Source organism: Dreissena polymorpha, chromosome 1, assembly GCF_020536995.1.
Source record: "Dreissena polymorpha isolate Duluth1 chromosome 1, UMN_Dpol_1.0, whole genome shotgun sequence".
Classification (NCBI taxonomy): Eukaryota; Metazoa; Mollusca; class Bivalvia; order Myida; family Dreissenidae; genus Dreissena; species Dreissena polymorpha.
The window spans coordinates 45430103-45497602 of NC_068355.1; the positions used below are offsets into that span (position 1 = coordinate 45430103).

The 67500-nt window shown below is 35.9% G+C and overlaps 2 protein-coding genes across 6 annotated transcripts; both read right to left on the reverse strand.

Moving 5' to 3' along the window:
* Window positions 1-27170: 27170 nt before the first annotated feature.
* Window positions 27171-34970, reverse strand: LOC127865111 (uncharacterized). 5 transcript variants are annotated; one of them, XM_052405018.1, is made up of 6 exons: window positions 34830-34970; window positions 33568-33672; window positions 31189-32867; window positions 30399-30532; window positions 29357-29595; window positions 27171-27362 (listed from the first exon to the last, which is right to left on the reverse strand). In XM_052405018.1, the coding sequence occupies exons 3-6, from the start codon at window positions 31219-31221 to the stop codon at window positions 27244-27246; spliced, it is 525 nt and encodes a 174-aa protein (XP_052260978.1). In that variant the 5' UTR covers window positions 31222-32867; window positions 33568-33672; window positions 34830-34970; the 3' UTR covers window positions 27171-27243. The 5 variants fall into 5 exon arrangements, 3 of the variants coding, with proteins under 3 accessions (XP_052260978.1, XP_052260979.1, XP_052260977.1); XM_052405019.1 differs by having other exon boundaries at window positions 31189-31539; window positions 32661-33672; XR_008042483.1 differs by having other exon boundaries at window positions 30383-30532; window positions 31189-33672.
* Window positions 34971-35148: 178 nt separating this feature from the next.
* LOC127871498 (uncharacterized) lies at window positions 35149-56250 on the reverse strand. The gene is made up of 5 exons (XM_052414509.1): window positions 56119-56250; window positions 47634-47715; window positions 44813-44905; window positions 37401-37460; window positions 35149-35217 (listed from the first exon to the last, which is right to left on the reverse strand). The coding sequence occupies exons 1-5, from the start codon at window positions 56133-56135 to the stop codon at window positions 35149-35151; spliced, it is 321 nt and encodes a 106-aa protein (XP_052270469.1). The 5' UTR covers window positions 56136-56250.
* Window positions 56251-67500: the final 11250 nt, after the last annotated feature.

The following is a 67500-nucleotide window of genomic DNA, read 5'->3' on the forward strand; positions in this document are numbered from 1 at the left end:
ATTATCGTAAAAAAAGGTAACGGCGCTCGTGGGTAGGTCACTTTGATCCTCCTTAGCCTACCCCGGGCAAATATTTAGGTCAAAGTTTTTATTTTGTCGGTCGTCCTTAACAAATCAAGTCTACCCTGATTAGACAGCTCCTCAAGAGTTTGGCGCACATAGCCCCTTGTCGTTTAAATAACTGCTTTGTAACAACCAAGAAGCGATATATCATTGTAATTTTCCTAAAATATTATCATACAGTTAAACCTCAGAAATCCGAAGTTTGGAAAATGAAGTTTTATAATAATAATAATAATAATAATAATAATAATAATAATAAAAGCTTTATTTACAGAAGGTTACACATAAAGACAATGACACATTATACATATTATGCAAATGAATCAATACTTTTTTACAATGTGGCCGTCTTAAAATAACATACACAAATAGGTCTATAATAAGTATAACATTCAAACAATATTTTCTTACACCCATACATAACACACATAGATAGACACACATGAACTATTATTGATTATAATAATAATAATAATAATAATAATAATAATAATAATAATAATAATAATAATAATAATAATAATAATAACAAAAGCTTTATTAACAGAAGATTACACATAAAGACAATGACGCATTATACATATTATGAAGATGAATCAATACTTTTTTACAATGTGACCTTCTTAAACTAACATACACAAATAGGTCTATAACAAGTAAAACATTTAAACAATATTTTCTTACACCAATACATAACACACATTTGCCTTTTAGACAGACACACATAAAATATCATTGATTAGAAAAAAAGACAACAACAACATATGACATATTATTGATTAGAACATAAATGTGCTTTATATTGCCATAACAGATGATATTTCCATGACAGATGATTACTAAATACGGCGTTTAAGCATTGCAGCGCGCTCCATTAAGTGAAAAAACATCACACAATAGGAGTAAATCATTGTTCATGTGAAAAGATTGGTATATTCTCATAGATGGCTAGCACAATAAGCCAAACAATTAAAACAGAATTTATATGCGGCGGTGACTCAGTCAGTCAGTAGTCGAGTGCTGGATTTATGATCGAGGGGTTCTGAGTTCAAATCCTGGCTTCACTACAGTTCATGTTGGAAGTTCTGGTTAGTAACCATGGAAATCAAATCTAAGTACTGGTTTCGGAATACCCAGGATACTTGCCGTGTATCGGTGCTATACATCGAACATGTTGTAACTAACCATGGGATCTCTTCGCAAAGAGCTAGGGTATCGCACCCGTAATCCCGTGTATTTGGAGCCGTCTCTTAAATTAAAATCAGCACCTGTCAGGCCTGTATACAGGACTCCACTGGAAATTAGTTGCCATGTGCTACTTTCGTGGGTTATCCTTCAATAAAAAACGAACATGCCGAAAAGAAATACATACACTTGTTTTATCGTTTATTTTCAGGAGAATATATATTACTAGGAGAAATATGAAAGCTAAAAGTTACACGATATAAACTCGAAAGGAAGATTACCAAAGAACAACAAGAAGATGAGTAAAATGCATATAAATCTAGAATAAAACAACATACGCTAACTATACGATAGAAGCAGTTACTCGTACATTTATTACAGTGTTGTTTTCTTATTTATCTGATCTCTATCAAAAGGATAGCAACAACATTAAAAAACGTGAATGGAATTCTTCAGTTAATCGATCATTGACTGTATGTAAATTGCAATGTAAAACTGATGTCCCATTTCGGTTTATTGGGACACGGCAGAAGTTTTCTACTATATTGCATTTAAATAAAAAAGTAAACGCAAACTAATAAAAAAATGTCGTCCTTGATTAGCTTGTGCGCATTGCACATGCTAATCAGTATGCACAGGCTAATCTTATTTGACATGCATTAAGCCCCGTTTTGCCTGAAAGCAGCCAAATGCACAGATTTCAAAGATAAACACCAGACTGGCCAATCTCCTCTTACAAGCTGTTAAACACTATTAGTAATATAAACCCTCTGCAGAGTACCAGTGGTGAACTATAAATAGGCAAACGTGCAGGTTATCTTTCCTCGCAGAATTTCATAGCATTTCTCAACTCTCTTACACTGCTGTTCATCACATTCACATGTATGTTGAGGCACGAACGACAACTCCGCATTTGTCGTCTGCTACAACAGGCAGTGGTTGTCTTTCCATACCGTACATAAGGCTTCTAAGCACATACTGATTTGCAAAATATGGTCTGTAACATTAGTGTGAGCTAACGCTCACACTAAAAATAGCACCCGTGATGTTCCACCTTGAACTTGGCGTATAAAAAGCTTAATTGGTTTAATAATGCGGCTGTTTTTAAAGAACGCAATAAAAGTTAACTTAACAATACAGACAGACACACGCACACGACTGAAATAAAAACTGATAAATGACAAAGCAATTACTGTGAAAAAGAATGAAACGTAAACAAACAGAGATATAATGGAAACATGCACTAAATAGTAAAAACACAAGAAACACAGTAAGTGACGTAGTTTAGAATCACAACAGTATACCTTTTCTTTTTAATATTAAATATAATATCATTTTTAATATTTAAAATAATTTTTTTTATTCTTTGGTGTTCTATTAATTACATGTACATCGCTTAAGGCTAAATGCATAATTTTCAAATAATTTACAGAACCTTCAATGTCTCACTAATGATAGTAAAGCATATTTTCCCAAACCGTTAAGTTTGTATGCCCCCAAAGGATGGCATATAGTAATTGAATCGTCCGTCCGTCAGTCTTTCCGTCAATCCGTCCGTCCCCATTTTGGAATATAGCTGGATCGGGGACATTTGTCACTTTCTGTGACCAGCACCTGTTTTAATACCATTACCAATAATTAATTAATTTATAATCACTACACTAAATAGTACACCTGTAAACTGTTCAGAAATGCATTTTTTTTGCATATTTGGCAATATTTGGCGAAACAATGCCATCCCTATGGAAGCATATTTGTGCCGCCACTTAACAACTTAAAATAACATGCAAATGATGGAGGTTTTCGCGAAAAAGACATTCTTTTCGCGAAAACAGATACATTTTCACGGAAATAAATATATTATGTTAACACGAATGTATGCATGTTAGTGCTCTAAACTGCCACACATACAGATAAATTTTCATGAAAATAATGGAAGATTTCGCGAAAACAAATAACTTTTCTCGAAATCAGATAACTTCATGAAATTATGAATATAAATTCGCGAAAGATGCCAGTTATATAAAAATAGATGCTCTTCAATCGGTGAACATTGTCTTTATCTTACAGACCAAGAACTGGAGTGTACGTGCATACTATAGCAAGTAGTAAGTTTCCTTTTATTGTTATATTTTTAATGTAAATGCATCTTTGTTGACGAAAATACATGTATCTGTTTTTACATATTTATTTTCCGACACATAAATGGAAATTACCGGGTGAGAAATGGATGTGCGATTTTTCTGTATTCATTAATGCAACAGTCTATACCGTGTCAGTGTCACATTTAGAGTTCAAAGGTCGAAAAAGGCACAGTACCAATGTACCCCTTTGAACAGCCACTTGTTAGACCTTTGGATTTTTTATTTGAATAATAGATCTCTAATTTTCTTTATGGTATTCCAGATCATGCCCTAACACAATATTCAGGACGCCGATCTTCAAGGTATGTCATCATCACAGCTTATTGTTTTGTATCGTCAGAGAAGTTATTCTTTACGTGAAATTCTTGAAGTTATGGCCATACGACATGGAAAAATAACAAGCCAACGATCAATTTTCCGAGTCTTGAGACGTTACCACCTGACTAGAGGCTAAAGTCAGCACAGTCTCGAAAAAATTATTCAATGAATATTGCTTGAGTTATCAGCTTCCGGTGAAAATGCTGGTTACCGGCAAATGCACCAAAGACTCCTGATTAATCATGGACTTGCAGCTACATTTGAGATTGTTCGTCTAATTTTAGGACTCATTGATCCACAATGTGTTGCATTAAGGCAGGCGGGAAGGTTAAGGCGGAGAATTATATAAACAATGGTCCCAATTTTGCAATCCATTTAGATGGCTGGGACACATTGAAGCCATACGGTTTGTCAATCCATGGAGCTGTGGATAGATTTTCCCGTAGAGTGTTGTGGCTGAAATGTTGTGATTCTAACAAAAAGCCGATGTACACATCTAGCTTGTATTTAGACTACATTAGGGAAAGTAATGGCATTCCAGTTCGGGTTTACGGTGACCGCGGTACAGAGCATTCTATTATCCGTGATGTGCAAATGGCATTTCGATGGACAGACGCAGATCAGTACCAGGGGATCCTAACTCGTACAGAAATATAAGGTCTCTGGCTACCTATAGCGGCTACCTAGCTGCCACCTAGCGGCTACTCAAAATACGTTAATACAAAATACATTGTCACTGCCAATCGCTCTTTCGAGTCCGTTTCCTGAGAAGGGCGAGTATTAAGTGTCTATGGATGAGATAATGAGAACGCTCCCCGAGTAGGATCGAACCCACCAACTCCCGATCGCTACGCGGACACCCCATCCACTACACCACCGTGTCAGTTAAAAGTTTGGGCAAATTTTGTCAACTTAAACTTAAAAAAATTATTTTATCCAGCGATTTTGAGTAAAAGTTCATCCTAAGCATCTTTAATTAGTATGTGTATTAAATTGTAATATATTGATACAAATATGTTACAATAACACAAAATAGGCAAGAAAAATTATACATTGAAGAACTGAATTTTTCATTTCATTTTAATATTCTGTCTTTAAAAATTCACAGATCGATAGTTAACCAATGTTTATTTTATCCTACAAGCAAAATAATTATTAGAAAAATAAGAGTATACGTTCCACCTAGCGGCGATACTGAATTCAAGGGAAACAAGAGCTGCTATATTTTTTTTCGGGGAGGATACTGGGGTTGGGCATGGGGGATGGTTTGGGTGGAGTGCATTGTGGTATATCAGGTAAGTGTTGTTTTGTCAAAGTATGGATCAAATGTGATCATGAATAAAAAAGTTATGGCAATTTAAGCAGAATGGTCAATTATCTAAGTATAAAAGGGGTCATAATTCTGTCAAAATGCTTGATACAGTTGTCTGCTCTTGTTTATAAATTGGGATCATGTTGGTAAAGATAATGTAAAATATGAAAGCAATATGTCAAAGGACATAGAAAATATTTGAGGTGGTACGCAAACTTTAACATAGATTTATCAATAGCATGTATATTCTAAGTATAAAAGGGGTAATACTTCTGTCAAAATGCTTGATACAGTTGTCTACTCTTGTTTATAGATTGGGGTCATGTTGGTGAAGAAGTATGCAAAATATAAAAGCAATATGTCAAAGGACATAGGAAATATTTGGGGTGGTACGCAAACTTTAACATTTGCACGCTAACGCCAACGCGAACGCCGACGCCGGGGTGAGTGGGATAGCTCCAATATATTTATTTCATATATAATAGTCGAACTAAAAACTAGCGGCGATACTGAATTCAAGGGAGAAAACTGCAGAAAAAAACTGCAGACGCTAAAAGAGAGCACAATTACATAGAAGCAACGTTGTTTCAACATCCTTCTCAAACGTTCGACCGACGTTTCGCTTGCAACGTTGCAGAAACGTTCGAAAGTGGTTAATAATGTCGCGACCAGAATGCAGCGTTTCTGAAACGTCCTTGCAACGTTATGATGAAACGTCCTGGTGTGGTATTCCAGAAGCATCTTAAGTTAAATTTTATTTTTATCCTTAAATTGGGAATTTTTGGGAAGTGTTTCATTTCATACTGCAATAGCAAGGCATCGAAAATTACATAAAAATAACATCATTATGTCAAAGTTATTTGAGGCATACCAAAAAAACATGCATGTCTTTATAGAGTAAAGAAATACAAAACATTGTAATTTTTAACTTAAGTGAAAATATTTAAGAAATGACTTAATATGTTTCTGGAATACCACCCCTGGTAATGTTTTGTATGCAACGTTATAGCAACCTTCCGTAATGGTTGCCGACGTTGCGACCTAAATATAACGTTTCAGCAAAGTTCGTAAAACGTTTGATGCCCACTGGTTGTAGTTACAATTAATTTTTAGAGAATCATAAAGAAAGCATTTTGGGCTGTGACTACTTTTGGCAGAGTTATGGTCCTTTGTCTGTTTTTCCAATATATAAGGCAGAGTTCTTTGAAGCTGTTGTTTAAATTCCGTTTTAATGACTGGGTGGATCTTGCTAAAACGTTCATAGTTGAATGTCCTCAATGTGTAGATGATTATAAAGAAACGTACATCGGCTACACTTTTGGCAGAATTAAAGCCTTTTGTCTGGTATTCCAATATATATTTAGTTCCAAACTTATTTGTTTTTAATTCCCCTTTAACTACCTGATAAATCTCAATCAAAGTTATGAAATCTTAACAATCTTGATGTGTAGATAGTTATGAAGAAAGGAATTTTAGTTGTACAAATTTCTGGCATAATTATGGCTCTTGGTCTTTTTTGTCACCATAGAATATATTTTGACGTCATGTCTTTTTTCCAGAATATAAAAAATAATGATGATATAAAAAATAAAATTAAAATAATTGGGTGTGGATTTTTAAAGGAAACCTGTAAAATGATGAAAACAACCAAGTCTTGTTATTTATAAAATCTTACAGTCAGTTTGTAATAATGAAATATTATAATAAAAAGGAGAAAAATTTGCAACAAAATAAGACCAATTAATGGATTGAATTAAAAATAAGTGTAAATAGATTTATAATGCAGTGTCACTACTACTTCTTAACTGCAGTTGCCACCAGTGTCTGACTCTTTGTTAATTTAATATAATTATTTTACACAAGTTTGATTTTCGGCTACTTTTTGGCTACAGTTTCCGCTACAGGCTGACAATTTGTTCATTTAAATTAGGTTATTGTACCAAATTTTTGTTTTCGGCTAATTTTTTTTCTACAGTTTCCGCTAGCGGCTGACAATATGTCAAATTAATAAAAATATTTCACGTGTTCTGGCTACCTTTTGGCTACAGTAGCCGCTAGCGGCTATGGTAGCCAGTACCGGCTATAGGTTTTGGCTACTCAGCCGCAACCTAGCCGCTATTGGCTGACTTTCGCTACCTCCAGGATACCCGTTTCGGCTACCTTTTTAGGTTGCGGCTAGGTAGCCGCTGCCTAGCGGCTAGTCAGCCGCTACCTTTTCATTTCTGTACTGGAATTAAGCTTCGTCTATGTTTCATCTAACAGAAATGTCAGAATTGAGAGGTTTTGGCGAAGTCTTAGAGAAATGTGTGGAAATGTCTAGATGAACCATTTTAAAGATATGAGTGATTTCGGATTATTGGACACATCTGATAGTGTGCACTTAGAATGCATTAGATACTGTTTTCTTCCTGTCATTAGCAAAGACCTGAATGAAGTTTGCAATATTTGGAATACTCATCGTGTTCGTCGAAATAACCGAATTTCATGTTCTGCAGGAAAACCTGAGGTGTTGTTCTTTCAGCCAGAAGTATATGGTGCAAGAGATTGTAAAATACCACTGGTTGACAATAGGGAATTAAATTATGTGGAACGGGAGTATTCTCAACGCCCTCCAGAACTTGGTGTATCACAGAGTTCCTGACAATTGCAAGAGCAGCTGTCGGAGATTTGAATCTTCAATACCCACCTAGAAACAGAGAAGAAGGAACAGAGCTTTTTGCTGCAATAACCATGTACATTGAACGCCTCGTTTAACACGGAAATGAAACAAAAATGAACTTAATGATACTTCCTTACAAGCTGGCTAACTTGTGCATTGGTTGACAAAATGTCAATTAATAGATATAGTTGTGTCTGAAAGCAGAGCAAGTACTAGTTTTAAACAAGCTGTTGGCTTTGTATGCGCTGTCATTGCCATGTATGATTATGTGTCAATAAAACAATACATATTTTGTCAGTTTCGCTTTAAAATATCATTTAAATATGTGGCCAAAATGCTAGCTTTATTTGTTATGAACACCCTGAAATAAAAAAACCCACACAAACAGGGTTACGTTGTATATGGAATCAATACCGTCACAGGGGAAGTAGTGTTACACGAAGGGTAGAGTGTCTGGAAATATAATTTCTGGATCACTGCACTGCACGTTTCCAAATTTCATATGAACGGTGGAATGCTTCTGTTCTTCCCATGTGTGGCAATCGCCCTTATACTGTCAAATAGTTATACATTTTTTTGGGCATACGGTATGAACAAGGCAACACAAGGTGTGCCTTGAGACGGTTCTGTAAAGACTAAAGATAAACGAGAGAAACTGTCTCATTACTACTGTCAAATTTGATATCATTGTGTCGTGTCAGAGGGCTGTCAGGTGTCATTTTCTCGTGTTACCTTGAATGCAGGGGTTGTCATAAGGCACTTCTCGTCTTGCCTTGTTCCGCCAATGTGGGGTGAGAATAGCAGTTTTATGCCATACAATAAGAGTGTTTCATATCCGAACTAATTTTCATTGTGCAGTAGTCTACATGTGACCTTGACCTTTGAGTAATATACCTCAAACACACCAGTATATATGGATAAATACATCAAAAGTTATGTACAACTAACTATTTGTTAAGGTACAACTACACCGAGTATGGGAAAGTGCAAAGGTAAGTCAGGGGTGGCTGTATTAGTTGAATTTGTTTGATGGTAATCAAGATGATATTTAAACAAGAACCGTTCGACATCCACACACACGACTTTTCTCAAGGTAGTGCTAGATTATTATTATAAAGTGAAAATTTAAGTGAAAAAATATACGTTGAACATGGGGCATAATTCTGCCAATTTTTTTTTTGAGTATCTGTCTTGCAAGTTTGTGTTCTCCTTTTGATAGTTACCAACAGCCCATTGTATACAACTTGGATATCTTATCCGCCGGTTATCTTTGTCCACTGCTTAAATTTGTCCAAATTGGTTAAGATCTTGGTTAACTTTAATAACAACAAAAAAACAATATCCAAAGCATGTGATGGTCTCGTTAATCGTTTTATACAATTGGAATCCAAATTAAATTATCCAAAACCAGAGATATTGAAAAAGATAACCAATGATAACTTTTATCAAATTTTACACAACTGGCTGCAAGTGTTCAAAGTTAGAGGTGAAAACCTTTGATAGTTGTTGAAAAATGGACACCAGTCACACACTTAAACAAGACTGATGTCCTCAACTACAATGGTCTGACAACAATAACTCAACATGCGTCGAAAAGTAGAGCTACAACACATTAACATGATTAAGTCAAGCAAGGGCAAATAAAATTAATATTGATTTATTTAAAATAAGACAGACTTTTTGTCATACCACAACATAGCAATCAATGTGAAATCAATGTTATCAAAAAGTTAAGAAAATAAGAAAAAAAACAAATACAAGAACTCCGCGGACGAAATTGTGCTACGGACGCAGGCAGGACATGAAGTATTGTACCATAAATAGAGAGTTAACCTGTAAGTCTTAGTATGACCTTGACCTTGGTGGTAGAGACCTGGCTGTTAAGCATGACACATTGGACAATGATGATGAACATTTGTGCCGAGTTAAATGAAATTCACTTGAAAGATGACGAAGTTATGCTCCAGACACGAATGAGACATGAAACTGTATCATATGTGGAGATTTGACCTATAAGTGTGACCTTGACATTATAGGTAGGTACCTGGGTGTTTAACGCGACACATCGTCTAATGATGGGGAGGATTAGTACCAAGTTAAATGAAATGCGCTTAATAAATGACAAAGGTATGCTCCGGACACGAAACATTGTACCATATAATAACATATGGACATTTTACCTATAAGAGTGACCTTGACCTTGGAGGTAGGGACCTGGGTGTTAAGAGCGACACATAGTCTAATGATGGGGAACATTAGAACCAAGTTAAAGGAAATGCGCTTGATAAATGACGAAGTTATGCTCCAGACACGAAACATTGTACCATATTTTCATATATGGACATTTGACATATAAGAGTGACCTTGATCTTGGAGGTAGGGACCTGGGTGTTAAAAGCAACATAATATTATAATCTAATGATGGGAAACATTTGTGCCAAGTTAAATGAAATTTGCTTGATAAATGACGAAATTAGGCTCAGGACACAAAACCTTGTATCATTTTGTCATATATAGACATTTGACACATCGTTTAATTATAGGGGACATTTGTGCCATACTAAATGACATTCGCTTGATAAATGGCGAAGTTATGCTCCGGACACGAAACACTATCATATTGTCATATATGGACATTTGACCTATAAGTGTGACCTTGACCTTGGTGTTAAGCGCGAAACATAGGCAAATGATGGGGAACATTTGTGCCAAGATCAATGAAATTTGCTTGATAAATGAAGATGTTATGTTTCGTACACAAAACATTGTATCATAAAGTCATATATCGACATTTTACCTATTAGTGTGACCTTGACCTTGAAGAATGGGACATGGTTGTTATGTGCGACTCATCAAATAATGGGGAACATCTGAGCCAATTTAATTAAAATTTGCTTGATAAATGACAAAGTTATGCTTCGGAAACCAAAAACTGTATCATATTGTCATAAATAGATATTTGACCTATAAGAGTGACCTTGACCTTGGAGGTAGGGACCCTGGTTTGTAAAGCGCGACATATCGTCTTATGATGGGGATCACTTTTGCTTAGTTAAAAGAAATATGCTTGATTAATGACGAAGTTGTGCTCTGGACGCGAAACACTATCATATTGTCATATATGGACATTTGACCTATAAGTGTGACATTGATCTTGGGGGTAGCAATCTTAATTTATGGCGAGACACATCGTCTAATAGTAGGGAGCCTTTGTAGCAAGATGAGTGAAATTTGATTAGTGATAAATGGCAAAGTTATGATCCGGACAAAAACGGGACGGACACACAGACGGACGGACGATCGCGATTCCCATATCCCCCTCCGACCTATAAGGGGGGATAACAACTTAAACTGAAGGATATAAAATGCGACAAAAACTTGAAAAATTGTGTAATACAGAACTATTTCAAACTCTTCACAGACAGGCCTTTTAAATTGAGTAAGCTTTATTAAATAAAAATCTCCAAGATGACAATGTATAACATTTATGTTCATTGGTATTTGCTATTTTTTATTAAAATGTTACTAAAAGTATACATTAATATTTTATTAAATGTTACTAAAAGTATACATTTTTTTTATCAGAAAACTTAAGTTTTAACTTTGTTCTCAAGAATTAAATCTTTAAAAATTACCGTTTTACATAAAGGGACATAGTTCCCCTTTCATTAGCAGGAATATTTTTACCAGCTATCAAGCAATGTCTGGGGTGTATTAAACATGTATTTTATAGTTAATTTTACAATATTAATTATTTTCAGCCTTATCAAAAATGACTTCCATTGTCTTAAATTTGTTCATTTGACACTATTGCTAAAATATACACTTTCATTGTGTAAGAAATGAAATCTGGAAAAAATTAACAAACTATGTTATATATAAAAATATCCAAATATGTACACATGTTATGTCAATCTAACATTAAGAAATTTGAAATCAATATTCAAATTTGAACACATTAATATCCACACTTAAAATACCCTGGTTTAATAAGTGCTCTATAAGAATTGTAAAAACATAGCAATTATAAAACACAATCCAACAGTACACAAGTATACATGAACATATATGCTGGAACGTGAAAGGCTCTGAAGTGCATCTATTTTTAGATCTGGCAACTTTCGCGAATTTTTCGGCGTAAGCTGTATTAAGCCAGCTTTTCACCTTACCTGACCTTTGTAAGTGTCCAATAAAATTCAAATAAAATTTCCCGCGGCTAGGTACGAATGAATACACTTCATTTATTCCATTGGCTGATTTGAGTATACCACCAGAACATTGGAAACATATCCGCGTCTTTGTAACACTGTTTTACTGCATGAAACAATTTTATCTCTAATGAAAAGTCTTAATAGATAGAACAGTTTTACACTCAATTCTCGACATCAATACAGTTTGTGCGTGCACCTTTTATTTTCAGAGAATTACCAGCGCAAAAGCGTTTATACTTAAAGGCTGTATTCTCATATTTAGTACTTACTTCCATATTCCTGTCAACATGTTAACATGTAAAGTATAAAGAGCAGTGGAAGCGAGGCCTCACTTTAATGTATTGCATTTCAACCCGCGAGGTATCGGGTCAATTCGCGGTTAGTGTGTGAATGTCAGTGTTTATATACAGGTCATCACCGGAGTTCACGGCCATTAAAATAATCGTTATATAATAAAGACGCTATCCATGAACTAGGTGACCTGGAATGTTCTTAAGACCAGAAATATGTTAAATGAAGATATTCAGCAATATAATTATGGTATGTCAATGATAGATTCTAAATGTGTTTTCAACAATACAATGATAAATACTATTTTTGATTAATTAAACAATAATTATTCCACCATATTGACTTATGTATTAAGCATGAGCGCGATGATTCTCGATACTGTAAATAATCAAATCAAATAGCAATGCCCGAAAAACCACTAAAACAGGTTTGTTCGAAGAACGCGCCTATAAATATGGATACTTCGGGTGTGGCGGGTTGACTCATATGTTTTAATTTCACTTCCATTCTTCTTTTGGTTTTCTGTTTTGTATCTATAGGTTTATGACCAGCAATATGTAATAATGTAAAATAAGCCGCGAAAACTCCGCGTAACATCCAGTACTGCGTGTGATGCAGCTAAGAGCTGCACAGAAAAAGACATTCGCTATCCTTGATCTCATTCGTTGAACAATCAACACCGTATATCTTTTTTAAAGATATTTCTTGTTTAATGTTTCGTGAAAAGTTTCCAAGAAAAGTCATCCGTTATTTACTCTTTTCGTGAAAATGTATTATTTCCAAGGTTTCATAAAAAGTTATCTGTTTTCGAGAAAAGTGACTTATTTTCGTGAAAACTTTAATTTATCTTTATGTGGTGGCAGTTTAGAGCACTAACAGGGAAAAATTCGTGTTAACATTATTTATTTTATTTTCGTGAAAATGTATCTGTTATCGAGAAAAAAGTTTTTTTTCCCGCGAAATCCGCAATTATTTTCACGTTATTTCATCTAGTAAGTAGTGGCACAAATATGCTTCCATACATCCCTTATAATATTTTCCTAATGTATATCTTTACAAATATTGCATTGTTTTAACTAAATTAGAAATACGCAAATCAGTCGGAGCTCATGTGATTCTAAACTCTTTCACAGAATGTATAATGAAATGGACCAAGTAAAGTAGACTATGTTAGCCACATATATATTATTATTATCATCATCATCAAAGGATTTGAAATGATTCAATGAAACTTGACTTATGTATCGAAATTTCGTTTTGCTTTTTTATTATTAAATATTGATATTTGAAAAGAACTTGTGTTAGAGGTTTTTAAAAATCTGAAAACCTTCGTTTACTTAAGGTAAAATACACAACATTGCAAATTACGCGCACAAAATACGTTTTATCAACAGCTAAATTGTGTATATACTATCAAAATAAGTGTAATGTACTCTTTATAGTAATTTGTACATGTATTATGATGGTTTTTTAGTATTCTGGTAAATGTACACAGCATACAACTTATTTAGAATTTACATTTAACATTACAGTTTGGATTAAGTAAGTCATTTACAAAAATGTACATAACCCTAGCCGTCTCATGCACATACTTCACCATTCTGGTTGAATACACAGTACGTTTTAGAGGTCACTCCCTATTTTTTTTTTCAAATTTATTTGATTTTAAATGCAAGGGGGAAGCTGGTGGTATGGTGAGGTAAACCTACAGAAGCTAACTTCTTATATCAGAATATTAAAAAAAGCATTGTAGAACTGTGTACATTTACCGGAATGTGATGCGCAATGTTGCTTATACCTCAGTCACAAAATAGACACCGATCATCGTCCGATCAGCGGCCGACGTATTTTCCGATCATCGGACTGGCGACCGGCCGAAGATCACACGGAAACCGGGCCAATTTGTAGCATCGGGCGGCGTCCGGATTAATTTTAATTCTCACTTAAAATTTTAGCCGACGTCGGGCCCGGGTAGAAATCGAGTTGAGATCGAAAAAAGATCGGACGATCAACGCACGGGTATCTTACGGCGATCGCCCGACATCGAATTCATTGAACGTGTATCGGCAAAAGCAAAGGTATTTCCCAGAGGCATATACATCGGCCGGCGACCGTCTGATTGCCGGGCGGCCTCCGCACGATGCCCGACGGACGCCGGACGATGCTCGTCATGATACACGTACAATGAATCCGATGTCGGGCGCACGCCGGGCGATAAACCTTCGTTGATCGTCCAATCTTTTTTCGATCTCAACTCGATTCCTTCCCGGGCCCGATGTCGGGTTAAACATACTGTGATATAAAAAATTGATTCGGACGCCGACCGATGCTACAAAATGACACGATGTGCGTGCGATCATCGGCCGGCGCCAGCCCGATGAGCGGAAAAAAACGTCGACCGCTGATCGGACGGTGATCGGTGTCTATTTGTGACTGAGGCTTTAAACTTTGTCACTCATCGGACGGCGGACGGCTCCGACGTGTCCAGTCTTCCCGATGCCTCGATATCAGACACATCGGCCGGCGACCGGATTATTTGTGACTGAGGCATTAGCCAAATGCGCGGTATTTTAATTATTATTCAACGTTCAATAACAAGTTTAGGGTGACGAGTTACACAAGTATGATGACGTTAAAACTGTCCATGTTTGATCCTGGTCTGTAAAACGTGTTTTGAATTATTGAAGTATCGTTGTGTTCTTTCCTTGATCTTTGGTACTATAACTTTCAAGTCTTAATGTCCCCTCATCAGCACTTCCGCACTCTGAACCGTATACCTGTACCTGTAAGAATAAAACGTTTGCTTTAGCTTTGTTATGCTTAACATGAATCGTAATAGTGTTTGATTCACGCCGTAAACTTTTGAGTCAGGCCGATTTTTATGAGTCGGTCGCGTTAACAAATAATTTTGAAAACAAGGCACACGTCTTTACGACTTTATATTCCGTCATCACTTAATTATTTTAGTACAATTTCATATAATTGATTGCCTAAGCTTAAATACGTCACTGTAATCTTTTGATTCATATTCATAGTATGAAGTATAAATATTCCCAATTTACGCGTTATTCCCACGAAAACTCATTTTAATGATAATTATATTGATATCAATATGAATTGTTAATTATGAGGTACCCTCATGATTGCCATTTTACTGACATCTATCCCATGTTCTGTATATAATGTCTTGATAGAGCGCATAGTGGACATATATTTTGTTCTCGATGTCATGGCCTCAAGTTATACAATCATTAAAATATGACAAAAGGAGTTTCACGTGGCAGGTTTAAAGGTATCATGACTTTTTGCGCAATTTGATGCCTTTAAGAACAATGGATTTGCGTTAAAAGACTGATATTTGCCTTCTACCATGTTTTTTCTTAATTTTGTCGAAACGTCCCGAATACCAGAAAGATAAATCAGCGCACGGAAAAGACGTTGGATTGGCCAAAACATGTTTCTGTTTGTTTTAATAGTCAGATGTAGCAAAGAAAAGTTGCCATTATACCGACCCTATTTGTTGGTCAACAGCATACTTTTGACATTATCGTGGAAATAAAACTTTACAATTGTAGCCTTTAAAAAGCAACTATCCACCATGATATGCTTAGACAAATCAAACACCATAAAAACTCTGCACCCGACACAAGTAACTGCAAAACTACTGTACATTTAGTACCGTGCCACGGAACGCGTGCTTTTTGTACGTAGAGATATTGCCGTCAAATCCAGCCAACTAACATGCAGAATCAGTAAAATAAGTTGCCCTTAAAAGTTTTGAATTGGCTACGCTCTGTCCCTTAGCTTTTACCAGCTGATGTAAATTACATGTCAATATTTGATAGGCATATTAAAACATTATCGCCGCTTTGTTTCATTTCCATGTCTGTTTTATCACCTAATTAAAAACACGTGCGCACAGATGTATGAAACAATTCTGTCACCATTATATGTATAACAGACAAAGATAATTGGGATTCCTGGGACCTGACAGACCCAATTTGTTGCCGCCGGCTGTATGTTTAAAGATTACTCTGAAAACAGCATGTTGTCATGAAATGGAACAAAAGACCCATACGTATACTGAATCTGCACAAACATGGCGTATTACACAATAACCATAACCTACATAAGATGCGTACTTAAAACACGGCTAAACTTTAAGTAAGGCAATCTGTGTCAGAATGCATGTTAAGTTGATAATAATTGTTTGAAAATATATAACAACTGATTTCAACAAAGAAAGAAGTATGCATATGTCCGCTGAATAAAATTATTTCCCCTGTCTTTAAAAGCTCACATTGTTGCAAACTTTACTAATGAATCCAGTGGATAAATGTACACCACGTGCAAGATATAAAGTCCTTGTAAATGGTCAATTTTAACATGTATGCGTTTATCAGGATAATAACGCATAATTGTAATGATATAGCCCGACTACAAGTGAATAAAACTCGGGTTTGCTTGAAATATTGTTTGAAACATTTGGAAGAAAAAATCTATGTCTGTTCGACAACACACCCTAATTGGTCTTCGATTAGATACATGTTAACTGTGAAATTTGACTGTCTCTTTAACAGTAACTATGCACAGCATTCATTATCAAATATTTTTAATCATTCATAAAAATTTCCACGAAGCCCTAAATTATTTTGACAATATATATTGTTCATGTTGATAAAGTGCATTTTAAGATTTTCTTGAACAATAACATGTAAGTGGTCTATGAGTCATTTTTTCCTATTTCATATTTGTCAAAACACACGTGGACATATAAATTTACCACCCTCAGAGTGTCAGACCAATACCACGGCATGTCATTTGATTTTGATAACCTCTATACAATAAATATGGGTGAACTTTGTTCGCGCGCACACATATGAATCATACTTTTTCATTGAATTGGCAATGCCGTTGAATCCCGAACAGCGTATTGTTTAATGCTCCGAAATCAAACAGTATCAAAGAGCGTTCATGTTTTGTGTTTAGCATCATTCATAACTCGTTAAGAAAGATCATTAGAACAATGACCGGGGGTCAAACTTAGCCTGCCCTTGGTGACTCCAATACTGCTAGGCGCTATATGTTAATTAAATCGTTAAAGGAATATTGCGTAGATGGACTGATCCCCACGCACTCATCTATGATTCTAGTCATCATTATATATACATGTATAACAAAAAAAACGTATACGACGTTACATGCACTATTGTTTTTAGCCAAATATGTTTCGCCTTTTCTCGGCTTTTCAGTGGTGTAAAAATTTATATAATCATATCATTATAATACATATATGTGTGTCAATATTGTGAAAGTTCAAGTTCAAGTTTCATTACCCTTTACAGAACGTTAACTCAAATGAGCGTTATACGGCCTCTTTGGCACATTTTATAATTTAAATGGAATGTATCATGGGCAGAGAAACTACATGTACAATACAACTGGTCATTGTATTGCATGCTTGCTACGTTTTGTGATTAATAATTTAATAGCTAGATCTTTGATGTGTTTGCTTTCTTTCGAATATATGTGTATGTGTGTTGCATAACCATACATATATGAACTTCCATTAACGTGTAAATACGTTGATTATAATTTACAGTATAATATATTAATTATACATGGACTTAATCTCAATGTTGGAATAAAAGATTTGCATCCAACTACGTAATTGCAAAGTCTCTGAACATTGATGAGTGAACAATAGAGGACATTAGGTGCGGTGGCATAAAGGGGGCATAGGCAATATTTTATTTAACAGTCTCTATAACGTGCGCACGTCGTAGCTATGACGTGCGCACGCGAAAGATATGACGTGCGCACGTCGTAGCTGACCAATGATAATACGCCTCAGATCAGCCATTGATTATCAAAAAAATGGAAATACTATGTGATTTGTTTGAAAAGTGTTTGACAAAGTGGGAAATTCAGCATTTATTGAGAATGGACTATGGTGTTCAAATAAGTATTCGCCATTTGAAAAGAAAATTAATTGAATTAGGACTGAACAGAAGACAGTATTCAAACATGGCTAGCGTAACTCAATTTATACAAAACGAACTTCTTTAATCCGGCCAACTGCATGGATATCGTATGATGGCCGCCAGATGTAAAGAAACTTGGACCCAGTAGGCGTGTCTCTGAGGAGATCAAGAAGTATCCGCAGGCGTGCATATTATGCTGCTGGTCCAAACTTCATTTGGCACTTCGATGGCTACGATAAACTAAAGCCGTTTGGACTCTGTATAAGCGAGTGCATATGTGACTTATCCAGACGTTTGATTTGGCTGCATGTGTATCATACAAATAATTAACCCATGGTGATCGGTTGGTACTATCTCGAGGCTGTAAAAAGATATGATGGATGTCCTCGTATTGTTCTGGGAGATTACGGGACAGAGCATGGACACGTCCGAAATTTTCAAACATTTTTCAGACGCGATTCTCCTGACCATGATAGAGCTTATATAGATGGAACTAGTACAGCAAATCAAAGAATCGAAAGTTGGGGGGGGGGGGGGGGTTACCTGAGACGACACCATCCCAGTGGGCATCCAACGTTGCTGCAACGTTGTATTTAGGTTGCATTCGAACGTTGCAGTTTGGTTGTACCAATGGTCTAAAGGAAAGTTTTCCCGACGTTTTTTTCCAAACGTTGATGCAACGTTTTTTCCAAACGTTGCTGCAATGTTGTATTTAGGTCGCATTAAAACGCAGTAAATTCTATTTTTTTTTAAATAATATAAAATTGAAAAGAAATTATTTTCTGTTAACCGCTCTTTCGATTAGTATCGGCAGTAGCGGGCATTTACGAATTCGTTTCTTAGAAAGAACCTTTATTTAATGTCTATTGAAATAATGAAACGCTCCCAAAATGGGAATCGAATCCACCAACTCCCGATCGTACGGCTGACACCTCATCCACTACACCACGGCCACAATTGCTTATGTTGTCAAAAATGTTGACTATTTATTTTTTGGTGAAACTTTGAAACTAGATTCTACCATTTTAATGCATAACACAACTTAAACAAAATATTTTATCCGGCGATTTCGGGTTAAAGTTCATCTTTAACATCTTTAAGTTTAAGCAACTGATCTGTAAAATTAAAAAAATTGAATTTCTAAAATTTACAAGAAATCAAATTTTCATTGATGCTATGCATGCACTGTATTATTATAAAGTACGATTCCTACTCGGGGAGCGTTTTATGATCTCCTCTTTAGACACAAAGTACTGGTTCTTTCTAGGAAACGGACTCGTCAGTGTGCATATCTGCCGAAAATACTCGAAAGAGCGGTTGGCAGTAAATAGTTTGTTTATTTTTTTATAAATATTATTTATAAAAAAAAGAATAAAAAAATACTACGTTTGAATGCAACCTAAATACAACGTACGTTGCTGCAACGTTTGGAAAAAAGGCCGGGAAAACTTTCATATACACCATTGAGACAACCAAACGGCAACGTTTGAATGCAACATAAATACAACGTTGCAGCAACGTTGGAAAAAAAACGTCAGGAAAACTTTCATATACACCATTGTGACAACCAAACTGCAACGTTTGAATGCAACCTAAATACAACGTTGCAGCAACGTGGGAAAAAAACGTCGGGAAAACTTTAGTATACACCATTTTGACAACCAAACTGTAACGTATGAATGCAACCTAAATACAACGTTGCAGCAACGTTGGAAAAACACGTCGGCAAAACTTTCATATACACAATTGTGACAACCAAACTGCAACGTTTGAATGCAACATAAATACAACGTTGCAGCAACGTTGGAAAAAAAACTTCGGGAAAACTTTCATTTACACCATTGTGACAACCAAACTGCAACGTTTGATGAAACGTCCGGGTAATTTTTTGTATGCAACGTTGTGGCAACGTTCGGTAATGGTTGCGGACGTTGCGACATAAATATTACGTTGCAGCAACGTTCGCACAACGTTTGATGCCCACTGGGATATGCAATACTGGATCGAACAGTTAAGAGACCTACAGGATATTGTCAGTTTCAGCCGAGACCTCCTGGACAGAAGCTTAGTCAAGTTTTGTTTTCTTGCATTAATTCATGTAAAAATCCAACATAACACATACTCGTTAGGCAAAAAAAGTTGTCAGGTTCCAGTGAATTGACTTACCTTATCTTTTTTTTTATACACAGTATAAAATTATGAATGTACAACTATTTATGATAATTACAAGCTTGAACTACATATAAAAGAGGTCTCTCGTTATCCCCCCCCCAAAAAAAATAAATAAATAAAAATAATATAAATAAATAAATAAAATAAATAAAATAGAATAAAATAAGAACAAAATAATAATAAAATAAAATAAATAAATAAAATAAATAAAATAAATAAAATAAATAAAATAAATAAAATAAATAAATTAAAATAAGCCGTTGAACCGACACGTTCTCTTTTTTTTGAGGGGGGGGGGGGGGTATTTGGGCGGGGACTTGTCATCGGAACCAGACGACTCTTTGTACAACGATCATCACGTTCAATTGCGTAAAGAATGCACGCGACATTCAACGAGACCCGCATTTCATTTTTTTTACGAATCGTCAAATTTTACGTCATTTTTATTTCCAAAAATTTGATATTTCATTCCCTACCCTTTAAATGCTTTCAACTATATTCGTTCATGAGACTACATAAAGTTTAAGGCTATGTGCGCTTATTTGAGTTATCTAATATACATACACGCATTTTCTTGAGAAGATTCGTTAAAAATATATAGAAATATTGTAATTGTCTATATAACGTGGCAAACGATTTGTTGAAAAATGTCCTCATAGATGTGTACCAAAAGGAAAGTACCCGCATGTCGAACAAGTTTAAAGATGTTAATCTGTGCTTTGATTTATTTAAACTAAGGCTATACAATTTACAAATAGTACTGCACACAGTACAAGTTTGAGTTGGAACAGTCAGCAGTTAGATTTGTCCTTCTTTCTGTCTGTCCGTATGTGGATCCGTCAAGTCCTTTCTTATGGTATAATTCGATCCCCTTCTTCGTAACACCGCCGATATTAAATTTAGCAAACATTTCTTAGAGTAAATATTATCATGCCTTCTAGAACATTAAAAAAACTTCATTTGCACATTGCAATCATAATGTTGACCCATACATTAAAATATATTTTATTTTAAAACAACAACAACAAGATACATAGTTTCGGCATACAGTATGGTTAACGAAAAGGACTATTTTCGGTGAGACGTTTAACAGTGTCTACACAGCACATTTAGATTGATCATGAATTTGGCTATTCTCGTACGGAACCAGGATTCGAACCAGCAATGCAATGCACCGCAATATAGCTATGCAAAATATGTACCCCCTTCTAATAACTCTTGAATATAATCTATATATTTTACATTACATGACGAACTTGACCGGGCCTTTCAAATGTGGAACAATCACCACATTAGACGTTCGTCTAATAGTAACATGTCATTTGGTCGACCAGAACAAATGTACCGCTTTCCGTCATTGTGGAATGCACAGAATCACATAGTAGCGGTTACGGGGATTGGTATGGCAGCATGTTGCATAGAGAATCAGAATTCAGATCATTTATCCCTTCGATAAAGATGTATATGAAGTATGCGTGGCTCTCATGAAAGAACACAATATTTCACCCGCAAAAACCTGCGTTGAGGCTACAGATTTATGTTTGTTTATGAGACGAGAAATAATGTCGATACTAAGAGAGCCACGCACACTTTATAATTATACATATTCATCGCAAGGGACACCGTTGTTACATCATTTCCTCTGAAAATGATTGGTTGACTTCAAACAAACTAGGCAAACGCGTGCGACAAGTGCCTTAGTTGACTCTGGATGAAAATCAGATCCGGTGCGTCTAGTTCAATATCAAAATGATCCATACATAATTGTGCAAATATTGACCTCATACAAATGTCTGTGTACATACGTGTCTTCGTCCTATCACATCAACTTGAGGGTACTATGTAAAAGGTCATGGCAACCCTGACCAGTATTATTGTAGAAAACATTTAATTTTCCAATTAAACACAAATGCTTCTACCAATAACCTCAAATTTTGACATATTCATGTATCGAGATGGCCTCTACACCACTTTGAGGTCACCATGTCAAAGGTCAACATTAACCATTGTCATAAAACGAGTGCTTCAGCCAAACCGCCTCAAAATTTCACATGTATATGTACATTGCTTCTGTATTCACATTGTCATAAAATGAAAGTATTTGAGTAGTGTATTACGTATTTTGCAAACGTTTCTTGTTCATTTATGTACCATCTGTGTTGTATTTCAAATAAAATATGTGAAAGTAATCATGATGCCACGTAAAGAAGTTTATCCACCAGACATTCTTTTTTTTTCGATACATCGACCTAAAGAAAAAAGGGAAATTCTGATAATTTCGGATTTTATATTGTTATCAAATTTAATTTAGTGAATTCTTGCACGATAAACTTTACTTTTTACCAAAGCAATATTCATTGATAGACTATTATTCATATGAGGTAACAGTAAAATGCGATGTGCTGTACGATTGGCATAAAACGGAAGCTAATGCGCGTTACCAAATATCAGCATTTTTTAAAGAATGCATTGCGGTGACACTTCCAAAATATGAAACTTGGAAATCGAACTCTAATTCCCGTTAGATATGAATGCGATCATCACAAATTGTCTAAACATAAGAACTAACGTACTTTGAAAAACAGTTTCATCCATACTCAATCAAGTGATACATTTGCATATTTTTCTCCTAAAAATAAGTATTACAACATGTAATATAGTTGTTGGAAAGGTCAGTTTTACTTCAAATCGTGCTTCATTAACTTAAAAATTTAATTTGACCTATGATCAACTGGTATTGTGTTGTTAACAAGTCTTTTACAAACAGAATAAGCAAACGTTATTTATTCTTGACCAAATAGGCGTTGCGGGGATAACTTTAATAGTCGCTAAAGTCCCAAACATGTCATATGTATTATATAAATATTTTTATGTGTTACATCATATGTTGCAAGGACGAGTCTAGATGGTCACAATTTACGACCTCCTTTACAAAATTGAAAACAAGATGTGTTTGTCAGAAACACTATGTCCCCTTCTGCGCCGCTTTGAAGCTATATATTTGACCTTTGGCCTTGAAGGATGACCTTGACCTATCACCACTCAAATGTGCAGCTCCATGAGATACACATGCATGCGAAATATGAAGTTGCTATCTTCAATATTGCAAAAGTGATTACAAAATGTTAAAGTTGGAGCAAACAAACAAACCAAATAACTAACCAACTAACAGACACTGCAAAAACAATATGTCCCCCACTATAGTGGTGGGGGACATAAAAAAGATTAAGCTAAGATTTTCTAAATGGGTACGTGCTCAGTTTATAAAAAACGCATACTCCTTTAATGAATTAAACAATGTGTAAAATAATGGGAAAACGGTCAATATAATAATAGCCATGTGAATGAATTAATATGTGTCTTTCGTTATTAAAACAAAAGTTTAGTTTCGGAAAATACATTTAAATTGCAAACTTAACAATTGCATCTTAAAAAACGTTTACGCGCCTGAGTATGCCCACTCATCTATCAATAAAATCAGACAAATTTAATTAACGTGAACAATGGCTGTTTGATCGCCTAATGTACCGCTGTACATCCATTGTCATCCACCTAAAATTTACTGTACATGATTTATTCTAAAATTCATGTTTGAAAACTATCTCCTTACCAAAAAAAAAAATCGCTCAACTTGCTTCTGAAAAAAGCAATTTCACTAGTGCGACTCAGCAGGACTGATTACTGTATTGTTGAGGTCATTTGGACGTGACCTGTCACGATATCTTCCGATCGTAACGTCGATACGTTTTGATTCAATTAATTAAGTCACGAGTTTGATACCCGTTTGGGGTTATATTTTTTCTGACATAATGCTATTTTGTTTCAATCAAATTTCTCATATTTTAATATTGCAGCTGATTAATGTAATAAATGTGTTTAAGTAAAGTGCATTTGTGTAAAAATCATCTACCTCGCAGTAACGGAATCCTTTAATTCACACAATATTCTGTTACCAAGGGTTGGAAATTTAAACATTGCCCAATAGGTCACGTCGCACGTGTAGCGCGTGCGTTTTGATGTTTTCTCAATTCTTAGCATAACAGTATCACCTTGCATCCGTAAAAATACATCATAGCATTATTAATTGATGCTAATTTCTTCAAATTTTAAGTCGTTACGCTTCCATGTTTAACAAAATGTTGCACAAGTATGCGTGTTAAGATGTACTAAACAGTATAGGATTGTCCGGTCGGTACACGCGCTTCTCAACTAACCCGTTCAATCCCCGTTCCCGGAAGCATGTGAGTTTGGTTGGTGGTCACCATACCGGACAGGTGGGGTTTCCTACGGCTCCCCCATCCCAAAACAAAACCACATCAAAAATTTAAAATCTTTCAGTAACCACTAAATAGCAAGACACTGCAGCTATAATTCAAAAACTCGTCCCAACTTTCATGCGTCTATTGAGCAAAGTAAGTAGGAGTGCTGGGACACACTCCGGGTCCTCACATAATGCTGCCTAGGAGTGCTGGGAGGACCTCATAAACTTCGAAATACACACATAATTAGGAGGCTGATAAGAGCTTCGCCGATCTTGGTACCTGTCATTTACAAAGGAGTCATGCAAGTGAATACGCTAAACAAGAGTCAGTGGCTTCAGATGAGACACTTCGGGATTTACCAAACTCTTGTTTTCAATGAAAGATGTTATATTAATATGAACAAACCATTGCCAACACTGAATTCCAGCAATGGACATTATTAAGCATGACAACAGATATGTAGAAATTAGACCAATTCAGTATCCACATTCTAAGTTCAATGGCAAGAGATAGTTTAAGACTATTTGCATTTTTAAAAAGATTTTTATTTTTTATAACAATAAATCACAGACTGAATCACATACTTATACATGAACTAAATAACTAATTTTATCCAATTAAATTTAAGTACAAACTTAAACCAACTTAACATTAATGCTGTAACAATTATAGGGTCAGAGCGCAGTCATGTACTTGACACACTACGATATGTGTTTGTCAGAGAACTTCTTTGTTGACTGAAAACAGCAATACTCAAAACGTACATATGCAAAGCCAAAAGGGACTTTGCCATCAGAAAGATTAGGAACAACAAAAGTTGTAATTTAAATTTTTTGTGTCTTTGAAAAAACTATAGACTTATTTTTCTTTATTTTGTAAGGGGAATAACAGAATCATTTGTTAGTCAAGGATTATAACTTAAATCAAATAGTTTTAAGAAGGTGACAAACTATTCCTAATTTGATTTTAATATCTTTAAGAGTTATTGACTTTGAAAAAAACACATACTTTACAAAACAATAACAAAATTGTCACAATAAAAACAAAATTAGCTTTTGCAAAACTGGCTGTGATAATATCTCATGTTTTTTTCCTTAAAGAAAGCCTTAATTGTCATCGAGTAAATAACCAATAATTTATCAATTTAACATGCATGCCCCCAACAAGTTTGGACAAATCCACCAGAATTGTCTCACCACTTTAGTGAGAATCTTAAAACATACATACATACATGTGCATGTGTGCATAAACAATGTAAATAATAATAAAACAAGAAATATGTCCACACGACACGGATCTTTGACACTGCATAAAAGCATAACTGTAAAGGTGACCCCATAACCTAGTTCTTGGCCCAGCATAGCCTAGAAATCATCTAGATACAACTACTGACGAAGTTTGTTGAAGATCAGATGAAAACTACTTGAATTAGAGAGCGGATACCATGCTAAATATGTAAAATGCACAAGTGACACTGTGACCTAGTTTTTTGCCCGGCACGGACCATGTTCAAACTTGGCCTAGGGATCATCTACATACAACTTCTCACTATGTGGTGAAGATTGCATGAAAACTAGTTGAATTAGAGAGCGGACACCATGCTGAATGTTTAAAACGCACTAAGTGACCCTGTGACCTAGTTTTTAAAACCGGCATGACCCATGTTCGAGTTGGCCTAGAGATCATCTAGATACAACTTCTGACCAAGTTTGGTGAAGATTGAATGAAAACTACTTGAATTACCTGGCGGACACCATGATGAATGTTTTAAATGCACTAAGTGACCCTGTGACCTAGTTTTTGACCCGGCATGACCCATGTTTGAACTTGGCCTAGAGATCATCTAGATACGACTTCTGACCACATTTGGTGAAGATCCGATGAAAACTACTCGACTTATTAAGCAGAAACCATGCCGAGTATTTAAAACGCACTACGTTACCCAGTGACCTAGTTTTTGACCTGGCATGACCCTTCTTCAAATTTGGCCTAGACATCATCTAGATACAACTTCTGACCAAGTTTGGTGAAGATCGAATGAAAACTACTTGAATTACCTAATGGACACCATGCTGAATGATTAAAATGCACTAAGTGACCCGGTGACCTAGTTTTTAACCCAGCATAACCCATGTCTCAACTTGGCCTAGAGATCATCTAGATACAACTTCTGACCACGTTTGGTGAAGATCGGATAAAAACTACTCGACTTATTGAGCGGAAACCATGTTGAATGTTTAAAACCCACTACGTTACCCAGTGAGCTAGTTTTTGACCTGGCATGACCCTTCTTCGAACTGGGCCTAGACATCATCTAGATACAACTTCTGACCAAGTTTGGTGAAGATCAGATGAAAACTACTTGATTTCAGTGGAAACTAATCCAGATGGACTTACAAACGGTGCGATTTTAATATGCCCCCAGAACATAGGAGGTTCTGGGGGCATTAATAGACTCATAGTGTGTTTTTTGTAGTTTAACCTTTTTTTTTATAGCAATTTTCATATTTTAACAAATCCCATTGACTCATTAACACTCTTCAATAGAAGGGTAGATATATACTAGATAAGCTCTCTGGTTTCTGTCGTCTAGGCAGCCACAAGTCCAGAGAACATGTTGATGCATATGGAAGACGGGTCACTCAGTCTTCTTGCATATAGAAATGTATCTCAATCAGCTTTTGAAAGCCCAAGGAGGGAATACTGGCTGCTCCGGAAATGAACGACAGCAACTCTGCCCTTGTTGTTGGAACAATTCCATCTAAAATATAAATTGTTATGTGTTAAATATTTATCAAGGCATGCAATATTCATTGTAACATTATATAACTAGTTCTGAACAGCTGTATATTTTTACATTGTTTCACTGTCTCTCACCACCAGATAATCCTTTATTACGCTTGTTAATGAAGGCAAACAAATTTTATTTGTATACTTTTTCTGTCTTAAAACGGCACCAAAACATTAACCATCACATCAGAAGATATAATCAGATTAACTTTTAATTTAACTCGGGCATCCCTTTTATGCACTTAAAATAACAATGCCTTTGGAAGATTTTCAAGAAAAGTGTCATTAATTTGAATATATCAGTGTCTTTTTTAACTTAACATTATTTTTAATTAACCAGACCTTTCAAACTAACATGAAATTCATTTTTCAAATCTGTTTTTAATTTCGTTTGGAAACATATATACTTTGTAAAATATTAATGTCATGTCATAACATGAAATATTTTTACTGACTTGTTTCACAACATTTCTTAGAATTAAAAAAAAACATCTCAATATTGCAATTGCACAATCTTATCTATAGCATTGACGGTTTGACCAGAATTATAAAGCATTTTTGCTCAGCGGCAATAGTTGATTCAAAGTAAATGCAAAATTCTAGTTGTGATACTACACATAAAACAAGAAACCGTCGAAGACAGGTGATGCTCACCAAAGGTTTTTTTATCACAATATTGCATTATATATTCAGATAAAAGGAAACGTCTTGAGGGGCATAAATTTGGACTAAATAATACGATGGATGGTTTAGCAACTAAAAAAGTTCAAAGGTCCGTAACTCTCTAAATAAATAATCTAACCAGAACCCACAAATAACATGCGCATCTTCTCAAGGTAGTTAAGCTTCCCATAAAGCTTCATTGAATTCCAGTCAGTACATGTAGCTGGGGAGAAATAATCCGGACAGGAATTGCTCTATATGTACAGTTTATAGAAAATTTCAAAGGGCCATAAGTATGTGAAAAATCATCCGACCAGAACCGGCTTATAATATGCACATGTCCACTTGGTAGTGAAGCTTCCCATAAAGTTTCAGTTTCATTGAATTACAGTCATTAGTTGCTGAGAAATAGCCCGGACAAGAATCGCACTATATGCACAGTTAATGGAAAATTTCAAAGGGCCATAACTCTGTGAAAAATCATCCGACCAGAACCGGCTGATAAAATGCACATCTCCTCTTGGTAGTGAAGCTTCCCATAAAGTTTAATTGAATTGCGGTCATAAATTGCTGAGAAATAGCTCAGACAAAAATTGTGCTTGGACGGACACACGCACGGACAGACGAAGCGGCGACTATATGCTCCCCCCCAAAAATTTTTGGGGAGCATAAAAACCTGTAAATTTTGGCAACTCAGTGTCAAATACTTTTGAAGCTATGAAGAGATAACTTTTACTGAAGAACAGACAGGCGGACAAATGAAAATCTATTTCACCTCAATAAAATGGAGGCACAAATGAAAATAATGTCAAACAAGAGCTGTCACCAAAGGATGACATATGCCCGCTATAAACGCTTTGATAAAAGTTATAGCAGTTTTCAAAACCTAAACACAGATTTAGAAACCTAAACGCTGACAAGGTCAAGGTCAAAGGGGTCCAAATTTTTGTGCATATGGAAAGACCTTGTCCATATACACATGCATACCAAATATGAAGGTTATCTCAAGGGACATAGAAGTCATGAGCATTTTTCGAAACCTAAACACAAAGTGTGACCGAAAGACGGACAGACAGACGGACGGACAGTTAGATCACTATATGCCCTCCTTTGGAGGCATAAATAGATGTTTAATGAAAAGGGGTAAATTTATCGTTAAATGTGTTTCAACAGATTCTGAAAACGATTGTTCCATGGCACTTGTTTTGCATGTAGATTTGAAAGAATGTTTAATCAAACTGCGCACCTGTGTATCAGTAAATGCTATTGATAATTTACTTAATCACCCATAAAAAAACAAACCTTCAATGTCCTGCAAAAAGAGCTCACATGCGTAAACAGTCTCATCTTCAGATGTCCTGGCATTAGATCTGAGTTCACTGAAATCATACCGAATGATTCTGTCCATCTCCTGTTTCATTAGAGGTTTAGGAAGATTGCAAAACAGCGGTTGGAATACACTGGCATGTTTTGTTACCATCCCCCACATGCCGCATACGTCATCCATGCCATCCTTAAATTGGGCAATCTTAGCTGATGTTCTGTAATTGAAACAAACAGTTTTTGCTATTAATTTGTTTGTACAAGTTTTATGTATTTTAATGTAATGCAATGCTGCTGCAGCTTTTAAAGTTTCACTTCTTTATATAAATCAACGTTAGAAATAGTATTATGTTGTTTGATTTGTACTTATCACATAGATTCTTGGACAAGTTTGTTATATATATTGAACATGGGATTTTACCTTGTAATCAAGGCTTTGGATATTCTTGTTAGCTAGGGTTTTAATAATCCTTCATTTTTCTTATTTAAAGGCTGTTTTTTTATCATATGTATATTTTTGATATTGTATTTTCTTAAAATCTATGGCATGTGTGCTTAAAAGCCATTTAAGTAAGCTGAATGTCGTGAAGCCTTGATTGAGCTTTTCGCTTACTGATTTGGTATGTATTTAGAAAATTTGAAAAAAAGTCAACATTTGTAAGTGTTCATAGAAAATGAATAGTAAGTGTTTTTTGTTTAACAATTCTCTATAGTTATTATTTTAAAGGAAAAGACATGACAAGCACCTAAAATCATCTATACCAAGACAAACCTGGTAAATTTTGTACATAAATCACTTAATTCACAGGTGAATTTGAGTTTATTCCTATATATAAACTTACAGGTTCATTTCAAGCACAGTGCATATTGCTTATTAAATGTTTCTCATCATATTTGTAGATTTTGCAGAAATTGGATATTTTATCCCCATTTGTAAACACGTTTTTCTTTTGTATGAGAAGCTAGAGTTGATACATAAAAAACTGGCATAAGCTATTTACCTACATATAACATGTGGTACTTTATAACCATCTCCTTCATGGATCCCTTGTCCACCACGGCCATTCTATAAGGGTTGATCCCCCTGTCAGCCAGCCAGTCCCCAAACTTTGCCAAGAACTGATCCCTTTTCTGAACGTCTGTGATTTTCTCCAACTGAAAAATACAATATATTGTAAAAATAGTACATCTTTGTTAGCCTTCCTCCCTAATATTTATTAAACTTAAATTCGTTGGCAAGACTTCTTTTTTGTTGCTTATAAAATTTGAGGTTCAACAATTTGGGCCTAAAATGTTTCCAATTCCAAATGTGGACTCAACATGCTCCCAATTGATTGCACCATATATGGGTGACAACTTGCTGATAATTGACTACATTTCCAATCTTAACCATATTCCTTACTTCAAATACCGAAATATACAAATTATCATAAGCGTAGTTTTCTTGCATATCCAGATAAAATACATTTCCACAGATGACCTTAGGCTTATGTTACAACAATTATTTTTAATCATTCATTGTTCTCTTGTTATTAAACTGAAAACATTAATTTCAATTGATGCATCTTGAAAAAGTGCTTTTAATTTGTTGGTGGATGCTCAAGAGTAAATTGCTTTATTTGAGCATGCTGCTGTAAATACAACTTACATCTTGGTCATTGTTGATCTTCAGTTTATCTGCTCTCTTTGTCAGCGTACAGACACCAGTATTATTCTTGGATATTAAATATCTACAGGTTAAAATAAATTGAACACAGTGCCTGTAAGCACAATGGCTGTTTTAATTTATTTACTTGATTTAATATAATTACCATTTCAAGACATTCCTTAATATCGGGGTCCATGATTTCATCAGTAGCAGTTGTCTCCCATTAACAACCGTCATCATTGCAAAAAACTGCTTGTTCAAGCAGTGAAAACCTGTTCTGTCCTGCGCGAGTGACATAGCCAACAGCCTTCCCACAATCCTGTATTGCCCCTTTTCCACAAGTTGAAGATCATGTCTGAAAACCTTTGCTCCATCTGGTCCTTAATTTTTTTTTTGAACCTTGGAGGCCAATCTTCAAATGTGTTTAGACTTGATTGGTCCTGTACTAGAACTACACTGGTTCTGTTCTATTCTATTGGAATTGAATAGGCGTTGTGCCTGTAGTGTACTAAAACTGAATTGGTTTTGTACTGAGTTATACAAGTATAATACACATTCTGTAATAGTTCTGTACTGTTACTGCACAATTACTGTTTGAATGTTCTAGTTTTACTACATTATTTTATTCAAGTTTGTGTTAAATAATACAAGACAGTACATAACAATACAACTACATTGCTGTGAACATCTTTTTTAATGTTAGACATGTGATGATACCGTAATTACTCTATGTTTTCGGACACGTCAAAATAATTATTTAGTTTCGTGTCCGAAAACTTAGATACGAAAAATATTCACAAAATACAGGTGTCCTAAACTTAGAGTCGAAAATTTAAGTGTCCGAAAATAGCGTCAATTGTATCAACGACTACCGGTAATAGCACGCGCTTGTAAAATACCATGCCGCAAAGTATAAATTACAGTTAAATATGTTTGCACTGCATTTAAAAATTATTTAAAATGCTTCATTTATGTGACAGAAAGTACTACAAGGTTGTACGTTGACCAACGTGTTCAAAGATGAGCATGTGATGTACCGATACACGCTAGTATGAACCTGTAATTAACGCAATACAAAAGCAAACTATGAATTCTTTGTTTGTTCATTTCCGATATTTGTTGTCTAACAACTTCCATTGTTCGTGAAACTTGCAATAGGGTGCATCACACTTCGAAGCGTTTAGTATTTGTCACAGTTATATTACTGAGATGGGGGTTGTACCATTGCGGTAGATAATGGAACTGTTAATTGGCACTACCCCTGGTTATTGTCATAAAGCTTATGCTATCGGGCGAAACCATTATTTAATACCGGTTTACAAGGTTATTTACCCAATAACGCATATGTAATGGTCCGTTACCCTCAGGCATGCACCTGCCATGTTTTATGATGTTAATCTGGTTGTAAAACCCCATGATCGAAGTGTCATAAGATATCGAAAACAGGACCGAAATTTGGTAAAATAGCGCTGTAAAATATACTGTCCGAAAACTTAGAGACATTAATGATGGACGAAAACTCGTGTGTCCGAAAATTAAGAGTCATGAAAAATAATTATTTTTGCTTAAAAAGGGGGTGTCCGAAAACTTAGAATGTCCGAACACATAGAGTTATTACGGTATAATGAAGCATACCGGAAAAATTCATGGTCCCCACCAATCTCCCCAGAAAACTTGACAAACAATTTATTTTGAAGCTTGACCGTCGTCTTTTCTAATAGTCGTATGGCAATATCTAACGGCTTCGAACAGGAGATCACACAGTTTGTGCGGTCATCTTTGATGTATTGGTTCCAAAACTCTTGTAAAATATCAGCCACAGATGGCTCTGTGGAATCATCGCTGAATGTAAAATAAAATTTGAGTTTAATGATATTGTAATATTTTAACAACAGCTGTCCCTATTGTTCTGCATTGATAGTATACTGGACATTTTGTGTCTGTCACTGCATCTAATTACCACAAATACATATTTGAAGCAACGGTAATAACGTTGTACATGATGCAGCTGGAGTTACAAATCGTGTGCACTCCACTCATCGTCTCCTCTTTATAACCCTATATACATGAGCAGGGTTTGAAGCCAATACCTCTACTACTATTGAGAAATAGCCAGACAGGGAAACCTATTGGGAAGTGGCATGACGTGACAATAAAGTAAGATGGAAAGTTACCAGACATTGTGAAAAGCATGGCACGACTTAATTTGATGACATGCGTGATTCCTAATTAAAAATCCCCAAAACTGAATAGGGCAGATACAACTACAGCTTTGTCACAAGGGTGACTAACAACACCCCCACACCGCTTTGTCATAGGCATAGCAGCCACAAGGGTGACTAACAATACCCCCACACCGCTTTGTCATAGGCATAGCAGCCACAAGGGTGCCTAACAATACCCCCACACCGCTTTGTCACAGGCATAGAAGCCACAAGGGTGACTAACAATACCCCCACACCGCTTTGTCATAGGCATAGCAGCCATGCCCATGGTTTATTTCAAGGGCATATAACTCTCAGGAACAGGTTACATATTTCACCTCATGGTACTTGGTTCCTGGTGCTGCATTGCCTCTAGTAAAGCGCTTTGTATTTCCTCGTCCTCGCTGTCTAGAATCTCGATCTCTGGTATGATGCCTTGGCACCTGCATTATAAAAACATTTTCAATCTCAGTTAATGAAATCTCCAGTCAAGCAATCTTAAACCTTGCACCAATTTTTGTTTTTCATAATGACTAAGACCAAAATTGCAAACAACTCAGGGGCGTAGCTTCCTTCAGGCACTATAGGCAAATGCCTATACATTTTTTTAATCCAAGCTACACCCCTAAAAATGTATAGTTCAAGTTTGAAAAACTACCAGCAAGACAAGACTTCAATGTATATCACGAAAAACTTTTGATTTTCTGCTGTATGTTTCCTCATACTTATATAACACAGTATTAAAATGTAGAAAAAAGCATGGCCTTGTTTATGCAGTACACTTAAATATCTTTTTTTTAGCTTTATGGTGTGGTTGATTGGTCTTCATGGGTGATTTCCCAGTGTAGTACAAGCAGGAATCCTGATTAATTGTATTTATATATAACAAGAACATCTATTAGCAAATATTCCAAACATGTATTACAGGTCGCTGTGGGGTAATGAATATGGTGTTTGCCTAGTGATCGGGAGGTCACGGGTTCAATCCTCACTGTGAGAGCATTCTTTAGATCTCCCCCATAGCCACCATGTACTGGTTCTAGTCCCAGGAAACGGACTCAAGAGCGTTTCAAATAAGTCTCAGGCTTTCTATGCAATCAAGCTAAAATAAATAGGTTTAAACTAAACTTAACATGTAAAACTGAAATAGCTAGGATAGACTTACATGTTTGAAAATGTTTTGTGACTGGGCCAGCTAGCTCAGTTTGTAGAGCGCTGGACTATAAATCCGAGGATCGCAGGTTTGATCAAAATAACTTATGTGGGGATTTAACCTGAAATCCTTTCTACGGCCATTATCCCTATTCCTCATATTCAAGTAGGACAGTTGTCAGTAACTGCTATAATAGTGTGCACTTAGTACTGGTAAACCATCTTACCCAGGAAAGTATGAGAAGGTTAACTGACCGCCATGATATGACTGAAATAATGTTGAACACAATCCAACTAAACAAACAAATGTTTTGTTGTTGACATAAAGCTGTATTGCCAAATTTTTCATCACATTTACTGCGGATAGTTCTAATAATTTCAATTTAATTTGATGTTATAAAAAAAGTACAGTTTACTTAAGCTGTAAAGATCTAATCTAATTGCATACGTCACTACTGCACTATGACTGCCGGAGACTGATGTTGTTGCTGTAGTTCCCGATTGTCGCCGTATACTTAGACAGTAGGACCTCGGATTGAAATTCACCTACGAAATGTCATTCAAAACAGCGTTTGGAGATTTATTTACAAATGAGTAATCATTTGATAATTGGGATATACACATTATATAGCATGCATATGAGAAATAAGCAGATAAAGCGTGCCAAATTATACATGTCACTTACTATAAGGGGAATTAAAAATTTTAGCCTGAATCTTATATTAATATTTTGTCCCTCATTTTTCTACTCCATGAATCCTATTTGCTCATAATTTCATTTTAAAATGTGTGAAAAGGTTGAATGATGCTTGTGTTGACCATGTAGTATTGGTGGTCTAAACAGATAACATTATATAATCGAACATTTTACATTCCCAATCACGTTTTAAGAATTGAGAGGTTTACATATAATATTGTAATCAACTATAAAATCCTTCACAGAGGAATTTTCTTGAAATAATCTTGCTTTAAAATTAATTCAGGAAATCACACTTTTGAGTAAATACCTATATTTGCATTTATCAAATACTAGCAAGATGCCTGTCAGCAAAATGGCGTACCCATTGTCAATAGTTCTTGTTATTATTTAACAAGCTGCGCAACACACATATTTGAACTTAGACCTTTAATGTGACCTTAACCTTTGTCCAAAGGGTTCCCGATTTGCATGTGACACAACTTCTTCATATGGTGGTCATTTCAAGTAAATTATTTTCAAAATTGCAAAATGAATGATGAAGTTACATTTCACACACACTGCTATTTGCCAAAATTGGACATTTACGAGTTTCGTTTTAGACCTGACCTTTGACTTCTTATTGTTACCTTTGAGCTAAGGAGAAAGTTGTTACACATGACACGCCATCTCTACATGGTAAACATTTGCGTTAAATTAATGTTAAATTGCAAAATGAATGCTGAAGTTGTAGTCGGAACAATCTGTTTTATGCCCAAATTTAACATTTGACCTTTAAGTGTGATCTTTACCTTTGAGGTAATTAGACCTTTTTACACATGACACCCCATGTCCACATAGAGTTTGTAGTAAATAATTTTAAAATTGTATGATGAAAGATGAAGTTACACACAGGACAAGTATTTATAGCCTTATTGAGACTTTGACTTTTAAGACTGACCTTAACCTTCAAGTTAGAGAGACGTTTTTTAATTGTGACCCGTCTATTTGTGGTGGACATTTGCGGACAGTTATTTTAAAATCGCATGTTGAATGCAGTTACAGTCAACACAAGCTATTAAATAACCAATTTTCACCTTTGACCTCTAAATATGACCTCGACCTTTGAAGAATAGATGGGCATTACACGCGAAAGACACGCTGTCTCCTCATGGTGGTCATTTGTCGTAAGTTATTTTAAAATTGCATAATGAATGACAACGTTACAGTCTGGACTAGCTTTGTTTTGGCCTAATTTAACATTTAACCTCCAAGTGTGAGCTTTACTTCTGAGGTAAGGTGACAGGGGACATGTCGTCTCCTCATGGTGAACATTTGTGATAAGTTATGTTAAAATTGCATGATAAAGGAAAAAGTTACATTCTGGTCTGTACATTATGGCTAAATTTGACCTTTAATCTCTAAGTTGTACCTTTACTTTTGAGGTTGGGTGACAGATGTAACAAGGGACACGTTGTCTTATGAGGGTGAACATTTGTGGTTATTTTAAAATTGCACTATGAAAGACAAAGTTACAGTCGAGCTTGCACCGCACAGGCATGTACACTCTACCATTGTGATTGCTATATCGAGCTTTCTTCTAGCAGGCTCGACAAAAAGCCATGATAATTGAGTAGTTCATAATGACAGGCTTCAATATTTTATACCTCAGAATCAGGATAAGAGAGGGTGAAGCAGCCTGTGTTGACCCTGTACACTCGCTGGTCTCAACAGGAGAAACAAGAGATTTGTCACAGATATGACTAATACACTGCCTAATTGAAACAGGAAATGTTGATTTAATATTGTTTATCCTGTAATTTTAAGCAATCTGAAAGCGGCAAACACAATTTGAAATGGACAAATAGACTTTAATCAGTAAAGTGGGCCTTTGACATCGGAGAAAAAGACACACCAGCCAATGATGGTAACATTCGTTGCAAATAATTACAAAAGACTATGATGAATGACAAAATTACAGCCTGGAAACGCAAAACAATCCAAAATTATTACCATTGAACTTTAAGTGTGACTTTGACCTTTATAGTGCAAAATATTCAGTGGGGGTATGACTACATGTTAATTTAATATTTAACAAGCTGATAATGCTTTAAGAAATTGGGAGGCTTTCATATGACATTGTGATCAGATGTTAAAACTCTTTCATAAACATGTACACATATTCCTATTCACATCTTTCACAAAAAGAACTTTCTTTAAATGTTTTTGCTAAAGATGAATTCAAGAAATCTCTTGAATATTTGTGAATATGCTAATATTTGGCATGTACATTTATCCAATAATTGAGTGGTTAATAACCACATGGCCAAGTGTTTTTGTTACCTCAGACTCTTGAGAAGCAAGGATGAAAGCGGCTGGTGTGGACACTGAAAACTCGCCAGTCTAAAAAGGACAAACTTTATAATTAGACATGTCATTTTACGTGACCCCAGCTTTAATCATTACTTTATGTCAAATTTCGTATTGTATTTTTTATCTTGTATTGTATAGGCAAGTAGAAATAAAGACTAGCAGATGAATTTCCCTCCCGATAATGTTTCTTAAGTTTCACTATTTTAATATACATAATAAAGCAATTTCAAATGTATGTAATAGAAAATTGAACGATTTGCATTCAACATTAAAACATTAAAATCAGATTATGATAGATACAGTTTAAACTAATGGATTGTTTTTGACACAAAAGGAGATGTAGGTCTCCTCCCACACCACAAAATCTTTCAAAAAAACTATAAACACGTTCAATCTTTTGACCTTCAAAAGTGACCCTGACCCTTTTTTGGCAAAGCCAGTGGATGGGTTCTGCAAATTGATTCTATGATGTAAATATTTGAGCAAGATTTAAAGAAAACCCTTCAACTTGGATATTTGATCTAAACAGTGGATTTGCATGACACCTTCAGGTGAAGGCTTGAGCAAAGCTTTAAGAAATTTGTTCCAATGGATGTATGATTTAAAGAAGAGTCAAAATGTTTTAAACTTCATGTATGACCCCTAACTTAATCTGCTGATGCATCGATTCTGGACAATTAATTAACATGGTGACAGTTTGTGCCAAGATATTCAAAAATTGCTGCTTGATTACCCAGATGCAGGCGAACAGGAGTTGTGACAGTAACACTAACATACGTAAATCTATATTATTCCATCGTCAGAGGTGGATAACAAAACAAGAGGACAAGATGGTTCTAGATTGAACAAATAGCCGATGTGACTCCAGGGCAATTTTTTTCCCCCGAGGCATTATTTTAAAAAAAACTTTACAATTTCTAGGGGACAAATATAGAATGTTTAATACAAAATACTACACCTGTGGACTAATTTGTTTCACAGAAGAAAATCTTAAGTAATTTTGAAAAATAAGTCTTCATGTGGCCATGTTGAACAAACATAGTAATAGACCACTTTACAATTTTTCATACCAAGTATTACACCTGTGTGCCTTGTCATTAAGAGAAGCATTCTAATTATTTTGCTAAAAAGTATATATTCAATAATTGACCCCTTGGGTGTGGCTTGTTTTGACTCCAGGGGCATGATTTGAAGAAACATAGCATCTGACGACTTATCTGATGTCACAAACCAATTATCAAAGCTCTGAGCCCCTGTAGTTTCAAAAAATAAAATGTTTTAATTAATTTTGCTATAAAAACTATAAAAATATTTGTCCCTAGGGCATGGTCAATTTTGACTCCAGGGGCATGATTAGACAAGAGAAGTGTTTGTCAGAAACACAATGCCCCCTATTGCACCGCTTCAAAATAAATTTCAAGATATTATTTGGCAGGTTTAGAAATCTCCCTTTTATAGCTTATTTCTTCCCTTGGATTGTATTTTCTGACTTTTGACCATGAAGGATGACATTGACCTTAAAATTTGTTTCAGATTATATCCATTCCAAAAATAATACTTCCCTTGTGCAAACGATCTGTAGCAGCTAAATGATATAAACAAGGGCTGTTTGTAAAACATGCATGCCCCCCATATGGGCTGTCAGTTGTAGTGGCAGCCAATACGTTTTTTGTCACTGTGACCTTGACCTTTGACCTAATGTAAGTTATCATCCGGAAACTATTGTACTATTTTGAGTCACTGTGACCTTGACCTTTGACCTAGTGACCTGAAAATCAATAGGGGTCATCTGCCAGTCATGATCAAGGGGGAGTGAGAGGGGGGTATAATGTGGGGGTGTGGTAATTTATAAGATGTTTAAAAAAATGGGGGGGGGGTTGGGGGGTTAGGGGGGGTGAGAGTGGGTAATAATGTGGGCGTGGGTTATTTATTAGATGTTTAAAAAAAAGGGGGGGAGGGTGGGGGGTGGGGGAGTGGGGGGGTAGGGGGAAGTGTGAGGGGGGTGTAATGTGGGGTGTGGTAATTTTTAGATGTTTAAAAAAAAATTGTGGGGGTGGGGGGGGTAGGGGGGTGAGAGGGGGGTATAATGTAGGGTGGGGTAATTTATAAGATGTTTAAAAAAAATTGGGGGGGGGGAGTTGGGGGTGGGGGGGTGTGAGGGGGTGGTAATAATGTGGGGTAATTTATTAGATGTTTAAAAAAATGGGGGGGTGGGGGTGGGGGGGTGGGGGGGTGGGGGGTGGGAGGGGTAGGGGGGAGTGAGAGGGAGTGAGAGGGAGGTATAATGTGGGGTGTGGTAATTATTAGATGTTTTAAAAAAAAATTGTGGGGGGTGGGGTGGGGATTAGGGGGGGTGGGGGGTAAGGGGGGTGAGAGGGGTATAATGTGGGGTGTGGTAATTTATTCGATATTTAAAAAAAAATTGTGGGGGGGGGGTGGGGTGTGGGAGGATAAGGGGGGGTGGGGGGTAGGGGGGGTGAGAGGGGGGTATAATTTGGGGTGTGGTTATTTCATAGGATGTTTTTAAAAAAAGTTTTTTTTTGGGGGGGGGAGGGGTGGGGGGTAGGGGGGTGGGGGTGAGAGGGGGGGTATAATGTGGGGTGTGGTAATTTATTAGATGTTTAAAAAAAATTATTATTTTTTTGACGGGGATGGGAGGTGGGGTGGGGTAGGGGGGGGGGTTGGGGAGTGAGAGGGGGGTATAATGTTGGGTGTTGTAATTTATTAGATGTTTAAAAAAAAAAAATTTGATGGGGGTGGGGGGGGGTAGGGGGGTGGGGGGGTGGAGGGGTAGGGGGGTAGGAGGGGTGATAGGGGGATATAATGTGGGGTGTGGTAATTTATAAGATGTTTTAAAATGAAATAAAAAATTTGGGGGTGGGGGGTAGGGGGTGGGGTGGGTGAGAGGGGGTAATAATGTGGGGTGGGGTAATTGATTAGATGTTAAAGAAAAAATATGAGGGGGGAGGGGGGGTGTGGGGGGTGGGGAGGTAGGGGGGGTGGGGGGTTAGGGGGTGAGAGGGGGATATAATGTGGGGTGTGGTAATTTATAAGATGTTTAAAAAAATTGGGGGTGGGGGTGGGGTGATGGGTGAGAGGGGGGTAAATAATGTGGGGTGGGGTTATTTATTAGATGTTTAATAAAAAAAATGGGGGTGGGGGTAGGGGGGTAGGGGGGGAGTGAGAGGGGGTATAATGTGGGGTGGGGTTATTTATTAGATGTTTAAAAAAATGGGTGGGGGTGGGGGGTAGGGGGTGGGGGGGTAGGGGGTGGGGGGGGGTAGGGGTGTGGGGTGAGGGGTGGGTTTTAATGTGAGGTGTGGTAATATTTATTACATAATTAAAAAAAAAATTAGGGGGGGTGATATCCTCTATTCATTAAACATGAAATTTTAACTTATTGCATTTGTTTGCCCTGTACATAAGAAAGATATAATAGTGTATTACCTCCCCTGTCCTGCTTATAGTTATATTAATCATCAAAATTAAACATTAACACAATATTTAATATACAAAATTTACAAAAAAAATCATATTCTGATAATATTTTTACTGATCCACTTTATTTTACTCAAAGGATGATGTTTCATTGGACTGATAATTATAGATTTAGGATTACAGACCAGTTGCTTCAGTTATATTGTTCAGAGTTCGCCCTGTTGGCCGCGTATGCATTCTTGAGTTATCATCCAAAAACCATTTTACTATTTCGGGTCACCGTGACCTTGACCTTTGACCTAGTGACCTCAAAATCAATAGGGGTCATCTGTGAGTCATGATCAATGTACCTATGTATAGTTATCAACTGACAACCACCTGGTGGACGGACCGACAGACAGAAAGACAGACCGACATGAGCAAAGCAATATACCCCCTCTTCTTCAAAGGGGGGCATAAATATAAACAAGAGCACCGCATAACAGGTGCCACGTTCGGCTGCGAAAGCTTGTCAGATTTTTTTTTTTAGAGGTCACAGTGACCTTCACCTTAGACCTAGTGACCAAAAATGGGTGTGGCGTGTAAAACTCATCAAGGTGCATCTACATATGAAGTTTCAAAGTTGTTAATGGAAGCACTTTGATTTTAGAGGCAATGTTTACGTTTTAGTATGACGCCAGAGGACGACGAGCAGGCTATGACAATAGCTCGGGTTTTCTCCGAAAACAGCCTCCCTAATTAACTCCTTTTAAAGCTTGTTACTTTCCTTGGATTTTTTTTTTTACCTTTGACCTTGACCTTTCAACACTCAAAATGAGCAGCTTCACAGCTTCATAACATACGCCTGCATGCCAAAATATGGAGTTGATATCGTCAATATTGCAAAATTTGACCTTTGACCTTAAAGGATGACCTTGACATTTCGCCACTAAAAATGTGCAGCTCCATTTGATACGCATGCATTTTATATATCTAGTTGCTATCTTCAATATTGCAAAATTTGACCTTGACCTTAAAGGATGACCTTAGCCTTTCAACACTCAAAATAATGCAGCTCCATGAAATACACATGCATGCTAAATATCAAGTTGCTATCTTCAATAGTGAAAAAGTTATGGCAAATGTTAAAGTTTTCGGAAGGACGGAATATTTGACATGTGACCTTGAAGGATGACCTTGCCCTTCACCTTTCACCACTCAAAATGTTTAGCCCCAGGAGATACACATGCATGCCAAATATCAAGTTGCTATCTTCAATAGTGACATAGTTATGGCAAATTTGTTAAAGTTTTCGGCCGGCCCGACAGACGCCATATATTAGACATTTGACCTTGAAGCATGACCTTGACCTTGACCTTTCACCACTCAAAATGTGCAGCTACATGAGATGCACATGCATGCCAAATATCAAGTTGCTATGTTAAATATTGAAAAAATTATGACCATTAAAGTTTTCGGAAAGACAGACAGACTGACATACTGACTGACTGCCAGACAGTTCAGCTGCTATATGCCACCCTACCGGGGGCATACAAAAACTTTGACAAGGGCCACTACATGATGTTTTAAGCCAAAAATATAAGACCTTTTGGGTAGGAAATTTTAGAGAATTTTTACGTTTTTTTGCTGGTGAACATCGTGTGGCCTCTGGAGTATGGCAATTTTTCACTCCAGGGGCATGATTTGTAAAAAAGAAGACCAAAAATAAAATATTAAACCTCTGAGATAGCAGTTTCAGATGATAACAGTGCCCCAGATAAGCTGCGTATCTGCGTTTTTCATCCTATTAAAATGTTTAAAAACACAAAGAAATACAATATAATGCGTATTGAAAACGCAACCTACAGTAGACTCTCTGTAAACCGGACGGTCTGGGGACCGACGTGATCTTACGGTTTTCAGGGAGTTCCAGTTTAAGAAGAGTATGCATATTGCCGAAATATACATTGTATGCATTGTGTACAAAATCACATAAGAGTCAAACAAACCATATACATTTACATGTACCATGTGTACTCGTGCAATGAATATGTTTATAGCATTCTTCAAAAAATGTGTGTTTAAAAGCAAAAAACATTGCATACAGACTTGTTTTGATTAATCCCAAAGTGAGCGTGGTGCTTTATACATGTACGTGCGTGACATTTGTCATATAGGCGAGTGACGACACAAATAAGATTGTTGTGGACACACAATTTAATATTCAATATATACATCTAAAACATTTCACCACAAAATATACACACACGCAAAAAAACAGCGTCATAGTTATTTTCAAGACATTCATAATCTCTTTGAGATTAATATTGCTAAATTTAAAAAGATGCGTTTGAAATTAAGAAACAGCAATGAATGCAGACAGATGGATGGATATTTAACAGTCATATTTCTCACAGTTTTATCTGACAAACAAAAAAACAAACAACCACTTAAGCGTTAAAAACATGTCTATAAGATCTTTTAAAATACCCGAGAAGATCACAAGAAAGTGATCGTCGCAACGTCATGCATTTATTTTTTAATGGATTGTTTATCATTAGCTTAATAAAATGATCGAGTCAATTACTTTTTGGTGTTACCGCACGTCTATGTCTACATTCATAGTTTGTTTTACATTATTTAATCGGACTTCCAAAGCACGGTAACGACTTGACACCTTTATGGTATTTAATCCGATTATCGATAGTTGCGCGAACAAAATGTGTGACACTGCACGCACTGTGCTGACTAGGTATTGTAATTTTCACGCCTCAGGCATCTTGAGAATTTAGACCGTCCGGTATTCTCAATGTATTTTACGTTGAAAAAGACCGAATTCACGGAGATATCCGTTCAGTTTCCAGTTTTGAGAGAGTTCGGTTTATTCAACATTTTTTAGAAATAGAAGGAGAAAATACGGAAGTGGCCCGATCATTCGGAATCAGGAGAGTTCCGGTATTCAGAGAGTCTGGTATTGGCAAAGTCTACTGTATTTGGCTTTTACGCAAGTCCTAAAATTCCATGCGTACCAAACAATGGCTTCAATCGAAAATTCTTTGCTCATTTTCGGTAAATCCTCTTTGCAATTATTATCAAAATGCGACGTCGCTTTTATTCAGCAAGCGTCTGGATGAAGGAGCAGAAAAACAAAGTTATTTAAACGCTCTGCAGACTAGATTTCATAGTAAATTACAGCATCTGACCAAATTATTTACGAAATAGATGCGTTTTCAATCTGACTTAATCTGTCGCTCATTGTGAATGTATTTGTAAAGCGTCTGTACTTTCAGTTTCTATAACGATGCGAAATAAAAATGTCTAAGAGAGGTCGAAAGATGTCCGCGATTGTTGCGCAAAAATATAAATCGATCGCAAACTTGTTGAACCAAGAAAGCAAGAGCCATTAAGTGACAAATCATTCGTGTTATCGATTTTTGAAGTTTACAGTTTATATTATGGACAGTTGCAAGAATTAAAGATGTTATGAAACATCAGTTTATTAAAGTTAATTATAATAGTTTACAGTTTTATTGAATCAATACAAGTGTGCAGCTTCAACAGAAGTAATCTGAATCTGAATGGAAGTGACAAAGTCTTTTATTCAATGGGGAAAGCAGCAATAATATTCAAGTATGAATTTGTATAACTCATTTCACCTTATTTTTAGACCAAAATCACCCTATTTTTTAAAATCAATGGGTGAAACCCTATTTCCCAAATAATTATCTGGGGCACTGGATAAGATAAAAATAAAACAACACTATTTTAAGTTCTGGTGAATAACATATGCAATAGAATAGAACAATCTAAGCAACTTTGAAAGAGGATGAGTATCACTCCTATGCAGTTTTGTGAAAATCAGCCAAGCGATTTAGGAATATTTGTTTGGAGAAACTTAACACCCACACACCCACTGACGACTGACAAACGTGCTCAGATGGGCCAAACATAAAAATGCAACTTACTAAGTATTTCCCCATCAGATCTGGTAAACTTTCACTGTAAAATAATGACCCACATTCTTGTAGAATTGATGACAACCAAGGCGATCCAGGACCCTGAAACAATAAATAACAAGACATGTGTCCATAGGGCATGGATGCCCCACATTCCTCTCTTCTGACTAAACGCCACTTGTCAAAAACAATTTGTTTTATGGTCAAATATGACTTTTTAACACTAAGAGGGACATTGACCTTTAAGGTAGGGAAGCGGGTGTTACATACATGTACAACACCTTATGTTATGATGGTTGACATTAGCGCAAAAATATTTTCAAAGCGTCAAAATGAACCTTTATGACTTTATATAAATTTCTCATCAATATTTAACCAATTCATGAAAACTATAACCACAAATTAATGTTAAATAAATTTGTGAATGATGTTCTCCACGCATTGCTAAACAGTAAACTGTAGTGTCAAAGATAATTCTAAACACGATATTTGTTTGTCAGCAACACTATGTCCCCTTCTGCGCCGCTTTGAAGCTATATATTTGACCTTTGATCTTGAAGGATGACCTTGACCTTTCACCACTCAAAATGTGCAGCTCCATGAGATACACATGCATGCCAAATATGAAGTTGCTATCTTCAATATTGCCAAAGTTATAACAAAATGTTAAAGTTGGGGCAAACAAACACACCAACCAACAGACAGGGCAAAAACAATATGTCCCCCACTTTAGTGGGTGGGGGACATAAAACTAAATACAATCTAGGATATTCTTACCGGTTTGATTGAGGCATATTATCTGTGCATCGTTATTTAGAATCTTACTCACTTAATTCAGCCTAAACACAGCAACACATTGCATTTAAATTCCTGAACACTCGTATTCTAGTTTGTAAACAACTAAACTGAATTACATAGGAATGACGCAATTGCATTTTCTATAAGTCGACACTGCAGTATCTGACTTTAAATTAAGACAGTCAATAAACTAACATGTGTTCAGCATTTTTCGTAACGTTTTAAGATAACAATGACTTGAAGTGATGGGAATAATAAGATACAATGTAACAATTTTTAGCTTACATTTAACCAAAGTGTTAACAAAATAAAATTTAGTATAAACTGGTTTAATATAACACATGGTACTAAGGCGCTGGAAAGTATTTACCGGTAGTTTATCTGGTCCGTCATGAAAACAAAAATAGGGATTGCTAAAGCCCAACCTATTTTCATTTTCTAAGCCTCACCGGATAAACTTTTTCCATCCGGTCATCAACCATGTATTCTCTATAACTCCAGTATAGGCAAACTGAATCATAACTTGAGCTTTGTCACAGAAGTGACGAATACCCCCACATGCCGCATTGACACATGATATTTTGCATGTCGTCTTCACAAAAAACAGCGGACACCATGCTCAATTTTTAAAACACACTAAGTGACCCCTTGACCTAGTTTTTGACCCAGAAAGGCCCATGTTCTAACTTGGCCTTAAGATCATCTCCATAAAACTTCTGACCAAGTTTGGTGAAGATCGGATGTAAACTACTTGAATTAGAGAGCGGACACCATGCTGAATGTTAAAAAATTCACTTAGTGACCCCGTGACCTAGTTTTTGACCCGGCATGACCCATATTCAAACTTGACCCAGACATCATCTAGATACAACTTCTGACCAGGTTTGGTGAAGATTGGATGAAAACTACTTGAATTAGAGAGCGGACAACATTGTGATGTTTAAAACGCACTAAGTGACCACGTGACCTTGTTTTTGACCCGACATGATCCATATTCAAACTTGCCCTAGACATTATCAAGATACAACTTCTGACCAATGTTGGTGAAGATTGGATAAAAACTACTTGAATTAGAGAGCGGACAACATGCGAGGTTTAAAACACACTAAGTGACCCCGTGACCTAGTTTTTGACCGGGCATGGCCCATGTTCGAACTTGACCTACATATCATCTAATTACAACTTCTGACCAAGTGTGGTGAAGATCGCATTTAAACTACTTGAAATAGAGAGCGGACACCATGCTCAATGTGTAAAACGTACTAAGTGACCCTGTGACCTAGTTTTTGACCCGGCAAGGCCCATGTTCGAACTTGGCCTTAAGATTATCTAGATATAACTTTTGACCACGTTTGGTGAAGATCGGATGAAAACTACTTGAATTAGAGAGCGGACAACATGCTGAATGTTTAAAACGCACTAAGTGACCCCGTGACCTAGTTTTTGACCCGGCAAGGTCCATGTTCGAAATGGCCTAGACATCATGTAGATACAACTTCTGACCAAGTTTGGTGAAGATCGGATGAAAATTACTTGAATTAAAGAGCGGACACTTAATACGGACTGACAGACAGACCGACAGACAAGTTCACTCCTATATAACCCCCTAAACTTTGTTTGTGGGGGTATAATTACTTCTATCAATACCTTTTCTGTCTTCTTTATGGTATACATATATACCCTGAGGATCTTTAATTTTGGTGCGATGTACAGATCATTGATTTTCATATCTATATCTATCGACGTGCCCTGGGAAGTTTCTTTTTTCTATATCAAATTCTTCTACAGATTCAAGTTTCGAATTGCCGGAAGGAAAAAGGTATCTTTAGCATGCTCCAATAGTGTTGGTACTACAAGTGTTTAATCAATAGTCAAATGTCAAACGCCTCCTCCACCTGTTTGTCTTACTTGTTTAAAGTCCTTTGACTTTTCATTGAAATATGAATGGCACATGGCAGACTGAGACAACTGACAACATGGAATCAAGTGACTAGTGCATTATGCAAAAATAGTCAATGTGGTGCAAATGTACCTTATCGTCAACAAATCTTTGAATAACAGTTGATGCAATGCCTCTTTGATGCAGGAATTCCTTGAGTTCTTCAGACATTCTGCTGAAAATAAAATATTTTATTAATCTATGATCATGTATTATCACTCAAATATATATTGCCATGTTTTTTCCTCCTTCTCTTATCCAAACTGTCTTCTTAAATCAAAAATCTTTGCGTTCAGCTTTAATTTGAAACCGTTTTTAAAATGCTGAAAGAAACCTTGTGATTTTACATATTATAACTTGATATCATTGAGGTAAACTTTCGCTTACCACCCTAGGGGTTGTTGAAAAAAGTATTTTAAATGGGACATTATCATTTTAATTTGTGCACATTGTTGTAGAAACTGCTGAGTCTGCTTGCTCTCTTTCAACAAACAATAATTGTCAATTTCAAAAGTTCTTAGATTAATGTTGTTTTTGCAATATTGGTTTATAAACCTTTCTTATGGGGGGAAATTCAGAAAGGAAGCAGCATCAGTGATCCATGTAGAATATACCATGTACATTTTCAAACACAATATGTTGTTGAAAAAAAGAGAATACCTGTACAGTAAAAAAATGCTTAAATAATTCATGTGACATTATTATTTATATAATTTTCACGTCCATGGGTGTCACAGTCAGACTTCACATTTTTTTGATATTAACAACAGACAAGCAGGTTTAACGTTTACGCTGTTAACATATCTAATTATTAAATCATTTTGCCAGGAACCCAAACATAATTTATTGCCCGTTGCGTCCCATGGACGCAGTGAACATTTAAGCATAAATGAGTAAACACTAACTTAAAAAGAGCTGTCATAAGACAGCGCTCTTAACTATTCAAAGTGCTCGACGGTATAACAGAAGCCATCATGGGGAAATTGTTCATATTCAATAAGGTCAAGGTAATATATATCTATATATATATATATATATATATATATATATATATATATATATATATATATATATATATATATATATATATATATATATAGATATATATTACCTTGACCTTATATATATACAGGACCCTCAATCTGTCAAATCCACGGCCGATTTTTTTTTATTTATTTTTTTTATAGATAGATGTCTCATGATTATTAAATCTTAATTCTATTTTAATTTTATCTTGTCAAACATACTAAATTATGAAATTAACAATGAATATAGTGCAAACATATACAAATGTAATAATTAGATAGTAAGTAAAAAATCCCCCCAAAAAGGGAAACGCCGAGAAAATTCCCCCTGCTATGGGTAGCGACCCGCTTCCCCTAAATGGATTGAGGGCCCTGATATAAACAAGAGTGCCAACTGTCACAAGATACCCCCTTTTAAACATGATAAATCCTTGAAATGCACTAAGTGACCCCAAGACCTAGTTTTTGACCCGGCAAGACCCCATATTAGTGTTTGACCTAGATATTGTCTAGATACAACTTGTGACTAAGTTTGGTGAAGATCGGATGATTTTAACCAATCCGAACCGTCGTTTTATCGACCTATGAACCAATAGAAACACAGCTTTTTAACAGCGTTAGGTACAGTAGCTTTGTTGGTATATTGAGTATTGCATTATTTTATAACGCTTTTAATTAATTATAAGTAAAACTATTTTTAACTACTAGATTTTTATTAAAGCACCGCACCAACACTGCAAAGTACCCTATTTTATAAATGGTACAGCCCAGTAAAATCGGGCTGACCATATTATGGCTGTTTTCGTCTTTGTAAGGCAGAGTTTTATGTTAAGCAGTGTGATCGGAAATGGTTTTAAACCAAAGTCCCGAGGGTAAACAACCCCATTAGTCGTAGATCGGATGAAAACTATCTGAATTGGACAGCTGACACTGCTGTGGACGCTGCCGCCTGCCTGCCAAGGGTGAAACTATAATACGTCCCGTTTTGAAAAAAACAGGCATATAAAAAGGGATGGTTGGACGGTATTTCAACAAGAGCGACATTTTTGAACTCGTCCAAGATATTATCGGGATGAATCTTCTGACCAAGTTTCATGAAGATCTGACAGTAAATGTGGCCTCTAAGGTGTATACAAGATTTTACTAAAGCCATATAAGGAAAAATGCCCCGCCCCTTGGAAGCCATTTTTTTCAAGCAAACATCATTATTTTCAAATTCATTCAAGATATCATTGAGACCAATCTTCAAACCAAATTTCAAGAAGAATGGACAATAAATGTGGCCTCTAGAGTGTTAACAAGGTTTTACTAAAGCCATATATAGCCATATAAGGAAAAATGCCCCACCCCTGGTGGCCATGTTTTTAAAGCAACCAAGACCATTTTCGAACTCATCCAAGATATCATTGGGACAAATCTTCTGACCAAGTTTCATGATGATCGGAATAAATGTGGCCTCTAGAGTGTTAACAAGGTTTTACTATAGCCATATATAGCCATATAAGGAAAAATGCCCCACCCCTGGTGGCCATGTTTTTAAAGCAACCAAAACCATTTTTGAACTCATCCAAGATATCATTGGGACAAATCTTCTGACCAAGTTTCATGATGATCGGAATAAATGTGACCTCTAGAGTGTTAACAAGGTTTTACTATAGCCATATAAGTAAAAATGCCCCGCCCCCAGGCGGCCATGTTTTTCAATCAACCGGCATCATTTTCGAACTCGTCCAAGATATTATTGGGATGAATCTTCTGACCAAGTTTCATGAAGATTGGAAATAAATGTGGCCTCTAGAGTGTTAACAAAATTTTACTATAGTCATATATAGCCATATAAGGAAAAATGACCCGCCCCTTGGCAGCCATTTTTTTCAAGCAAAGGTTACCATTTCTGAACTCATCCAAGATATCAGTGGGACAAATCTTCTGAGCAAGTTTCATGAAGATCAAAAATAAATGTGGTCTCTAGAATGTTAACAAGGTTTTACTATAGCAATATTAGGAAAAATGCCCCGCCCCCTGGCGGCCATGTTTTTCAACCAACCGACATCATTTTTTTAACTCGTCCAAGATATTATTGGGATGAAACTTCTGACCAAGTTCTATGAGGATCGGACAATAAATGTGGCCTCTAGAGTGTTAAAAAGATTTTGCTATAGCCATATAAAGCCATATAAGGAAAAATGCCCCGCCCTTTGGCAGCCATGTTTTTCAAGCAAACGTCACCATTTTCGAAATCATCCAAGATATCATTGAAACCATTCTTCTGAACAAATTTCATGAAGATTGGACAATAAATGTGGCCTCTAGAGAGTGAACAAGGCAAATGTTGACGTCGCACGATGGACGAAGGACGACAGACAAAAGGCGATCACAAAAGCTCACCATGAGCACGTTGTGCTCAGGAGAGCTAAAAATAAAATAATAAAATTAATATTTGTTGTTTTGCTTTTTCCATGTTACAAAAACAAAAATCTTTTTATGCGGGGGTTTTGGTGAGGTTGTGGTGGAGAGGGGGTATAATGTGGGGTGTGGTCATTTATTTGGGGGAATTCTGGGCTGGGGCGTGAGTGATGATTTGGGTGGAGTCCATTGTGGTATGTCAGGTAAGTGTTGTTTTTTCAAAGTATGAATCAAATCTGATCATAAATAAAGAAGTTAAGGCAATTTCAGCAAAATTTAATAATTTGACATTGAGAGTCAATGTAATTCAAAGGACAAGTTCAAATTCAACTTGCCAGGTACAGTACCCTCATGATAATAAGAAAGTATTTGAAGTTTGAAAGCAATAACTATATACTTTAGAAGTAAAGTGGATCTAAACACAAAATTTAACAAAATATTCAAAGTTACTAAGTCAACAAAGGGCCATAATTTCAACCAGAGTTATGCAACTTTTCCTGTACAGTCCACTTATGATAGTTAGCGAGAGTTCCAATTCTAAAAGCAATAACTATGATAGTTTAGGAGTAAAAAGGACCAAAACACAAAACATAACCAAATTTTCAATTTATAAAAATAAAAGGGGCCATAATTCTGTAAAAATGCCAGTAAGAGTTACATAACTTTGCCTGCATAGTCCCCTAATTAAAGTTAGTCAGTGTTGCAAGAATGAATGCAATAGCTTTGATACTTTAGAAATAAAGTATACCTAACCACAAAACTTGACCAAAGTTTCAATTTTCTAAGCATAAAAAGGGACCATAATTCTTACAAAATGCTTGATACAGTTGTCTGCTCTTGTTTGTAGATTGGGGTCATGTTGGCAAAGAAGTATGCAAAATATGAAAGCAATATGTCAAGGGACAGAGAAAATATTTGAGGTGGTATGCAAACTTTAACATAAAGTAATCAATAGTATGCATATTCTAAGTGGAAAAGGGGCCATAATTCTTACAAAATGCTTGTTACACTTACAGTTGCCTGCTCTTGTTTATAGATTAGGGTCATGTTGATAAAGAAGTATGCAAATTATGAAAGCAATATGTCAAGAGACATAGAAAATATTTGAGGTGGTATGCAAACTTTAACATAGCTTTATCAATAACACGCATATTCTAAGTGGGAATAGGACCATAATTCTTACAAAATGCTTGTTACAGTTATATGTTCTTGTTTATAGATTGGGGTCATGATGGTAAAGAAGTATGGAAATATAAAAGTAATATGTCAAGGGACATAGAAAATATATGAGGTGGTACGCAAACTTAGAGATTCCAACGCTCACGCCGAATCTGGGGTGAGTAGGATAGCTCCACTATATATATACATTTCATAATTATACAATAGTCGAGCTAAAAATGTCCATGAATATTGTTGACTTCTGGACCTGATACCCAGTCTGAAAAATAAATGCATTTTGTAGCACTGCTATTTCTCATACTGTGGCCTTGATTGCCATTTTCCAATCAACATAAGTCATACTTCTCGGGCTAGAACGATTAATTTCATTTGGTAAGAACAACTGTACCTGTCAGAGATATCTATATAAGTTTGAATTAACAATTTAACATGTGAAAATTGAACTACATGACTGCTACATGCTTATCACTGATGAATGTTGGCTATAATTCTATGGAAGTATTGTAGAGCTATTGTTTATTATTTAACACGAGACGAAACTGTGATATAGACATGTTATTATATGCGCAAGGAATTTTAATATAAGAGCGCATAGAATCTGATAGATTCTTAAAGACTCAGCACAAAAATTAATGGCTCAAAAGGTTACTAAATCTGGTAAGTAGTGTCAACAAAAAACAGGTATAAACGTTCAAATCTTGATAGACCTCGGCGTCCGGAATGTAGACACCTGGGGGCCGTTTCTTAGAACTACGTATGTTCAAAAAGCATACATTAGTGCAAAACTTAAAGCTAGTAGCGTTTCTATAAACTTCTTAAAATTACGTATAACGTAAGTTTGCACGTACAATTACGGTTGCTCAAAGGCTCGTGTAACTCAGTTATTTTGCGCAAATATGGCGGCGTATGCACCGATATTTTGGAGAACGGCATGTTTGCCTCCAATTTACAGGGAAATAATAGTACCAATAAATAATTTAGACTACAAAATCTACGAGCACAACATCATTTTAGTTAATTTAAATCTTTTATCTATATTTAGATCTTACTATATGGTTGGGCATGGGAAAATACGGTAACAGAAATCCTGTGTTGATTGTGCAGGATCTATTGTCTAAGATTTTGGATTGGAGTTTTGTTAAAAAGAGGAATTTTTAAATGTTCGAATCGATTGTTGTTATGATTTGTTCGATTTTCCTTTTGACAATTCATTCAACTTTCGATTTTAACAAGGCTTTATCCATCACAAGACGTCAAGTTGAACTCTACGAATGTGACGTTTGCTGAGTGATAGAATTGATTCATTGTAAACATGGGTAGAAGTTTACTTTTGCTGTAAAGAATTATGTATTAGCATTGTATAATCTACGTGTTTGTAAACAGTTGCATTTATACTGCTGTGTCAATGAATGACAATTATAAAGTAATCTGTGCTAATATTGATTGATATGCCAACAGCGCTTCCTATAAATGTGTACATGGTTGTCACTTTATTGTTCATTGGCACATTTACAGTTTAAGCATTAGTTCAGTGTTAAGATCTATTTCTTTGGAAAGAATATCATGCATATATCACTTTGTCAAAACTGCGTAAAATATACTATACTGTAGAGACTGTGGGATACAACCAGTCGACGGGTTAGCTCAGTTGAGTTAGATTGGTCTTTGTCGGCTCTGGTACTACTTGAAAGTTCCCTGGGTATACAAGAATATACCCTGGGTACAGAAAATATACTAAAACATACCCTGGAGGAATACTTCGGTTAAATCTGCCTTTGTCGGCTCTATTTTCAAATTAATTATGTTTATGTTTATATTCTGTGAAATGGCCTCCGCAATGATATTATCAAAACTCATTCTCAAACAAGAGGACCTGAAAGGCCCAAAGTCACTCACCTGAGATAAAAAGAAATGATCTGTTCTTTGCAGCCCAAGATATCAATGGAACAAATGTTCTAACCAAGTATCACAAAGAATGAACAACAAATGGCCCCTTGGCAGCCATGTTTTTTAACAGACTTGAACCATTTTTATCTCTTCCAAAATATGTCCAAATTTCATGAAGATTGGGAAAAAAATGTGTCTTCTAGACTGTTCACATGTTGTCACTATATACATACAAAGAAAACTTCCCCACTCCCTGGCGGCCATGTTTTTTCACTGATCATGACCATTTTCAAACTCGTCTACATAACTAATGTTTTGACAAAATTTCATGATGATTAGGCAAAACATGTGACTTCTAGAGTGTTCACAAGCTTTTTTACTATATAAATATTAAGAAAAAAAAACCCCCTGGCGGCCATGTTTTTTTACCGATCCAAACCATTATTGAACTCAACTGTCCTATCCAGGTGTGGTAGTGCGGTCTCCTTCGCTTACACAAATGAACCGGTCACAGGACAGTTACAAGTTATGTAACTTTGTGAGCACTTATGTAATGCGGAAATATTTATTTGACAAACTCTTATTTCTGGTCAGGATGACAATACTGACTGGTTGTAATTCAATTAACTAAAGGCGTTCAGTCAGGGACGCCTTAATACACTCAAAGAATGTATTTATAAGTGAAAACCAAGGCAGCTTTAACAAAAATAACTAATTTTTTATTCCAAGAACTCGGAAAATGAAGAACAATGACAGAAAATTAAGAACAGGTACAAGCCAAAAATGAACAACATACAGCAAATACCTTAATGATTGTAAAAAGAATTTCAAAATCTGTCAAAAAAACTGATATAAATATAAGTTACTGTTAGTCTATAAAGTGCTTCAAAAATCTAGTTTACAAAATAGGTCTAATTTAATCTAAAGAACAATATTTATGGAGATTAGGAAACTTTAGTGAATTAAATGTAACAAGATGTGTTTGTGAAACACAATGTCCCCCTATATGACGTTTGACCTTGAAGGATGACCTTGACCTTGACCCATCACCACTCAAAATGTGCAGCTCCATGAGATACACATGCATTTCAAATATAAAATTGCTAGCTTCAATATTGCAGAAGTGACATTACATGAGCAATTTGACCCATATATTTGACCTTGAAGGATGACCTTGACCTTTCACCCCTTAAAAAAATGTGCAGCTCCATGAGATACACATGCATGCCGAATATCAACTTGCTATCTTCAATATTGCAAAAGTATTCATAAAATAAGCGATTTGGGCCACATATATATTTGACCTCTGACCTTGAAGGATGACCTTGACCTTTCACCACTCAAAATGTGCAGCTCCATGAAATACACGTGCATGCCAAATATCAAATTGCTATCTTCAATATTGCAAAAGTATTTATAAAATGAGCGATTTTGGCCACATATATTTGACCTCTGACCTTGAAGGATGACCTTGATCTTTCACCACTCAAAATGTGCAGCTCCATAAGTTACACATGCACATGCCAAATATCAAGTTGCTATCTTCAATATTGCAAAAGTGTTCATAAAATAAGCGATTTGGGCCACATATATTTGACCTCTGACCTTTAAGGATGACCTTGACCTTTCACCACTCAAAATGTGCAGCTCCATGAGATACACATGCATGCCAAATATCAAGTTGCTATCTTCAATATTGCAAAATAATTCATAAAATGAGCGTTTTTGGCCACATATATTTGACCTCTGACCTTGAAGGATGACCAGGGATTTTTCAATAGATTTTAAAAACCAGGAGTCAATGACCCCAGGACTGAAATTTTGAGGAGTCAAATTGAAAAATGCTGGGGTCAATTTTGAAGCGCGTTAATTGTGTTTTTGTCTGTATTATTCAATTCTTTAGATAAAAATATGCTCTAAGAGTAACACAATGTCTTAAAAATTAAAAGTTATATTGCTTTATTAAATAACAATACCATGATAAAAAACACATCATATTTTAATGAATTGGTACATTAAAATCTACTTCCTTTTAAAACATTAAAGTCTTTTAACACATTTAAGTAATTTAAGATATGTACCGGTAGCACCTTTTCATCACATATTTATCGTCATTATATTATCATCATCCCTATGATAGCTTTTCTAACAAAACACAATCAAAATGCATTGAACATCTAGTATATGTATTACTGTTTATCCGAATACTACACATCTCCGAAATATGTTAGTATTAAAAATGAACTATGATTCCAGTTTATATTTAAGATGGGTGTTACTCGTAATTATCGGTGGATTAACAAACTGACAAAACTCGCTGGACTTACTGGTGGATCTACGTAATTAATAGACCTTTGATCAATTTTGTGTTTTCTTTAATTACTTTTACCAACTTACTTTAAACGTGCCGTCTGCAAGTCTGCAAAAAAACCTGCAATTATCGGATGGTCAATCAATTATCACGTAATCGCTGCTGCTAATTACCCAGTTGGTGCACGCACTATTTAGAAGGTGACATGTTTATTGGAGGAGATGAGATCAGATAAACAACGCCCGGGGTATTCCCTAGATTATAGACCAAGTTTCAAATACTGAAACATTAATTTCAATTAGGAGCACAGTGGGATTTATTACCATGGAACTTGAGATGTTAACTGACTGACGCACGGGTCATAATATGACTCATATTTTCGATACGTCAAAATGACGCACGGCAGAAAAAGGGTTGCGTCAAAAACAAGTAATTTTTAATTTGAACGCAGGATTCTGCGTCTATTGAAATCCCTGATGACCTTGACCTTTCACATCTCAAAATGTGCAGCTCCATGAGATACAACATGTACACATGCATGCCAAATATCAAGTAGCTATATTCAATATAGCAAAAGTTATTGCAAAATGTTAAAGTTGGCGCAAACCAACCAACAGACCAACCAACCAACCAACAGACCAACCTACCAACAGACAGGGCAAAAACAATATGTCCCCCACTACTATAGTGGGGGACATAAAAAGTATGGTTGACCAGAAATGAAAAATATCAATTTTATTGAAAACTTTTGAAGATGTGTAAAACATCACTTTAACAAACATATTCATATATCATAATTCATATATATTTAATATACGCTATAAAATTAAAGAGATTTTATTAAAATGTTTTCAATATTTCTGTATCTTTTATTTTCTTGAGTGTAAATTATCATTTCTGGCCCATCATACTTGTTCAAGTGTACTATTTTTTGACTCCAGTTGTTTACATTTTTTCTTACAAAAAAGGATGTTTTTTCAGTGTTTCTAGTGTGTTATATTTAATAATATTCTAACACTTTGTTCTACAGTGGTGTATGTTCCAGCTGGTAAAAGTGGATTTATGAAGAAAATAAGAAAATAAGGAATTTAGTCGCCCAGGAAGAAAGTGGTTTTTAAGGTGAAAATATGTGATTATTTACTCTTTTTGAAAGGTTTCATTACAACTGGTTCATGTATCACTGAAGTATATGCTATTTTAATTATGCACATTGCTCCAAACTTGATATAGAATGCTTTTATAAGGAATTATTCTTTAACATTACCCCACCCACTTCTGACCATTTCAGGAAGTGAAATGTCAATAATACTTCTAAAACCATACTGTACTGTACATTCCAAATTATTAATCTGTAAATTAAATTATAAAAAATACTACCTCCTTTACAGGGGACATTGCTGATGTTCTTCTCATGATTGGACATTCCATTTATAATTCAGTGACACACTTAACATAATCAAAGATACCCTTCCAGTAAATTGAATTCCTGTCAGGAAACTCCTTTATTATGATTCTGTAAATTCAGATGTGTAAGCTACAATACACATCACATGCCTGCTAAGTGTCTTCTCAGTATTATCCTAGTCTTATTTATAAGACGCGCAAAGAATTTAGAGATTCTTTTTATATGGGCTAAATTCTTTGGAATATATTACCCATAAAATATTACCCGTAAAAAGAGTAACATAATATTTAAGAGCGTCAAAAATTTTGACTAAGTATTATCCATCCATGTTGTCCAGTTTGCTCCACCTATTCCAGTTTGAAATATATTTGACTAACCTTTCGTATGAGATTTGCTTCAGTAAGAATCATCTCTTCTGTTTTAACAAAGAGCATAGCATCACGGCCGTTAATCACGCGCGCCACCTCTTTTTTGAGATGCATTAATAAATGAGCCAATGCAACTTCCGAGGTGGCGCTCAGGCCCGGATGTTTTGAAATTTCATGGACAACTTGACAGAGTGATTAGGTTTAATACGTTTGTACAACATATTTCGCATTATTTTTACAATCGGGCAATGTAGTGCGATTCAGCGAAGATTGAGTCGTCTAAAAATGTACAGACACGTGCATTCTCAACCCATTTAAAAACGTGAGAACATTTATAAGCTGTGGCATGGTGGAGTTTAAAAAGCATTCCGATGAGTTTTTCATGTGTGACGAGAAAATATCCACCCAATTAAATCACCAACGGCATCAAACGATTGCGTACAACATACATTAGATGCTGCATGCACAAAAATATTGGCTTCTTGCCGACGTAGAAGATAATTTTGCATTTTTCCAAAAGAGATGGAGCCAATGCTTAGGAGGTGGCGCTAATGATAGGAGGTGGCGCAAATGCAGGATGCTATCAATTAACAGTCGTATCGCAATGACATTATCACATGACATAGATTTGATAGATAATGATATTTGTTATATTAAATTTATTTTTCAACGTGCATACGAAGGCCCAAATCTTTACAGAACATAAACACAATCTGTAATAAATATTATGTAGTTTTTTAAATATATAAGTGATCAACTCAATTAAGAGGTCACCAACATGAATGAAACATATTTACGGTGTATAACAACAATTTGTAATACTCAATAAAACCAATAACTTAATGTTCAATATTTTCAAAATAATTCATCGACATCAATATTTGTATACAGTATGAAAGTTCACGAAATAAATATAAGATATCACTTCTTCTTGAAACTATGTTTTGTGGCCGTTAATCCAAATGCTTAATTTACTAAGAGACCAAGGTCAACAAATCTTAATTAAACTCAGTTATGTTGTTTTTCCCACTATTAACTCCAAAAAAATGAAGATAGCTCGGGTTTTTTCCGTTGACATTTTTGTATTAAACATGTTAAATGTTGTTGTCTTACAAAGACGATCGTTTAAATCCACCAATGCATCATTAGAAAACTACTTTTTCTAATTAAAACGCACGCGACTCAAATGTGCTGAAGTAGTCAACTTACAAAAATAATGTAAGTCCTGTAAACATAATAGAAACCATAACATAAAATATTTCACTTTAAATTAGCTATAAATGTGCATTGGCGCCACCTCCTAATCTGAGCGCCACCTCCTTGGCATTGGCTCCATCTCTTTTTGAAAAATGCAAATTTATCAATTAGATCGGCTAGAAGCCGACGTTTTTGTGCACACATTAACTTGTACAGGTTCAAAGCAATCATTTTATGTAATGAGCGATTTAATTGGCAGGGTATTTGCTCGTCACACAGGCAAGAGACATCGACTTGCATTTACGAAATCTACCATGCCACAATTTATAAAGGTCCTTACGTTTCCAAATAGGTTGTGATTGAATTTTTCTGTACATTTTTAGATGAATTTATTATCGCTGAATCGCACTACATTGGCCGATTTGTTTAAATATTGCGAAATGTCTTGAAAATCATATTGAATCTTATCACCCTGTTTACATATCCGTTAAATTTCAAAACATCCGGGCCTGAGCGCCACCTCGGAAGTTGCATTGGCTCATTTATTAATGCATCTTAAAAAAGAGGTGGCGCGCGTGATTAACGGCCGTGATAGCATGGTCACACTTAATTTTAAAAGAATCAATAGATTGAACATAGTTTACATTTGACCTGATTTTCTCGTAGCAATTTCGCCAATATGGGAAAGAACTGTGCTCCTTGTAAGGTACTTCATAAGGTTGTCGGCTCTTTCGGCTCCAAGCTCTTTCGGCCCTGTTTTTAAGGATAAATGTATAAATAGTTAGTCCGAGAAAGCAAATGAAATCTACTTAATGAATATCTTAAAATACTCCCTCGAGATTGGAAAGACGCTTTCGTTTCACCTGTTTTCAAGAAAGGCGACGTCCACTTAGCTGAAAATTATAGACCCGTCTCCCTAACCTGTGTAACATGCAAGCTTCTAGAACATATCATTTGCAAACATATCCTAAACCATCTGGAAAATAACAACATCTTAACTAAACTAAACCATGGCTTCCGAACCAGATTCTCCTGTGAAACACAACTACTGACCACTGTCCATGACCTCCTCTCCAACTATGACTCTGGCACGCAGATAGATATGGCTATCCTGGATTTCAGCAAGGCCTTCGATACGGTCCCACATAAAAAGCTCCTGCATAAACTGAAGCAGTATGGCATCACTGGAAGCATAAACCACTGGCTCGAGGACTTCCTTACAGACAGGAGCATGAATGTTGTTGTGGAGGGAGAGAAATCAAACCCGATAACAGTCGACTCAGGCGTTCCACATGGCACAGTCCTTGGCCCTCTGCTTTTCCTCTGCCACATAAATGACCTACCCGATTCAGTTAAGTCCTCAGTCCGCCTATTTGCAGATGACTGTTTACTCTACCGCCCCATCAGAAGTCGCCATGACCATGAAATCTTACAACAAGACCTGAACAAACTTGAAACCTGGGCCAACACATGGGGCATGCGATTCAACGCCAAAAATGTTACATCCTGACCATTAACCAGAAAACCTCAAAATTTTACCAACTCGAAAACCACATCCTTCAACAAGTCCCAGAAAACCCATATCTCGGAGTGACAATATCAGAAGACCTAACTTGGAGCTCACACATAAATAAGATCACCAAAAAAGCAAACTACACTTGGCTTCCTAAGACGCAACCTGAAACACTGCCCCGAATCCTGCCGCAAAACAGCATACTTTGCCTTAATTAGAACTACTCTAGAATATAGCTCCATTGTCTGGGATCCACTCCTCCAAAAAGACATTGATAAAATTGAAAAGATCCAAAAACAATCGGCGAGGTTCATAACGGGCGACTACTACACCAAAACACCAGGCTGTGTGACAGACATGCTGAAGAGTATGAAGATCCCACCTCTCCAGGAAAGAAGGAAGGCAAACAGACTGATCTTCTTCTTCAAGGTGGTTGAGGGGCTGGTGCCAGCAATGCCTAGCCAAGATTTCCTAACCCCAGTCCGGCAATCCAAGCGTAGAATTACCCCTAAACATTTCAAAGACTTCAAAGCAAACAATATCGTTGAACAATATTCGGTTAAAAACTCTAAGTGTTTCACACCAATCCAGTGCAAAACTCAACTTTTTAGAAACTCATTTTTCCCTAAGACACTAATTGAATGGAACAATCTTGATGAAAGTGTTGTTCGCGCAGACACAGTTGACACGTTCAGGTCAACTGTCCTACAGTGGGACTAACCACCCTCTCCCCCGTTGCGCCTACACCGAAAGGTCCTGCAACGTACCTATCCAGATCCAGATCCAGAAAATCGGTGTGTAGAAATACCGAAATCCCCGTAATTACCGAAATTCCGAAATCCCCGTAATTACCGAAATTCCCCGAAATCCCCCTGTTTTTATCCATGTTTGGTAGTGAAAAACTAAAATATATACATAATTATTGGGATTCCGAGTATGAATCCATAGTGCATGTTTTCACAAGCACGATCAGGAACAGAAATCCCCGCTGTAAAGCTCTTCAAGTGTCAAAAAATCATCTGGGTGGCTTTTAGACGTAAGCTACCCCACTGTAAATCGACCTCATATTTATAGGAGTAGTCAAAAATATCATTTGTATTCTTGGTTTTTGGCTTTGCTTGAATGTTTACGTGCAAAAAATAATATTAATGTTAATTATTAAGCACACTTGACAGCATAAGTTGCCTCTTAGGGGGATTTCGGTAATTCTACATTCGCCCGTACATTCTACATGACGGCCAATTCAATTAAGGGTTTGCGAGTTCAAACCTCAACTACCGGGGGTAAGTCACATATTGTGGACTGGTCATGAATTAAATTCCAATTCAATTAAGGACTTGCGAGTTCAAACCTCGACTAAGTCACATATTGTGGAATGGTCATGAATTAAATTCCAATTCAATTAAGGACTTGCGAGTTCAAACCTCAACTAAGTCACATATTGTGGACTGGTCATGAATTAAATTCCAATGCCATAAGGACTTGCGAGTTCAAACCTCAACTAAGTCACATATTGTGGACTGGTCAGGAATTAAATTCCAATTCAATTAAGGACTTGCGAGTTCAAACCTCAACTAAGTCACATATTGTGGACTGGTCATGAATTAAATTCCAATGCCATTGTCCAATTCTTAATCCATTATGACATTTGTTAGGAAATGAAATAAGTATGTGCTGTTTAAATTGTTACGATTGACTAAGCGTTTACATCTGAAATAATTAATTGATTAAATAACAGCCGGAACATTTCTGTACTGCAGTATAGCTTACAAACAAAGCAAGTAATTAAAAGGTGATTCTGAACGAATCAAATGAACAAAAAGTTTCCATATGTGAAATTTATATCATATCTACAGCTACTTTTTAATAGTTTCATAACGTAAACATGGTAAAGCAATCAAACTTCAAACATGCATCATCTCATCTTCTCCTGTGGTCCATTTTTGGACAAATTACTGTATAAGTGAATATTTCAGCGTGTCAAAAAGTAAGCGCATTCAAAATTACAGGCATTTAGCGTGCGGAAATGTTAGCGAATTGCCCGTATCAAAAGGACTTAAAATAATTCAAGTTGTAAAAATTGCAATACATATTGACAAAATATCTAAGGTAACTTTAATTAGAATGACAATACATTACCGGGCGTCAGTGATGTATGGGGAACAACTATTAACAATGTCTTTTCTGCGATAACAATAATCCTATTGTAATCAAGCGATAAGGTGTGAAAACATGTTTTCCTAACGGGGCTACCGTACTGATCGATAAGTGATACCTAAACAACTGTTTGTTACATCAAATTAAATCAGTTTATTTGTTCACTCATTTATTTTCAGAAGTAACTGAACAGCTTTGGCATCCGTTGATGTCTTTGTATGCTTTTTACTCTCAGTATATTTGTGAAGTTGTGTGTCTTTAAGTAATTTCGTAACTTAGCAGTATGTTAATAGTTAATCAAACATAAAAATCAACATTTTGTTTATAAAACGTGTTAATATATATTACTCCAAAATTTTATAATCGTAATTATGTATAATCGATAACAAAGTAGTTTTTATCTTAAACCAGTGTCAAGATTAAATTTCTTACATGATGATATACAGTAATTATCTTTACCCGGTGTCACAGTAAATTACTATCTCAATGGCCGCGCAATTTTGGCTGGCAGAAAATTTAGCGAATTTACTGCATTTGCGAAATCCGCAAATATTTCACTTTGCTTAGTTAACCATTTATACAGTAGCACCCCGAGCCAATTGTGACGAAGATATTTTTTACATAGTCTCCAATGATAACTGAAAATGATCTGTAAAACTAAATTTAGATTCACATTATACATACATGATATAGATGCTTGCGAATTCAACTGTACAGACATTTTTTTAAATTGAATATCTGGCTTTATACAGTAGCGCCCCAAGCCGATTGTGATTTTGATGCCGGTTGGTTGAAAAACGATGCCTCCAGGGGCGGGGCATTTTTCCTTAAATGGCTATAGTAACACCTTGTTAACACTCTAGAGGCCACACTTATTTTCCGATCTTCATGAAACTTGGTAAGAAGATTTGTCCCAATAATATCTTGTTATCTCAGGTGAGCCACTTTGGGCCCTTTAGACCCTCTTTTTAACCAGGTTTTTCGAAGGAAAAAAACTGCTAAATAGATTGGTGAATGAAGGCGGGTGGGCGGAACAAGCTTGTCCGGGCCATAATTTTGTAGTTCATTGTGAGATTTTATAATCATATGGCACATTTGTTCACCATCATTAGACGGTGTGTCGCGCGAAAGAATTACATTAATATCTCCAAGGTCAAGGTCACACTTTGAGTTCAAAGGTAAAATGTGTCCATAAATGAGCTTGTCTGGGCCATAGCTATGTCATTCATCTTGAGATTTGAAAATCATTTGGCACATTTGTTCACCATCATGGGACAGTGTGTTGCACGAAAGAATCACGTCAATATCTCCAATGTCAAGGTTGCCATGACTAAAAATAGATTTATTTTGTAACACACTTACAAAGGGGGTTAATTTTGTTTGTTAAGTTCATAAGTTCAATTTGAGTTGTCTCCCTTTATCAGACTTGTTCACAATAAAAACCTGGTTTTGTTACAATTTTGTCGCTTGCTTTAATTTATATTGACATATATGTATAATAAGTTTTTTTACACATGTTACATAAATTCATAAATATTTGACAAAATCAAGCTGTCCCGCTTTAATTCCTAAATTATGTTGGCTTGATTGCACTTTACCGGTACGCCGCCATTTTGGATTCCAAAATTTGCGCGCCTGCACAATAATTATAAGGGTTCGAGTGCATACCGGTAAAGTGCAATTGCCCTGGACTGTTTCGTTGCTCTTATCTTCAGTTGGTATTCGAACCATATTAAATTTTATTTCTACCAGATTTGTGTCAAAATAAGGTTATTTTATCTAAACTACACAGTTGTAAATAAGCACCATTTTACGAACAGAAGCTTTTGGGGGGTTTTCAAACATTACCTCATGTGACCTTTTGAACTGACAATAAACTGTTCTAAATCATTAAATTTCAATTAAATGTCATTCTTTGTAAAATTTTGATAAGTAAGTTAATCATGCTATTATACAGCATTGCAGTTTACCTATATATTTTTCAAAAGGTCAGAATAGCTTAAATGGTAGAGCAACCCAGGCCGGAATCATTGCTTATTTAGATGGCTCCTGGGGTGGTTTCGGGTTCGAATCCCGATCTGACCTTAGTAGGTAAACTTGTTGCAAGGCTGGCGACTGATAGTGTGGCGATCTGTTTTGGGCGGGGTTTTGGGTTAACAGTTCAGTTCATAAGGTCACATGAAACCCTTTAATATGGACCGTTTGTCGTTTTAATTGCTGATTAACATAATAATTAAAGATGGCAAGAAGGAGAAGTGCAGTGACTAAGAACCATAACTATATCTACCTTAGTTTTTGAATTATCTCCCTTTATTTAATTTCAAAGTAAATTTTTGTCCGTAGCATAACTCTAAATCTACTGAAGGGATTTACTTGAAATTAGATGTATAAACAGATGGTAATTAGGAAAAGTGCAGTGAACATGAACCATAACTCTTTCTCAGTGATAGTTTTTGAATGATCTCCCTTTTTTAATTTCATAGTAAATTTGTATCCGTTTTGTCTGGAGCATAACTCTAAATCTACTGAAGGAATTAACTCTAAATCTATTGGAGGTATTAACTTGAACCTTCAAATAAAAACAGATGACAACAAGCAAATTCGTTGAATTGATATCCCCTGCCATTATACTTCTGGACACAAGATTAACTCTGGACACACAAAAAAAGCATTTTTTCAAAATACAAGGGCCATTACTCCGTTATTATTCAATGGTGTACAATGCCATTTGGCGAGCATTATCCTCTTATCCATATATATACTCATACCAAGTTTCAATGAAATCTGCCAAAGAACTTCCAAGATATGGCTCCGGACACAAAAGTGCTGGAAGGACGGACAGAAGGAAGGACAACGCCAAAACAATATCCCTCTGCCTATGGCGGGGGATAACTAGGAAGAGTGCAGTGACCAAAAACCATAACTCGATCTACCTTAGTTTTTGAATTATCTCCCTTGATTTAATTTCAAAGTAAATGTTTGTCCAAAGCATAACTCTAGTTATATATAAACACCTTGATGAGTTCTTCACGCCACACCCAAATTTTTTTTTAAGAGGTCACAGTGACCTTGACCTTTGACCTAGTGACCCAAAATGGCTGTGGCGTGTAGAACTCATCAAGGTGCATCTACATATGAAGTTTCAAAGTTGTAGGTGGAAGCACTTTGATTTTAGAGCGAATGTAGAGGTTTATGTTTAAGTATTTTATTAGAGGTCACAGTGACCTTGACCGTTGACCTAGTGACCCAAAAATGGGTGTGGCGTGAAGAACTCTTCAAGGTGCATCTACATATGAAGTTTCAAAGTTGTAGGTGGAAGCACTTTGATTTTAGAGCCATGTTAAAGTTTTATATTAGAGGTCACAGTGACCTTGACCTTTGACATAGTGACCCAAAAATGGGTGTGGCATGTAGAACTCGTCAAGGTGCATCTACATATGAAGTTTCAAAGTTGTAGGTGGAAGCACTTTGATTTTAGAGACAATGTTAAGATTTTAGCACGACGCCTTTGGCGGTCGGCGGACGACAAACTGGCTATGACAATACCTCGGGTTTTCTCCGAAAACAGCAGAGCTAAAATTTCTGACATGCTTTCATTTATTCAAAACTGCAGCCGAGCGTTGGCACCCGTTATGTGGTGCTCTTGTTAAATTTAGTGCACTGAGATTTGCGTGTCATGGGGATTTGCATTTGGTTCAGTAAGTCTACATGGTTAGATGGTGCGTAATATATCCTCTTCAAGATGGAAATGGTCGCAGAGAAAATTTTCTATAATTGTGTAATCCGGCAAGTTTGATGTATGGCTATTAGAATCGCCATTAAAAAGAGTTTATCATATTGGAGGAATTTTGAGGTTATTTCTGTTTTGAGCGAGAATAATGTGTCATCCTTATGGGAATGTGATTTTTCTTGTGGAATATAAATGTTACCAATAACATAACTGTCAACTCCATCACATACAGTTAACAAGTATATGTATTCACGAATAGATTCTAGGGTAGTCAGATTAAACATTTTCTTCAGAACTTTGTTTACACAAAAACCCAGACCGCCTGACTTATATGCATTTTTCTTACCTCGGTTGAAAACAATAATAGGTTACAGAAACAAGATTGTCCTGGTCAGGTGCTCTATGATGGACACTTAGTATATCAAACCTTTTAAACTTCTCTATAAATATAAGCCATCCACATATTGTCACAAAATTTAAAGATACCAACAGGTCTTAAAATTATTCACTGGTTTCATGATTGTAATGCTTTATAATTTTCAGGTAAATTTTAAATTGTCAAAAGATGCATACAATGGATGTTTTCAAGCATGGTACATGTTCATGATTAGGGTTTCCTCGCAAATAACTTAACAAAAATGAAAATTTGCACATCTGAGACCAGTTCTTTAAATTTTGTCAATTTCCCAACTGTTAACAAGTGCCTTTAACAAGGGTGTTGAGGCCAAACAAAATTTATTCTGTGTTTCGGGCAACCCGACCCTACCTACCAGGGGAAACAG

Bases quoted from the DNA above. Each gene is read 5' to 3' on its own strand.
- LOC127865111 (XM_052405018.1), bottom strand. From the start codon at position 31,221: ATGGACCCCGATATTAAGGAATGTCTTGAAATG. The intron at 29,596-30,398 runs GTACCACATGTT...TTTCAATTACAG, and splicing joins ATGAAGGAGATGGTTATAAA to AACATCAGCTAAGATTGCCC. The intron at 27,363-29,356 runs GTTTGTTTTTTT...TTTATATTTTAG, and splicing joins CTTTTTGCAGGACATTGAAG to ATGGAATTGTTCCAACAACA.
- LOC127871498 (XM_052414509.1), bottom strand. The intron at 44,906-47,633 runs GTACATTTGCAC...TTATTGTTTCAG, and splicing joins AAAGATTTGTTGACGATAAG to GGTCCTGGATCGCCTTGGTT. The intron at 37,461-44,812 runs GTAAGTTGCATT...TGTCCTTTTTAG, and splicing joins ATCTGATGGGGAAATACTTA to ACTGGCGAGTTTTCAGTGTC.